This window comes from Manacus vitellinus, unplaced genomic scaffold (assembly GCF_001715985.3).
Source record: "Manacus vitellinus isolate BGI_N305 unplaced genomic scaffold, ASM171598v3 scaffold_59_pilon, whole genome shotgun sequence".
NCBI classification, from domain to species: Eukaryota; Metazoa; Chordata; class Aves; order Passeriformes; family Pipridae; genus Manacus; species Manacus vitellinus.
This window is the reverse complement of record NW_021940681.1, coordinates 2,978,535-3,049,689: the sequence shown is the minus strand read 5'-3', so window position 1 is coordinate 3,049,689 and position 71,155 is coordinate 2,978,535. Positions and strand designations below refer to the sequence as shown.

The following is a 71,155-nucleotide window of genomic DNA, read 5'->3' as shown; positions in this document are numbered from 1 at the left end:
GTATGCTCTCTTTCCCCTGCTTTTCTAAGATAGAGGGTCCCAAATTTTCTGCAGTTATTTGTAGTGCCCCAACCTCATCCATCTCACCTTCATCCTACAGCAGGCAGGCTCCCTGCAGTCTGTTTCCAGTGGCACTGCAGGTAGCAATATCATGAGGGGAAGAGAATAGCAATTATTCCTCCCTAGCCTGTCTTTTTGGATACTGAATTAATGATCCTTTGATCTACACCCTGACACTAACTAACTTCACAGCCTAAGGCTTAAGCTCTTATCTGCTGCCCATACTGAGATATGGAAGCAGTAATACTTCTTGACTTGCCTGAGTGGGATAATGGAGTTTTTGAAAACCACCTGGGAAGAGAAAGTAGGTACTTTTTATTAACAGATCAAATTTAATAATTCATAACCACTTTAACTTCCTATTATTTTCAAGGAGGGGTTCCTGCAGGCCTTCACCTAGCACAGTATGGGCTACACACCTTCATTTATAATCAGCTTGGATTACCCCTGCTGATTTTCCCCATGAAAAATGATGCCAATAAGAGACCGAAACCTGTTGATTCACATTATAAAAAAGCTTCTAGACCACAAAAACATCTCTTGAGAGAAACTGTGAAAATCTCAGCACTTGAGCCATTGAGAAGCATGCCAAACAAAGTTCCTGGAATCATTAACTAAAGATCAGACAAGGGAACTTTCCAAGGAACTGGGGAGAAGACGGAAAGCACAGGCAGCACAGTAGCACAGTCACCTGCAAGGCAAGCAATAGCTCTAAAGCATCCTCCTGAGACTGAGCACAAAATCTCCTCGTGAGGCCCTTGTGCCCTACCATTTATCCATCTGCTTCATACTGCTCCCACACTCCTGGCCTTCCAGAAGGATGCAGAGCTAATCGCTTTGCTTCCTCTCTCAGCATGTTGGCACATGCTGCAAAGTCAATGTACTTGTGCCTCTAGGGCTGGAGAGAATGCAAAACACAAGTCAGACACCCAGTGAGGCAAAGCTCCTTCTAAGGAATTGTCATTTAAGCTCGTGGGGGCAGACACACAGAATGGATTTTGGTCAAAACCCCTTCTCCCTGACATCTTGACCTCTTGACTGGGAGAGCACTTTTCTGAAGAACTGAGAGAGGATGAATTCCCATGTTGGGAGTTTTGGAGGATCTCATCTCAACACTCTCTTGGTCTAGGCACCATCTCCACAGATACATCACAGTCCTGCTGTCACCCCTCGGGATCCTTGCCAAATCCCTCCTTTCTTCTACTGTGGATCAAGCTGCTGTGTTTTGAATAGACCCCTCAAGAGAGATATAGAGACCCTTAACTCTTGCTAAGTTTGATGAGAGCTAGGTATCCAGAGAGGAACTGCATGCCTAATGCACCTGCAAAGAGCTGCCTGCTCTTTGAGATAAGAGCTGTCTCTCAGGATAAGAGCACTCAGCCCCTCTACTCATATTTCCAGGACTATTTATTCCCCAGGGGAGGGGCTTACTGAAGCATAATAACAATAAGCGTAAATTTCAAATTCAACAAGGATTTACATGTTCAGCACCACCCACATACCTGTGAATTAAGTGTTTTATGAGGGGGTTATCCAAACCTGGGTGAGGCAATGCCTGGCTTCGAGATCCTTGAGGATAAAAGGGACCTTGGCATAAAACCAATTTTACAACCATTAAGGAAAAAAAGGCATGAGAGAGAAAGACAAGAGTGATCAAGTGTGCCTGGGACTGCATGTGTCTGTACTCAAGCACCATTGCACTACAAAGCAAACAAAAAACTCTTCATAGGCCTTTCTGGTCCTGACAAAACCCGCAGCCAGCCACATCCTGAGAGCAGAAAGCCCATGTTTTCTGCTCCCAGAAGTGGATAAGCAGGGAGGCAAACAGACCCTCCAAGCACCCAGTCCTCAGGAGGAGCTGGAAGGCAGGCCAGAGACCAGCACACACTGCGCGACCAAGGGGAACTCCTTCTGCGTCAAACAACATCCTCTTGTATTTCATAAGGCCTCCTTTATCCTGAAGGATCCCAAAGCACTTTATGCTATTTATACACAGGAACCACTTCACTAGTCATTGAACTGAGGAGAGGAACAATAACCGTCTCTTTTCTCTCACTCAAAACACCAGAAATCAGAGCCTGGCTGTGTTTGCAGAGAGCTCATAGCAATGAGGGTTTGACACAACAAGGAGCAATAGTTCAGATAGGTCAGGGTTAGCCAACAGACAAGACAAACTCTTCACTGCAGCCTGCTATTGGTATTTTAAATTCTATTTTCCCAACTCTGTTCATGGGCATTGTGGGGTTCTCTTTGTTTGGGTTTTTTTTCCTTTTTTTTTTTCTTTTTTAAGCAGGGCTTTGTCTGTACTGGAGAACTTACCAGTAGCATTAAACCACATTTCTAAACAAAACACTTTGTGCAGAATCAGCTTTCTGCCTGATCCCTTCCTATTCATTATCTTTCTATTCATCACATTCATTTCCAGCTCAGCTCTCAGAAGTGAAGCCACTGGGTCCTCAGTGTTTTCAGGGAGTGCTCACAAAACCTGCCTTCCCTGTAGCTATGCCAGTACTAGGACCAAGTCAACAAGCACTAAAAGTCCTGGGAGGATAAAAATCCTCCCAGCCTCCGAAAAGCCTATTCAGGCAACTCCGTACATGAACTCAAAGCACTCTGCAAATAATGCAGTAATGATAACAATTTTTTCACTCTGTACAAAGAGCTGGGATTTTACACAGTGGTTTGAACTAAGGGCAAAGACTAACCAAAGAACATGTGCTGCATTTTAGCTAGTGCACAGTCACTCAAAATTTGGCTTCAGTGTCATTGCATTTTTGTTTCCTACAAATCATCTGCCAAGCTGTTCTGTCCTCTGGAAGACCAATGCAGAACACAAAGCTGTAAGATGCAAAGTTTTCAAGCTACTTGTTAGCACTGCCTTGCCTGTGCCTGAGACACCTGAGCACAGAAAGCATAAAGCAAGAGGTGCATAAAAACCCACACCAGCTTTAGCTTATGTACAAAACTTGTTTTGCTTTGAGTAGGCTGTTCCCCTTCTCACTTTCTGTGGTACAAATGAGCAAAGCAAAAGTCTCTGGAATCATCCCACAGATCTCTCCCAGGCTTGCCTCAATTTCAGCTCTGCAAAGATCATATATTAAAAGTAGCTGACAAGGGATTTGACAGTGGAAACTAAGGTTAATGTTCTTACTGTTTCAGATATGTTGATGATTAGCTCGGGTCTGGCATCAGCCATGCCAGAGAAAACCTCTGAGCATGTCAGCAGTGGAGCAGGTACCTGCAGTCCCAGGAAAGGGGCAGTGCACTTTGCAGTGCCCTAGCACACTGACAGAAAAGTGTCATCAGCCACATCATGCAGCCACAGAAGAGGGCAACAGCAGCTCTCACTTCATCATGGCAGCTGGAGATACCGGTGACACCTTCAGAAGCCTCCCTTCCTACCAAGGACAGCCTACTCATGTGGGAACACTCTCACACCTGGAAATACCCACTTCACTAACAGCAGCACCAGGAATGGCCAAGAAGTCTCTTCTGACCATCAGTCTTTATATATATCCCCAGTATCTTTGTCTCAGGAAGTGTTTTCAAGCAATCACTGAATGCTTTGAGGAGCTACATTCCTCTCCACAGCTAAAAACACTTTATTAGAGTGAGATCAAATATCAAGCACAGTCACGGACAAATTAAATAACATTTCATTTCCAAGAGCTGTAAGTCCAAGTTCATAGGAGCTGTCTCTCTCCTGTTGCTATAGGAGCAGTGCTGGAAACAACGCTCATTCCACGCTGCATAAGGCTGCCTTGAAAAGGGCCGTTCTTCCAGTAAAATTAAACAACTCCCAGCCAAAAATAAAACATTCCTCCCCTTCCGCCTTGCTCTTGTGTAGCACATTTTAGTAACTCCACCAAACCATTTATGCAGCTTTTTTTGGACCAGCCTGCAAACTTGACAGGGAGGCACCAGCAAGTGAATAAACAACCGGGAGGCAAGGGCTGCCCTCAAGGCAATTGCTTGCTGGCCCTTCACCCCTCCTGGGGGCAGGAGAAAAGATAAAAAAAGTCCCTCACCCCAGAGGACACACCAATAAGCTCTGCAGAAATCCCCCAGCCCCAAGTCATCAACTACTTCCCTGAAACACCTCACTCCACCGGTTCCACGCAGAGGCCGAGGAGCTGGGCTTGCTCGCGTCCTCTCTGCTCCTTCAAATAAACACACAAAGGGCAGCTCTCCGTGAAGGGTACAGAGCAACAGCCAGTACAGAAACTTTGGCAAGTTGTCTCAGTGTATGTCCTGGTTTTGGCTGGGAGAGAGTCCGTTTTCTTCTTAGTAGCTGGTGCAGTGCTGTGGTTTGGATTCAGTATGACAACAATGTTGATAACAAACCCATGTTTTCGTTGTTGCTAAGTAGTGCTTACTCCAGATCAAGGACTGTTCAAGTTTCCCACGCTCTGCCAGTGAGGAGCTGCACAAGAGCGGAGGAAGCATGGCCAGGACAGCTGATCCCAACAGGCCAAAGGGATGTTCCATACCACAGAACATCAGGCTCAATAGGGAAACTGAGGGGAGTTGGCCTGGAGCCGCTGATAACTGCTGGGGGATGGGCTGGGCATCAGTCAGCAAGGGCTGAGAAATTGTACTGTGCATCATTTGTTTCTCTTGGGGTTTATTTCTCACTCATCTTTTTATTGCTATTGTTATTATTGTTATATTTTACTTTATTTCAATTGATAACTGTTCTTATCTCAACCTATAAGTTTTATTTCTATTTTTTTGACTGATTCTCCTCCCCATCCCACGACGGTAGGGGGATGAGGGAGGAGTGACTGGCTGCATGGTACGCAGTTGCTGGCTGGGGTTAAACCACAACAGTGTATCATCCATTGCATTTAGAGCTGTCAGGAAAAAGAAACTGCAAAAGGGTTCCTCTAACAGATGCCAGCACGAACTAGCTGGACTTCAAACAAAGGAGGAAAATCCTGCAGGGGATTTCTCCACCAACCCACCTTCATGTTACCTTAGCACTCTATGAGCAAGTTTCAATAAAGGAAAGCCTAACTTACTTTGAAACTTAATCCTCCCCACACCCACCCCTTGGAGGTCAATTTTCAAGTCTCATCTGATCTGTTATTTTAAAGGTTAAAATTTTAAAGGCTAAAAGTAGTCCACTCTACATTCTATTATAGTACATTTTACCCTGGATTACCCATCAAATACCAGGAAGATTCAAAAAGGCTTCAGGAGATGGGAGAAACCACGTACTTTGTTCCCTCAGGAGTCTCTCAAAATGTAGCTGGCACATACCCAGCACTCAGATTACTTCTTTGAGCTCAGCAGAAAGCAGCAGAGCATTTTGCTCTGCATGTAAGAGGAGCATGGCAAACATCTGGTACTGGGCAGACTTATTATCCATTTTTCAATTCATCCAATGCCATTAGTGAGCAGGAGCGGAAAAGCAATCCACAGCATGGCTCGCTTGTAGGTTATTTAAGACACTCCTTAAATATTAAAAGCAAAACATACCCAAGAGAAAATCCAGGAACAACAAAAGTCAAAAGTTTCTAAAGAATCTGAGTAACTACCTTCAGTACTAAACGCCCACTGTGAAAGTGAGGTCCCTCTAGGATATAAAGGGATAGAGGAACCCAGAAAACAAAACTCACCTCTTACTTTTTGAGGAATTTAGATTAAACTCTAAAATTCATGCTGGAAGTAACCACGTCAATTCTGGCACTGAAAATATCCTCCTTTTATTGACCTCAGATGACAGAGTGTTCCAGCACTGACTGCTCAGAGACACCTCTCACTGCAGGGGTAGATGGGCACACAGCAGCAGCATCGGACTTGGTAACCACTACCCTGTGCCCAGACTCAGGGAAACAAAAAAGGCTATTTGGTCAGGCTGATGCAGGGAGAGCAGACCTGAGCTAACCACACAGGGTTATTGACGTAAAAATCTGTGAGGACACTGCTGATCCACAGCAGTTATGCCCTTCATACACAGGGAAACCAATTTCCCACTTACACACTACTAAATATACTGCTGATAAGAATTATGTAACTACAATGATTTAATTTGGATACTTTCACTGCTCTAATCTAAGTTGGCTTCCCGCCCCCTCCTTTTTTCCCTAAAAACTTTTTTCCCCCCAAGAAGGTTTTCTTCCACATGCATACCTGTAGCCCAGGTAAAGCTTGTGACACCAACAAAAGCAGAGGTTTCCCTCTGCAACTGTCTGCTTTTCCCTCTCCCTTCTTGCAGCACACCTGTAAGCCAGAATCCACACTTCCCCAGTGCCTGAGGGCGAACAGCCCAGTGACATCAGCAACCAGGATTTTGTCCTGGTGTAAGCATGTGGTTTAAATTCCCTTTTTTTCCCCTGTCTCGGGACACACTGCACACACCGAAGGGGAGCCCTGGGGAGAGCACAATGGACAGAGCAGGCCTTTGTTAAGCTCTCCAGAGCCCATCTCTGACACTGAACACAGCCTCATTCCCCATGAACGAACACAGGAGCTCAGCAGGAAGAAAAAAAACAGACAACTGACACTCAAAGATGCAGAAATCAGCCTGACAGTTCTTCCTCCCCAAATACAGAAAGAGGTCCTCCCAGTAACAGGAAAGTTGTCCTCCCAAAAGCCCTCCAAGTGGACAAAGTACATTGGAGACCACATCAAATCTCTCCTCACCTCTGGCAGACCTCTTGCCTAAGCCAAGTCTCTCAGCAAAGATGAAAGGAGGCTACTCCATATAGCAAGGAGGGACCTGGAACTAACCACAGCTCAACTCCTCAGCAAGGTGTACTTCCACAAAGGACTCAACTCATCCCTTCTGTGCTACAACAGCCAAATCCAGAAGAACAAAGTAGGTTCCTGTACACACATTCCTTGCACACAGCACTTGACACACAGCCCCAAGAGCCCTCCCTGCTCCAGCACTGGCTGCTCCAAGGCAGTGCTTGCCACACGTGTCCGTGTGCCTGGCTTCCGTGCTCACCGTACACCGCTGTGATGGCACACACAGCTCCCCAACACCTCCCAGGAGCTCTGCATGGAGCTCACAGTGACCATGGAGGAAAACAGAAAAATCATCTCTGTTTCCAGAGCAATGTGGGGGTGAGATATGGGATATGAATTTCTCCCTTCTGGATTCCACCAAAGCTATTAAGAGATACTGACATTCACAGGCCATGACTCACGCCTGCCTTGTCAGGCACTACAGAAGTCCCGCTCACTGGCTGGCATGCCAGAAATGTCAGCATGGCTGGCATCTGCCAGCTGGCTCTGTTAGATATATAAATTAGACCAAAACCATCCTTCCTCTGTATTTTCTTTATTGTTGCAGCATGGTGGTCACTGAGGATCAGAGCACTCCCTGAAAACATAACCATGCAGGCACTACAGCTCCTACTCTGGCAGGTAACAGGTCAGCAATGCACTTCAGACAAAACAGAAACCTCTCCCCCAGTAATTCCTACCTCAAACCACTCTTGGTCCCAGTTTTAACTGGATCTCATTAGTGAAGGAGTCAAAGAATATGTTGTTCATACTCCAGCTATGTTGGTAAGTCATACACTGGAATTTAAAGAGCTGCCAAGGACTTTTTTCAATAGTGCAAAACAGTAATTATCTGCTTGAACCTTCTCCTGTCAACTTCTTCCCCATAGGAGCAGAAGTGTTCCAGGGTGAGGTACCAGACACATTTTCACCTTGCCCATTTGTACTGTGCAGCAGATCTTTCTCCCACAGCATCTCCAAAAGGTGTTTCTTCTCTCAACCTGTCCCTCTCCTACAGTAGCAAAGACATCTGTGAAACATGCTGCAGATTTCAGCACAACTCCACAGCTTCTTAGGAATGTACAACTTCCGCGCTGCAGCTACAGGGACAAATTTCACCAAACCACAGGCACTTTGCCTTACAACTCCTTCCACTGCCCCAGATCCCCACTGCTGTTTCCTTTCCTATGAAAGTAAAAAGAACCTGGGTTGAACAAGTGAACTTTGCTCCTTTTGCATTCAGCTCCGGTACCAGCCACAGATAAGAAACAATGGTCAATGCCAAACATTTTATGTCACCTACTTCTGCCTCGGTTTTTCTTTCATCAGCCTCATTACCGCCGCCAGGAACAACCTGTAGGTCTGAGCAACATCCTCTCTTGCAACTCCCACATCTCATTTCCACCTCTCTCAAGAGGCTGTGCCACACCCCACATCCTGCACGCTCCCTCTCTTGGATGCACTCACCTCAGCAGGCAGGAAAGGCAACTCCTCAGCAGCCTACACGGATGCAGCGTTAATCATGAGCGAGTTGCACGGTGTGTATTTGGTTGGCTGCACCCTGTGGACAGTGCCTGTGGGTCACCATCCAAATGAATTTAAACAGCTGCCAAGGACACTTCAGAACATAATTCCTGATGTCCTCCCTTATCCCACTAAGCCAGTATCCTGCCTCCAATAGTGTCCAACACTACTGGCATCAAAACTATGCATGAAATACACACACAAATACATATGTATCAATAACTGCATGAAAAGCCCAGCTGACATGTCATGCTTGCATCCTTCTACACAGCCGGATACAGTTTTAGTCCCACTGTTGACCTTACTGCACTCCTGCCCGAAATGCACCCACGGAGCCGCACAGCACTTTTCCGGCTCAGACTGGAGAGTCATAACCACCCAACCAGCACAAGGAACTTAGGTTAGAAACACAGACCAAGCTGGTCATACCCACATGCCCAGGCCACAAAACACACCTCTTACTCTGCCATGCAATGCTAGGAGTGCAAAATAGTCATCACCCTTCTGCTCATTTTGCTGGAGTTGTATTACTGTCAGCATCCACGACACAGGACTAATAGGACGGCCTGAATTCATTCCCTGGGATCCCAGGCTGTTGAGATCACAAGCAGAGGAGTCTGGCAGGCAGGACAGAGAGCAGCACTAACGAGAGAGATGCCCATCAGCAGTGCTGCTATTACAGTGCAGATCCTTGCCAAGAGGGCCTGGCAGCCAACAGTTTTTGAGCTGTGGGGAGAGATGGAACGAGATGCTCTCCCCAGAACTGACCCAACACCTCATCTCCACTCCGCAGGCCTGTCATTCCTCATTTCTCTCTCCACATCTTGGCTTCAGACATGGGGTGGCAGGGAAAAGCATGTTTCTTAGAGACTGGGAAGATGGTCACCATCCTGGGGGAAAGCTCTATCAAAATGCACATGCAAAAAAGAATGGGGAAATGGGGCGATTTTACAGTGACACTGCTCATTTTATTTCGGCTTTGCTGTGGCAAAAGAAAAAATCACATTCAGGGTCTGAAAGACAGGATGAGTGGGTGAGACCTGTATAATCTTGAAGGTTTTTAAACAACCAGGGAGGCTTAGGTTTCTGTTCCTTGCAGAACAGAAGGAAGCCTCCTTCCTTGAGGGAAGCTGAGATGAGCTGTCATTTCCAGGAGTGCCCCTCCCTCAGGCTTTCCATGACCTCAGCTGTCAGGGCACACACTCAGTGAGAGCTAGAGATAATCCAATGTCAAACCCAGAGCAGAGAGTAGAGTAGAGGAGTAGGAGAACATCCTCTCAGGAGGTTTCAAGAGCAAGACTGATGAGGCCACTGGGGATAGTAATGGTAGACTGGGACAGGAGAAAGCAAAGCTACCTCTTTTTGCTTATCAGAGTCACTTATTTTTTTCTTTCCAAGCTTTTGTTTTAAACAGAGAAACAGTATGATTGCTTTATAAATGACCACATCACCTGGAAACACCAGACAGGATAGTCTGCCACATACAGGTACAGGTGGTGATAGAGATGTTAACAGGTACAAATACACGTAAATATGTATTTTCCTTCTATGCATAAGAAGCAGCTCAAATGCGCTCCTTAGAGCAGAATCCAAACTACGCAGAAGCAACAAGTGAGTTTACCTGTGGGATGACCTGGCTAGAAGAGACACAGCTCACCAGTCAACCTCTTCAGGGCTGTTTCAAGAGCAAGGGAGTTGTTGCCTTCTATGTATGTGCAATGGAAACAGCCAGAGTTGTGATACAACTTTTATTAGCTGGGAATAATATAATACGCCTGTTGGAAGCTTCCTAAGGGTAAAGAGAGCACTTCACCAGCCACTCCCACCTAGCATTTTTCCTTGACAAGGGAATACAAGCAGCTTTCTTCCACCCCCTTGTTGAAGAATCTCAAAGACACAAACTTCTGGAGGCTGCACTGAAAGTAGCCTTTGCACATCCAGCATTTTGGCAGTGTGTGCCTTACTGTATTTGAAGAGAAGCCTCAGAACCCTGCCCACTTCCAAACTGGCATAAGACTTCCCTCTGCAGAAGGGGGCTGGGAAACTAAAGCTTTGCAGAAAAATCTTCTTGGGTTGGTATTCCCTGCTTACTCAGAAAATTCATTACTTTTGTATCAAATCCAAGAGGAGAACCACAATGCCAACAGCACTGCAGTAGCTCCCATTACTCTGCACTCTGGTCTCTGCACTAAGAACAATCCGCCTTTAACACACCTGCTTTGAGGCAGGTGAAAGAAAACTTGACTATTAAACTACCACAAAATGTACCACAGGACAGACTAACCACGTTAGACTCCAGCGTAAAATGAGGTGTCACACATGGGACATTGTTTCAAGCACTCAGAAAAGGTGTGTTCTTATTGTTTCCTGGAGCCAAAATAGTGCAGGGATCGCCAGGACTTCTTATACCAGGAACTGGGGGAGTCATTCTCCTCCACTGCAGAAAGACTCCACTGAGAAGGTAAGCCATTATTTTAAAAAAGCCACAGGCCAATGAACATGTGCAACAGTTTGGAATGAAACGTGCTTTTTACAGAAATACAGCATAAGGACAGAAGGACATACAGATCAGGAACCCAAAGACATCATCAGCAAACTATAGAGCAAGGATGTGATCCAAGGAGAGTCATACAGAGGAGCTCAAAAGCTGACACCTCCTCCAGCTCACAACTCAAGCTTTCAGCATCTGACTCAAATTACTGGCACGTAACAGCAGCTGTAGCAAACCAGAGCCCAGGCCCACCTGTGCAAGGCAGCATTACGCCTTCGACAGGGACCTGTCACCAGATGCCTCACAGAAAACATAAGTGATGCTGCCCCAGCTTCCAACAATCCAATTCCTCGTTGCCCAGCTCATAACAATCTGCAGACTGGAACTGCCTGTTCTAGGCACACAAACAGCTTCAGAGAGGATAAATGCACTAAAACTTTCGCATCAACTTTTCTAGTTTCTGTGAGCTCAGCAACAGCTCAGCAGAGAGAGGCACTCTGCTCCCTCCATCACAGGCAGTCCTCTTTGGCAGCAGCGAGAGTCACCCAGCAAGACTGGGATGGACCTTTGACTGGTGACATGCTTAGAGACTCTTCAGCCTCAACAGTACCAGGCGGCAGACATCCATCCCAGCAAAAGCTTCCCTAAGAATGTTGGCAGTGGCCTCCTAGGTGGCAAAGGAAACATATTTTGGTAAAAGGGACTTATTTCAAAACTGTTTCAACAAAATGGCCACTACTGGGCCACCTCTGATGAGTTATGTTAATCAACCCTTGTTCTAGAAGGCACTATGTGAACTCTCAAAGCAAGCCAGGAAGAGCTGTAGGGGGACAAAGGAAGCGAAGCAGTGTCATTTAAGGGATGCTACAGAGTAACTTGAAATAAAGATATGTCATTGCTAAAATTCAACAGGATACTGCAACATGTTGATTACAAAAGCGCTCAGGAAAAGTCAGACTTTTTTTTAAATTTACATCACTTTATGTTCCTTATGAGATGACATGGGGCAAAGCAATACTGCGGTACATCATCAACCATCAACACCTGCTCCCCCCGATCCAGCTTCCAGAGAATGAAGGAAACACAACATCGCCTGGACCGTGTGGTAAACAAGGGCTCCCTCTCTCTCTCCTCCGCCTCCAAGGGTCCTGCAAGCCCAGCATAAAGGCCAAGTCTTTAATTGTACAACAGGGAGACTTAAGTGAACAAAAGACAGAGGGGGATAATAATCGTTTCACAAGATTATGGCAAGATTCAGAACACCTTTACTAATGCACCGGCTATGCAAAGCTTCTGACACCACCCGCAACAGGTTAAAACAGTTTTCTAAGGAAAAAAAAAAACACAACACCAAAACAACAAAAAGCATGCAAGGGTCGAGCCCCTGCGAAGCTGTGCAATGGCACGGGGCGCTAGAGGGGAGGCACAGCAGCGCTGCGATAGAGCCGGGCTCGGCTGACCGCGGCCAGGTGCTCAAGGGGCCCGGGGTGCCGGGAGGGCGCGCCGGGGCCCCGCTGCCGCACAGGGGCCCAAGGGCACCGCTTCGTCCCGCTGGCCCCGGCACCGCCGCCCCCAGCCCCTCCGGCCCCGCTCCCGAGGCCGCCGCGCCCCCCGCCTCCCCTCCCTGCCGCCGGTTGCCGCCATTCTCGAGGCGCCCGCCTCACCCTCCGCAGCCGCTCCGCCCGCCGCACGCCCCGACCTGCCGCGCTGCCTCAGAGGGAGGGAGGCACCCCTCTGAGGAGGGCGGGAGGGAGGCGCGGCCGGCCCAGCCACCCTAGCCCGGGCCGCCTCCCCCCCGTCGCTCCGTCGCTCGCTCCGGGCCCGGCCCCGATTCGCCCCGGGGCCGCTGCTGCCCCTGCCCGTGGAGCGGGCGGCCCCTGAACGCGGCTCTGGGCTCCCGGGCCTCTCGCTGCCATCTCCATTGCCGCAGGCAACGCGTTACAGCGAACTCCCAACTGAAGCGGCTTCTTTTTTTTTTTTTTTAAGGCGTCAAACTTGGTTGTTAAAGAGTTTTCCATGAAACACCCTGTAAATCAAGATCAAGCCCTGACTGGCACATTGCCTCATCCTTCCATTACCTCACTTTCAGCCGCAGCCCACATACCTCTGTGCGGAGCAGCCCTGAGCTGCGAGAAAGGCCCTTGCCTGCTCCCCTCCATGGCTGAGTAGCCTCACATGGTTTTTCAGGGATGGGGTGAAGGGAGGAGATCTGGGCAGGGAGGGAGGAGGTATGGGCAGGGAGCGAGGGAAAATGCCAGTTTAGGATCTCCTGGGTGCTTGCCCCAAGTGTGACATTTAACCTCTCCATGCGCCCAACTCAAAAATCACATCATCCTTCCCAAGAAGTAAACTCAATCCTCACTTCCTCAGCTGATGGGAATCCTGCCTAAGCTTTGCCTTGGAGCTGCTGGAGGGCCAAGTGATAGAGTAAGCCCTGGGGGACCAGGTCATGCTTACACACTGGTAGGTTTTTTGCAGGGAGTGTGTGGCAGAGCCTGGAAGCCACAAACTCCTGGAAGCCCCAAACTCCTGGAAGCCCTTACCCCAGGCCCCAGCCCGCTCCACTGGGCTACTACCTTCTTGCCATGTCCAGGGATTTCTTGCACAAACAGGAGAAAACATAATCCCCTGCCCCAGCAGATTTGGGTCAGCAAACGGGCACGACCAGGCACAAGTGTTGTCTGCACAGAAATCATGTGGCTAAAGGTGAGATACACCACAGGACCCCCCACTCCCAGTTCTCAGCTTGCTGCCGGAGTAATAGATATTTACTGGAGATACATGTTTGCCTCAAAAAGACTAATTTTACCTGCTCAGGTGTCCTGTGGACTAGTAATTTCAGAAGAAGCACACAGCTACATTTGTGTTTGCAGAACAGGGCCTTACCAAACCACATGGCTTGATACATATATAAAACATGCCTTGCAGGCTGGAGAGTCCGGAGACGGATTATTGTAGCCACACCAACAGAAATTTCCGTGTGACTCATAAACAGCCAGATAAGTAATGAACATCTGCTAACAAAGCTCTGAATTGCAGGACTATGGGTCTATTGGAATTGAGTGGGAGATTCCCAAACAGAGCTTTAAAGGTGTATAGCATGGGCTGTGAGATATGTTAATACTTGGAGATTAAGTACTTGGTCTCTCTCTCTGTCTATATATATATATACACACACATGCTAAGTATTTAACAAGTAAAAAGAGCATGAAAAGAAAAACAGAAGAAGGTGACATGACAGGCTGCATGATCCCCATAGCCAGAACTCATTAAATGTGTGTAAATGGAAACTGTCCCTTGGAGTTCACACTGCTGGAATAAAGAAGGTAGAGGAAAACAACATCTCAAACCTTTGCAATTCCCACATTTGTCCTATGGGAAAGCTTTAAACTTAACACCGTGGCTTAATGCTCTCTTTTCAGCCCTGTTTTGGCTTTTCAAAGAGATGCTGTCAGGCTAATCCTCTTACGCTTACCCTTAGCATATTAACATGAAAGAGACAAGTGAAACCCAAAGCAGAGTGAGGTCCCTTTGCCAGCATGCAGAGATTGGTGGCACCATGGCTGCTTATCAGAGCAGCTGCTGTTTTTTTTTTTTTTTTGCTTTTGCCCCTAAATCTGATTGTATACACAGCTGCACTGTTGCCTGTGCCAGGATAAGGCTTCCTGGGCTATAAAAAGAGTACTTTCTTGTGATAGGATTCCAAAATACCTTACAGGGTATGTGCAAAATGTCACTTGTTTCCTAAGAGACTGCAGCCAATATGGTGAAGGAATAAGGCCCTGGGCAGTCTTATTTTGCATCCTCACTCATCTCGTGCCACCTCAGGATGTCTCCATTATTTGCTTTTTATTTCTGCTGCAGTTTCCAGCAGTCACTTGCAAAGGGTGACTGCTCCTAGTCTTCCATTTAGAGGCAGGAGAGATTCTGACACAACAGGAGGATGTAGTAAAATTAAGAATTTTGTGGAAACTCTGCTCTAGTTTGGGTCTGATATCAGACAGGTTTAAAAACTAACAACATGCACCTTCAGACTGTATCTGGGTCTTCCAACAGGAATTATTGTGCTGAGAGACAAAAAGGGCAACAAAAGACCTTCCAGTAATAAACCCCATCCTGGTGCTTACTGTTGTCCAAGCACAACCCGCTCAAACTCTGTGCCATTTTGTCATGCTTGAAACAAAAATCCACCTTTTCCTGCTAAAAAAAAAAGATGAAGTTACAATGAACTACTTGTGTTATCAATTTACAGCAGGGGAAATGAGTAATAATTTGTTTGGTCAAAACTGCAGAGTGATTAATTCTGTAATGCATGAACATCCAGCTGGAGCCATGCCAAGGCACAACGATTAAAAGCAACCAAATTCGTAACTCTAGTGAAAAGGATGCATGGGACATTAATAAAATAAAGGTTTAGTTCTACAGATATAGGTAACAAGGTGAGAACATGCCCTCTCTGAAAGCACTACACACCCAGACACTGGGGAAGCATCTCCCCTTTTTCTCGTCCCTGCTCTGCCTTCCCTGATCAGCTGGACTCTGGCTGCTTGAAAGAGGTAAAAAAAGACTGGAGATTAATTTCTCCTCTGCTGCCTCCAAGACATGGGCTCTTGATCTACTCTCTCCCTACTTACAAGACCCCCTTGTGTACCATCATGGGGGACAGGCAACATCCTGAGCAGTGAGAAGTCACTACAGTCGCTGAAGATGGGAGGCTGAATCTCTTGCAGCATCTGAAAAAAATCTCTCAACACAATGGTTTGTAAGACAGCATTTCTTTATTATCTGTACTGTTTGCACACTAAGAAAACACGCTTAAGGTTGTACATTAAAAGAACCTGGTAGTTCTTGCCATTGCAATATGACAGCACTGATCAAGGTACTACACAGACTGCCTGTATTTGTGTGTCAACTGTAATTTCATGCCTTTGTCTTTGATGTGCTCTGTACAGAGTGTAGGAGGCGCAGGTTCAGAACATTAGCTACTGCTCTCTTCCTTCTGCAGCAGCTTCCCAAATCCTGCTCCTGCAGGTAAGTAACTTAGCATTACGGATGCACCACGACCAAAGACACCAATTCTTGGCCAGCCACTCCATGTTAACCGGCACCTGGAGCTCCCCTAACACAGGTGGTGGGTTCGACCTGTTCAACAGGTGATAATAATGCCTGTGCTCCTTCACGCCTACACTGGTTAGAAAGTCACATCTATGTCCAGATTAGAGGTGTTTTCTGAAAACAGAGATGATTTCCCTTCCCACACATTGTTTCTTGCAAACACAAGGAGTCCCACTGGCAGCACTGCTGGTTTTACTCTAGGCTCCACACTAGCTACCCTGGTTTTGGACCTTTTCTAGCTTTCTGCCTCCTAGTTTCTGGAAGGCATTACTGCAGTTAAACACAATGTGAGCCACAGCCAGCCAACAGTAAGGACTGAGCAGGAGCTTATTACTTTTGGGTATTCGTTTTACTCAGAAATCCTGCTCTTGCAGAGAAAAACTTCCTTTCCTATCTGGAGCAAAGGGCACCAGGAGGAACCATGGAAATTCTTTGTAACACTGGAGGCCTGTAAGTGACTCAGAGCACTTTTCCTGCATGGGATATTCCCAAAGAAATTTGTGCAATAAATAGACATTCAGAGTAACCACCTTATCCCAAGGGAGGAAAGACAGTGGACAAATACAGGCCTTCCCATGCTGCAAGGTTGGGGGGACTGCTTCAAGGCTGCAGGAACACATCTTGTGCCTAAAATGTCGGTCGCATAAACAGCTCAAAGGTGAAAGGGAACAGAGCATTACCAAAAAGGTCACTTAGTCCTACAAGGCTTTAAGAGCAACCGAGCTACAAAGCAGAAAGCATCACACCCCAGAGCACACCAGGTGCTCCATGCCCAGGCACAGCTGCAGCTCTGCCAACAGGCACATGGCTGGGGCCAGTTTCTACCTCAGCCCTCCCCTCCCCTCGCTCTACTTTGCCCCACTCCTGAGCAACAAGAAGGCCCCTTCCCAATGGAAACAGGTTCAGTCCAGCTCTTTCTCAGGCCCTTCACCAGGAAAGTGAGGTTGTTGCACAAGGTCACTGCAAGAGAAAAAGCTGCATTTGACACAAGCAGCTGCCTTGTGCTTCCAGCCCAGGTACATTTGAAAGCACTGCGGGAAAGGCAGTTCCAAGTTGCCGGATATTCTTCAGGAAAAAATAGGAGAATGGGAGGAAACAGGCAGCGTTCAACCTTAAAACAGGCTATATATGGCTCCCCTAGTTTGTACAGCACAGCTCTGGCACTGGGTTATGAATCAGCAACACATGTCAGCACCTGTGAGTCCTAGGGCAACTGCTCTGTGTTCAGTAAACAGTAGGAGAGGGACAGTGACAAGGTCCATTAGGGTAACAATGACATGAAAGCCACTGGGGTGACTCATTCTATCAGTTCATACCATATTCACACATGGAATCAGTTGACTACAATATTGACAAGTCCAACTTAATTTTGGAGTAAATACAGGGCCTTATCCAGATCTTACAGGAAGTGGTGGAAGCGTTCTCACCACAGCAGGATCTCAGCTGGGCGCTACTGTCACAGAGCCAAGAGGAGATGCTGTTCTCTGAGATGGATGGATCACTACTTAAAGAAACTTAAATTTGGGCTAGCACTATCTCTTACACTAAAATTCTACTTAAGACAGCAACCATTGTGTCCTCCACTCTCTGTTGCTAGGCCAGTTCTTTACCAAAGAGAAAAGGAATAAGACTTCATCCCTTTACAGGGAAGCAAACTCTCCAGACAGAAGGCCCACTTTGTCCTATTAGCAAAGACCAGCCAAATTCCCCGAAAGAAGCAGAGGCCTCCAGAGACCAGGGCTGCATGCAGAGTTGGGAAATGAAACAGTGCAGATAATATGCACATTTTGGCCTGATTTAGTGCCTCAAAATTCACAGACTGGGAAAAGCTTCAGCTTCCCCAAATCTCTGGAGAGCTGATACCATCAGATTCAGCTTGCTTGAAAGGAACCCCCAGCTTCATGATACAGTGCTGGCACATGCCTCTTGCTGACACATTGATGTGCCTTATGTGCAGCACCCTTTCCTCCTGCCGATATCTTCCAGCTGCAGGGCATTCTCCCTCTGCCTGTCTTCTTGTGCTGTCAGCAACCTGGAAAGAGCAGCACAGACCAAGAACACAACCTGGTTACTGAGCTCTTCCTGCCAAGGCATTTGCCTCTGCCCTTTGCTCCCCACCAGCCATTTAGGATTGTAAGAAATGACTGGCCAAGAGACCGGACTTCTCTGGAAGTTGGGCTAGGTAAACCACCACACACAGAAAATAAACATGAATTTCCAGGGAACAGGGAAAGAAACTGGACATATATAAGAGGGGACCGCATGGCTTAGTAGTCAGAGCACCAGACCAGGGTGTGAGTGGTCTGTGCCTTATTCCCAAGCTCCCACACTGATTTCAGACTCTTGGGCTGTTTGCTTCACCTGTCTGGGCCATCTTGGGCAGCAGCATGGTAATAAAGCACGCTGAAGGCATGTGCTATGGGAGACACAATTTACCTAGCTGATAAGTAAATCATCCCAGTTAATGAACAATTAGATCCTGCTGTGGATTTAACAGAGATGATGTGCAGGAGGAGGTGAAGGGATAAAAGAAGACAAAAGGATAATTTCCTTGCAAGATTTCAAATACTTTTTTTCCAAAACTATCTTTTTGTAAAAAACCTAAAAATCTTAGAGCAAACTTCTTTCAGCCTAACAAAGTGTCTTATCTCCCTTTAAAACTATTGCCACAAAAATAGCACAGTCAGTACAATGTTTAGTAAGATAGGGAAGAAAAAACCCTTAGAGCTGCATGCAGACTTCCAAAATACCAACTTAAAATCTATAATAGTACACAAGGTTTTTGTGGTGCAATATTCAAATTAAACTCCCAATCTTGCAACAGCCAGCTCTACCAGATGAAATTTTGTGTGTGAAAGTGTCCAGTCTACAATTGGTGCTCTCCAGGCACAGAAGACAATGACCCAGAGTCAGGAAGTCAGGTCTTTTTTGCGACATGGCAGAAAGTCAGTCTCTGACACGCCCCTCTTCTTGGCCATTCCCCAGGAGAGCCCACACCAGTCACCTATAGTGGGGAAAATGTCCCAGGGTGACTTCCTGTTCACTGACCTGGCCATGTGCAGCATGGGCTCCATGATGTTATAGCCAGTCATCGCACTGCACTCATAGAAGACAGCCTTGTATTCCTGCCAGAGAGCACAGCAAGCACCCATGTTGGCTGCCACCTTTCCACCACCATTCATTCACATCCTTGGGAGCTAGTCCACCCCCACCACCAGGAACTCTTCCAAGATCATTTGGGGCCAGGAGAGTGGCTGTTATCACCCCCTCACCAGCCTAGAAAAAGGAGATGCTTTTCCAGCATTGGGGGCCCAGACAGAGCATCCACAAGGGAGCATTGGAGAAGTTGTTCGGGAAGAGAATATATCTGCTCAGGGTACTTTAATTCCCTTACCTTTGTGTTGCAGAGTTCAGAAGATAGGGAACACCTTTGAAACCACTTTCAGCCTCCCCCCACCCAGGGGCCAAAGTCCCAGCAAGTATGCAGACAAGGGATTGAGGGAAAAGGCAGGATGATATTACAGTAAGGAGTCCTCAGATGGGAAAACAGCCATGCAAGTTTTCCTCAGAAAGACTATAAGGAGGCATTAAGCCTCAAGAGAAATAAATGAGCCTGCCTCAAGGGCCATTGTGTGCCACATAAGAGCCACCATCTCATCCTGCCTGGTACCAGAGGGACCTTGGTACATGTTTATATTGGAGAAACAGGGGGTGAGGGAGAGCAGCAAGGTACCATACTGGAAAATGGCTCCAAGAAGGGTTTTCTGCCAGCCAGGCTGCCCTGCTAACAGCTGAAGGGGGGGCTGCAGAGCAGGTCAAGCAGCAGAGCAGAGAGTCACACCTTTGCCAGCCTTTCCCCCTCCACCTTGGGCACATTCCGGGTCTCTCTCTGCACAGCATCCATTTTATTTCCAAGCAGAAAGACCACAGCTCCATCCTCGATACCTTCCTGCAAAGGAAACAGAGTAAAGGACCCTGGAAACTCAGCTGAAGGAGGGAAGTAACTCAGAGCAGATCCTTCCAGTTCATGCAAACAAGACCTTCAGCAGCACGATTGGGCCCTTTAGCTCAATAAAGGGCCATTCTTTCAGTAGCCCCAGGGATTTATGGAAGAAAGCTTAAGCTACTGGAATGTATTCCAAATCTTTGTCATGTTCAGCTGGGATGCTGAGAGAGGGGAGACAGGACATAAGTTCCTCTCAGGGAAATAACAAGCCTAAGGAAAAGCAGCTTGCCCCATAGGCTGCTGGGAATTTGAGATCAGGCAGAGCTTCTTAATAAGTTCAATAATTTTTGTGTGTATGTGTGGTACTATTCCTCTGATGTGCTGTCCTCAACTCAGTGATCCCTTGCTAAAAATTCACTGGCCAAGCAAGATAAGCAACTTTCAACTCGTACACTGTCTCTGTAGGGATTGTTTATTCTTGGAACCCTTTACATCTGGTAAAACTCCCTCAGGTTCCACTGGCTCACTAGAACATTGCCAGAGTAGGAATAGGGCTTAAAGTTATTTCCAAACTTGAGTGCCCTGGATGACATAATACAGTACCTGAACAGCTTCAAAACAAGATAAGTACACAGATGGGCAGAGGAAAAGAAGAGAGATATTACAAGTTACATATTTTGCCTGCTTTGATTTTCTGTGTGCTCAGTTTAACCTTCCTGAAAGAAGCCTGATTTTCAGAGGCTGGTTTAGTTTTGAAAATCTTAACCTTTGATCTTTTAGAGTTCAAAGAAATATCTGAGCGGTTGTTTGTTTGTTTTTCCCAACAAGCCTGTGGAAGTTAATAATATTAGAAACCTCCATCCTATGCTTATTCATTTCACAAGCATCTTGTTTTATTTTGAGACTCAGTATAATCACAACAAAACCACCTTTCACAATTCCCATTCAACATCTTGATCATCTACACCCAAGTTATTTAAATTATATAGATGGGTATTTTTGTCTCCCCAAGGAGATACAAGCCACAGATGAACGCTTTTTTTGAGAGTTTGGAAATAAAAGGCAGGAGGGCAAGTTACAATGTTAATACACAGTTACCAAATAAAGAAAAAAATAGAAAAGGAAAAAATTACCAATTGTTAAAGTTGGAGCAAATGAGAGAAACCAAAAAAGCTATTCCTAATAATGCAGTCCCATCTAGAAATATCCAAACAGAGTCAGGATGTGACCATACAAAGTGCTGTGCTGCAGGTCTGAGCCTAAATGCATCAGGGCTGTCTCCCTTTCCTGTGCATAGGCTGGACACCAGGACATCTCCTTACCTGAGCACAGGTGTGATGTGACCATGTTTAGGAGATGTTGCCAATGCACATGGGCTGCTTACAAACGCAGACTACTGTTGTGGCAGGTCCCACCACATTCTGCCACAGAAACAGCCCTCCTTCACTCAGTGGCCTACACTGGCTTTGGTATCTTCAGCACAAAGCCCCTGGTCCCAGCCTGACTCCCACAGGCAGCACCCACAGCATCTGCTTTGATAATTCAACTCCACAGGGTCAGTAGGACCTCCTGGGGCGCTGGGGAATGTCGCTCCCAGACAGACTGTTGGAGCTGGTCTGGAGCAAGGCAGTGGCAGCACCACGAGCTTGGATAGCCGCGGTCCCGCTCTCACCTGGATGCTGCTCATCCAGTTCCGCACGGCCATGAAGGAGCACTCGGCTGTCATGTCGTACATCACCAGAATCCCATCTGCCTTCCGGAAATACTGCTTGGTAATACTCCGAAACCTGAGCCCAAACAAAACCAAAGGCACTCTCAGAACCACGGCCGTGTAATGACAAGAAACAGAGTGGGATTATCTGTCTTTCAGCGCAGGCCCTTTGCAAGGCCTGGCAGCCCCCGTGCGTGTCCCCTGGGGCTGGTGTGTACACCCTGGCGACAGGTCAGATCCTTGCACTCCTGAGGCAGGCCAGGCAGCCAAGGGTAAGCAGGAGTCTTTCCAAATGCATGGTGCTGAGAAAGCAGGAAGGAAGACCTTTGCAGGTGAGGAAGAAAGAAACAAGAATCTGCTTAGGAGGGATAGGAAAAGGAAATTGCCTATGAAAAGGGAAAGTGCTGGACAAAACATGATCTTTCTCTAGAGTCTGTAAGAATCTGCAGACTAAGCTGTACCACAGTACAAACTAGGCATGCATAATGTCTGCCCCAGTGCTGCCAAAACAGCAATTAAGATCTCAGCATCAACAGAGTCTGTTTACAGTCTTGAATCTATAAATCAATGCCATCATAAATAAAAAATCAGGAGTTAGACATAATTTCCAGGAAAAACTCCCACCAGACATCTACTGTGTCCTCTCCGTACCAATTAAAACCACAGGCTTGTATTTTTTGAATAAATTAAAAAAACAAAACCAAACAACCCCCCCCCCAAAACCCAAAAAACTAAAACAAACAAAACCAAAACAAAAAACCCAAAACAAAACCAAAAAAACCAAACCAAAACAAAAAAAACTGAAAAAAAAACCCAACCCAAAAAAACCACCAAAACCAACAACCAAACCAACCAAACAAAAAAACCCAAAAACCAAACTCAAACCTTAAAAATCTGTAAGCAGTTTGTGACAGAGCCATGATATAACCACAGATTGCAAACTGATGGAGTTAAATGTAACACAAGTACTGAAATCTCACTGGAAAGCTGTATATTTCAGCCCTGCACAGGATAGCAAACTCTACTATTCTATTACGAGCCAAGAAAACCTACAGCAAGATGTGAACCTCATGAACTCTTCAGATGATTGCCTGGAGCCTGTTCTTTCTCATTGCAATAAGGGCATGACATTCTGGCAACTACCCAACTGAGAAAGCACAGACTGTGTCTTTGGCAGTCAAGGTGCATCTCTGGAACTGCCAGACAGACCAGATGCTCCAGAAAAAACATCAAAAGGTAGCATGCACCTTTCTCCAGAAGCAGTAAAAGCTTTTGCTTCTTCCCATGTCTTCTAATTGGTATCAGGACTGAACCAAGTTCTCTCTTTCAAGCACACATCTAAGACCTGCTAATGCTAAAGATCCTTCTGCAGACAATCTCTTGAATTTGATGCAATCTGGCCCCAGTAGAATGTCACATTTTATGTCATAACTCCCCTTACTGCTGAGTTTCAGCACTGAAATATCCACAGGAGTCCTTTCAGAAATCATTATTTCTTTAGCATGAAGCTTGATTTTGGAAGAGAGAGTTGCTTTTCGACAACATACTCCTACTTAGTACATTCCCACCAGGTCTGCATGGTGACTGAGCAGACAGCGTCATTGGCATCGTTTAGGATTATAATATTCCCATGATCTCAGCTGCCTCCTGAAGGCCTGCCCCCATAACATATTTAGCCCTAAATATCCAGTACTTATTTTTGTCTGGCCCTTGAGGTTCATGGTCCCCTTGAAATAGCTTTGCATCTTAAGCTTCAAAGTGTATCCCAAGTAAAATGTGATTTACATGAAGGTAGTGATGGGCTTTCATCTCTAGTAGCAGATGAGGGTCAAGTGTGTCCTCTACTACTCTGATCCTCACCAACAGTGCTGATAACATCTAGAGATGGCCCATGCTTTCGAAACTAGAGGCCTTCAATTGGGAACCTGTGTTCACTGTCACAAAAAGCTGCACAGTCCCTCTACCAAGGATTATCGCTTCCACAAGTCTATCAGCAAAAAGGGACAGTGGGAGGGGCCAATAACCTCACTGACAGAGTCCAGCAGGGTAGTTCAAATCACCTTCCCCACAGGTCAAACTAATGCAGCTGGCTTTGACAACTGAATCCGACCTGGAAAGGTTCACACAGTCCTTCCCACCCCCTGAATAGCAGGTGGTGGTGAGCAGCTGGGGACAGGAGTAGCACAGCCGAATCTGAGAAAAGAATGTCTATCCAGAGCCTTAGTTTCTATCCTAACCTGCAGCCCTGTCCTGCAGCTTTTCCCAGAAGTAGGCTGATGCGGGAGAGCTTTGAGGGTTGGAGGAGCTTTGCACCTCACACCATACAGTGATCTATGGACAGACTACCTGGAGCCACAAGCATGCACATCAGACATATGGAAAACTACTTTTCTGTCAACCCTGAGAGAGATCTCCCCAGGCTCTGCTTCACAGCCAAAGCTTCTAGAAATCTCTTGAAAGAGGCCTTTGCTGCAGGTTCAGCACTGGAATAGCTGCTGTGACCTCTCTGGTCCTTCTGAAGCTAATAGTTTTCCCAGGGGTAGAAACCAGCTGCATGCACTTTCCCTTTCCTACAATGAGTCTGGCAGTAGGGCACCCTCACAGAAATTACTTACCTTTCTTGTCCGGCTGTATCCCACAGCTGCAAGGCAACCTGGGTGTTATCCACCATTAAACTCTTCACCTGGTAATCAATACCTGTCAGGAAAGTAACAATGATCATAAGGTAGGAGAGGGAGAAAGCCGCTTGCCATTACAGTGGCCAGGGATCAGCTCTGTTTAGTTCAGGGAAATTGCAAGATTGATTCAATACTGGGAGAGGGACCATCTTGACCTTTAGTTGGGCTGTAATACAGGCAAAAAAGCATTTGTCCAGGCTGACTTTCCCACCCTTCTTATCCAGATGAGTCAGGGACCCTATTACTTACCGATGGTTGCATTGAGCTCAGCCAAGAACCTGTCATAGCAGAAGCGGTGGATGAAGGAACTCTTCCCAACACCAGAGTTCCCTACAAACACCACTTTAAAGATGCGATCTGGGGAACAGCTGGCTGGTTCCAGTGCCTGGAGCTACAATGGAAGAAAGGGACTCAGTTTTGAAAAGCCTAGCTGCAGGCTGTGCTTTCTTTGTGCAGGCATTGGGCCCCTGCACTATAAACCTATGGAGCTGGAGTTAGATGGGAAGAGAGTCAGAAACCCTCAAGTCCCTGGTAGCAGGTGTTTGAGGAAGAACCCCAAGTGACTACACTCACCCTGGTTTCAGTGCCAACAGGCTGTGCTCTAGGAGGCAGCGGAGCAGCATCTAAGCCATCTGCTTTTTTTCTGCAGTCAGTGTCACCCTTCAAAGTCATCTTAAACCACTCAGTATCTGCTGCCAAGGGCCATCTCTCCTTGTCTCTAGGGTTGTCTCCAAAGTTTGTGCTTTCTCCTTCTCCTGTCTTCATCCATGTCCCATTGCCTGGGAAGTATTTACAGTTCTTTCTGTTGGGTTCTTCCACTGCCACATCCGCTGGGAAGGTGAAGGGAAGGTCCGCAGAGGCCAGTTGTCTGTATTAAAGCTCAGAAGCATCACAGGCAGGGTGGGAGGGTAGGGAGTGAGGAGATAGGGAAGAGGAGGAGGTTGCAAATTCCCAAAACAACCAGCACAATCCAATTAGTGCATATGCAGTGCTTGCAGGAACTCTACTTCATACATACACTCCCCACACTCCCCGTGACTAAGTCATCAGAGGCACCCCTAAGGAAAAAGAGACAGCTCACCTGAGCTGTGCTGCACTCATATGTGCCAACAAATTTTTCATTGGTTTTAATAAAAATTGCCAGCTTCTGGATTTTTTTTGAAGAATTCTTTGCCTCCCATTTCCCCCAGTACTGAAAAATGAGGCAAAACATACAAAGGTGGCAAAAAGAGAACCTTAAAAAAAAAGGTGTCAAAAAATACCTCACTATTTTTCTTACAAAACACAATACAAAGAAGTAACAAAGGTTTTGAGGTTAGTGAAGAGGGTTTTGCCTGCAGGCAGCGGCGCGAGGGCTGTCTGATATCCCAGGGAGGCTGCATGCAGTGTGCCCTCTGCTGCAGGCACACAGTCCTGCTCCAGGGAACCTGCCCAGCACTCCCGAACACTGCTGTCCCAGAGTCTTACTGAGTTCAGGCAGCAGAAACCTGCCACAGATGTGCAAATTGCAGTGAACATTCTCACACAGGTGAGAGTCACTTTGTCTGGTGTTGGCTCTGTTCTGGCCTGTATCTATATCTGGCCAAGGTATGGGAGCCGGGACCTGAAGATGTTTCTTTTTAAAGCTTCTAACCAGCCACACTGGCTCTGAATGGCAACAAATGCCCAGGAACCCTGTCCAAGCTGTGGTACTTGGGAATAGGTGTTGCACAGACTGTGCCCACACAAGAGCAGGGTGATGCACTTTGCTCTGCAGGGGGCAGAACTGACATGGTAAGGGGAGGAACAAAAAGCCAAAGGGAGTGAGAACACTTAAAACTCAACCGAAGGGCTTTATCCACCACACACATCTCCATTGCCTTTGCTGGCCAGCAGATTGCATTTGGAAGCAAATTAGAGCTTACTACAGTCAGTCTCTTCAGAGGCAGTACATTCCACCTCACTTTGCAACATTTTTCTCTTGCTACTAGTGCAGGAATCAAGACAACTCTCCTTTCTCAATCCTACAAGTACACCTTATCCGGGTTGAAAAATTCCCCTGCTGCCATGCCTACACTTCCATGAAAGGGAGCTCACATTCCTGGTTGTCCTCCCTACATCTGCCCTGAATGCCAGTCTAGAGCCAGGCCAGCTGGAACCTCTCCCCCTGAAAATCAACACATACTCCCAGACTCAGGCTCTGAGGAACAGCCCCCAGCTCCCAAGGCTGGCACAAGTCACGAAATGAGGGGCTGAGATTCAAGAGCCTCTTTGCGGGGGAAGGAGGGGGTGGGTAAGGAGAGTAAGGTAAGGGACAAACACAAAACCTTCTGAATAGTGACTCCAGATCTCACTGGTTTTATTCATGTTTCTCAAGCAATGTGGTGTGACACAGCACTGGGACAGACACAGGGCCAACAACTACTTCTCCCCTTCTCACATCACCCTTACTGCCAGACTTCTCCACCTGTTAAGCCTTTTCAGTGGGTTTATGCCAGCAGCAGCTAGAAGGATCTCTGCAAGAAATACTTGGGGAGGAAGACGGGGGAACTTGGTAGTCTGATTTGATGGATAGCATGTGTGCCAGTCACGCAGCCACAAAAGAGCTCTGCCTCAAACCTGTCCAAGCAATCTCCCTTCCTGGGCTCAAGTCAGCCCTGCTCCACAATCCACCTGGTTTTCCACCAGTCCATGAGCTAAGGAGCCTGGAGCTCAATGCCACTACCAGAATTACAGACATTAAGTGTGGGTTGAAGCTGGAAGAAACTCTGAGCCTAAACCCATGTCTCTGGTTGGCACTAGGAGGAACCGGGGAGCAATGGAACCCCCTGCAGAGACCTGGTAAGAGACAGGGAAGAAGTGTGCTGCCTTTAAAACTTGTTTGGGGCCAGCAGTTGCAGGTGAGATCCAGCTCCAAGCCAAGTCAGGGCTGGGCTGGCCTCCCCTGCCTCCCAGAGGAACCAGGCTTTTGGCCAATACCAGTGTGCTGGTCACACAACTAGTTCACAAGGGCTGATGCTAAACGCCAGCATGGTTCAGGCAAGCATACGTGGGTATTGAAGGAACTGCACAGTCTGCTTGTATGGGGGGGGGGGAAGAAAAGGCCTTGACCACACAGACATGTTGCCTGCCCTGCCTGAAGGGAGGACTGGTGTGCCAGCTGAGCTTCTGCATAGGTGTACAGGGAGATGGGCAAGATGAACACACCTGGAACTGGGCCCTCACCTTGGGGCCTTCACCTGCCAGAAAGAATCCAAGCCTAGTGAAAGTCCTGCCCTCTCCCATGCCCCAGGGATATGGGCTCTGGCATGAGGCACCAGTGGACAGGATTTCTGCCTGAGGAGGAACTGGCACACTTGGAAGTTGATCCAGTCATTTCAACACAGCTGCCTGACTCGGTTAGAGGCAGCCTTTGTGACTCCCTTCCCATGAACAGTCCCAAACCTTCTGATGGCACTTAGGTTTGCTCCCCCATTGCTGCAGTTAAAAGCAGCAGGGCAGCTGCCTCCCCATGGAAGTTAGCTAATGGTATCTCAGCTTCATGCTGAGCCAACACTACCTGATGCCAAGAGGCAGCTCGAGCCATAGAAAAGCTGCATCCCTCCGTGCTCCCAAAACCAGCCAGCACCAAGGTGGGAGAACTAGACACAGGGCACAGTTTGACTGACAGGCTACTCCAGTGGGCATAGACTGACACCATGAACACAACACAGACACCCATCTAACCGTTTGACTGGCTTGTCGTCCAGCAGGTAACTGCCTAGCACTGAGCCTTTCTTCAACAGGGGCTTTTTGTTCTGAGGCACCTGGAAGTTGAAAAGAGAAGGAATGAAGAATGTGATTACGAGCCAGGAACCTGATCAGCCCCCGTTCAACCACTCACCACCTCTGCAGAGCACTTTGGGGAGGCAAGGCTGGAGCCCTTGCAGCCCCACACCATGCAATGGTAGTGTCCCACTGGAAGGTTCAAACAGAGGTGAGCGCTGGGTGTGCTTTCTTTATTTTGGATAATTTAATTCGTGCAAGAAGCCATCACTGTTGCTGCTTTCTCCTTCACAACATAATTCATCAAAAGTAATAATGTTCCAAACTGAATTCTTTCTCTAGCCAGAGTTTTTATTTCTGCGGTTGTTCTCCACTTGGTCTCACAGTTGAATCTCTCTTCCCCCACCTCCCTCTTTATTATGGTGATGTTTTGTGGGACAGGCCAATTGCCCCCTCCTGAGAAGACACTAATTCCCCTCTTCCACCAGTGCTCGCCCAAAGCTGCACATGAACCACAGGAAAGGAAGGAAACCATTGCAAAGGGCAATGCACATGCTTTGCCTTACATGAATATCCCTCTCCATGCTTTCCTCCAACTTACCTCAGACTGTACACTTCCTACAGCCAGTATTCACTAGCTCCCCAGAGAAGGAGAAAGCAGGACCACTTCTCTCACAACCCTCTTCCCCCCATACAGCAGCTTTGCCTTCCCAGTGGAGTCAAAGATGAGGAGCTGGCTTGCAATCACACAGCAAAGCCTGTGGCAGAGAGGATTGACCTGCAAATCTTCCAAAAGCCATGCTAAAGCCTAGTCCCCACCCCATCCCAAACAGACTAGCTCACTGTTCTGGCCACACACATAGAACACTGAAACAGCACAGCAAGGTGCCCATTGCATCGGCACTGGAAGAAAGGGCCAGTCTGCAAGTCTGGAGATCTCTAATGGGCCCTCACAAATTATTTCTGGGAGTAAAGGTGTGGAAAGAAGGGTTTGCAGCCTGCCAGATCTGCCTCTCACAGCAGTTTTGAACTGACCAAACACCTGCAGGCAGCTCTGGACAGGCCTTTCTTTGTACTGCCCACAGCCCTGGGGGAGGACTATGAAGATTATTTCTTCAGTAACCCTTACTGAAGGCTTATTTTAAGAGGCAAAAAAATTAAGAAGCTGTTCTGTTGGCCAGAACTCCCAGAATACCTTTACTGCAACGCAGTTGAACAAAAGCAGACACTCTGGACTCCACAGAGGACCTCACCCAATTAGGAACTTTAGGGGGAAGGGAGGGGAACAAAACATTTTTTACATGTAAAACATGTTCAAGAAAAGCTCCAGCCACAGAAACAATCCAGCACTGAGAGGGTAACAACTGTGGAGCACAAATCTTCCAAGGCAAAGGACCCCCAAAAGCATAGCATCACTTCAGTCATCACAGCCAGACTGTGTTTCAGACAACCAGTGGTTCTCCAGCAGGGATGGAGGAGGAAGTTTTCAGTGTTTGAGCAGGTTCCCTCAAGGGCACCCTCTAGCTACACAAAGGACAACACTGTGTTGCAGGCCAGTGGAGCAGCCGCAACCTTCAAGTCACCTATGGGGCAAAAGGACTCTCACACAATGTGCTATGACACAACCCTACCTGGAGAGGAAACAGCTTGCAAAGCACATACTTGGGTAAGAAAGGAGAAACAATGGGGCAGGTTCTGCCATTGGTTCTGCCATGCTTTATTGGCCTGCCAGGTTTGTGCAACATTTGGCTTTTCTCCAGGATGGTAAAGGGACAAGACAACATCACAGCTGTATAACACACGATGGCAAGGATTTCACAACAGCACATGTACAAGCATTTTGGATGGGAAAGATTCTGGTTTATCAGTGAAATACAAATACATGTCCAATGTAGTTTAAGTACCAAAACACTCGTCATGATGAGCAGACATGAAATTTGCTCTGTCAACACGCAGCATGCAAGCGTAACTCCACAGCCAGATGGGTCATGGGTGTGAAACTAAACCTGCAATCCCTGGGTTTTAAAAACATCCATCAGTGGTTTGCACATAGGCAGAAACAGCCAGTTTGTGACCCAGACACTGGGACAAGAGAGCGCCCCACAGTGACGTGGGGCCAGGCCCTGCCCACCCTGGCAAGGCCAGAAACTCTTATGAAGAGCAAGGTATTAAGCTGGGCACTGAGAAGAGCAAAGGAGCAGTGACTGGGTTGCTGTTACCCATGAACAGCCTGATCCCTCCTTCCAACCACTTCAAAATTTTTGCTATGAAAGAAATTCTGTTCATCACACCTTCACTTCATGGAAATAACACAACTCTTCCCAGCACTAACAGAGGGTATTAAGGCCTTGGGTTTCTTTTCGGCCTGTAAAAGCAATGATAGTCTCCGGCAGAGAGTGTCTTGCACAGTAGGGATCCCCATCAGAACTCTCCTTTTTGCTGCTGTAGGGCAGTATTGATATTTTCTCTCTCCCTTACAGTGTGACAGGCTGGACAGCAGATCTTCTGCAGGTGTGTGATGACAGCAGCACCTCTGCAATCCCTTGGAGCCCTGCTTTCCTGCGGACTGAAACGAGAGTGGCCAGAGGAAGAAAACAGGCTTCAACTGCCCAGCATGACATAGACTTGACAGATAAGCAATGGTGGTAGGAGGAGTTCACCCTGCTGCCTCATTCCCTACTGCCAGTGGCAGGAGAAGGGACAGAGCGGCTCCTCTGTGCTTTGACTCTCTCTGTTAGGCTCTGTCTTGGCTCTGCCTGCAACTGCCATGTTTCAGAGCAGCCCCCAGCAGGACCTAGCAGGGGAACGGGAGAAGAGAATAGAGGAGAAGCAGACAAGCTTTGTACACACAGAGGTACATACCTGAGCCGTGGTCTCCACAGGCCACCCACCCCACCCACAGGAACCCAGAAGCTGATGAGGCACAACACATGGAAAGAGGAGATGAAACCATTTTCTTTGCCTGCTTGCCCTGGACTCTGCTACAGAGTGACAGTGTTTATTGCTTCTCCAAGAGGGAGCAGGAAGCTGTGGTGCACATACACAAAGCTAGCAGCTTTAAAAATGGAGATTAAAAAAAAACTTTCAGCTTTCAGAAACACACACACACACACACACAAAGGCATATGCACACATCTCGTCTCCATCCAAAAGAGTTACTGACGTTATTTTATACAGCTCTCCACCTGGAGAAGAATTCGAGCCTCTCTCCCAGCAGGGCATTCCACTCCCTATCTGAGCACAGTCCCTATGCTTCCTTCCACATTCCCTTACAAATCAGACAGAAAGGCTCTCGCAGCCTACCACTGCTTGTCCTCACTCCAAGGCATCTATGTCCAGATCTTCAAGTGGGGCATGGTGGCAGAGCAGGCAAAGACACATGGTGGCAGGGATGGGTTTAAGAGGACATAGCAGCCTTGCCAGGGACATTAGGGAATGCAAAGACGGTTTCATGGAAAAACAGTAAGAATTAAAAATAGACCCCATATTTGTGCTTATCGGGGAAAGGCCAGAGATTGACTGTTCCAGATGTCAGAGGCCCTACTTTATCCTAGCCTTCTGACTTAAGGCTCACTGCTGCACCTCCACCCTGCAGAGTTCACAGGAATGGGGAGCTGCCCCAGAGGAACATCTGAAAACATCTGCTACAAACCTAAGGGGTCAGAAAAACTCCAAAACCTTCCTGTGTGCCCCTCCACACCCAGTCAGCCAGCAGCACATCTGGGAATCCATCTTCTTCCTCACCACCCAGCTCCAGGGACGCATCCAGCTTTACTCCCCTCCTTGCCTGTCACAACACACAGACCCCACGTGTGCAGCAGGCAGCACCCCCTGCAGCCCTGCACAGGGCTGTGTGACAGTCACAAGCCAACATGCCTGGGGTTAAACTCGGGCACTTGGCAACAGCAACCAGCAGTGCTTGTCTCCAGCACGGACACAGAGGTGCTGTGAAGTCTGTATTAGGCAGCACACCAGGCCCTGTGAGCTCAGGTCATTGTCCCCCGTGGAAGTGACAGGCCCCCAAGTGATGACAGCAACAGCAGCAGATGAAAAGAGGGTGGTTGGGAATTGGGATTTTCTTTCTTAGACTAACCAGCTTCTTGGCTTCAAAAGCGTCTCGCTCATCTCGAAGTTTCTTGTTCATCTCTCTGCTCCAAAGGAAGACATAGGAAAGACATAATGAGGCACTTGTCCAAAATAGGATAAAGAGAACATTTGAAAGTGAGAACAGAAAGGCAGTTTGAGGCAAAGATGCTATTTAAGGCCAGACATGTTGGGATTTCCGTGTATCCCAGCTCAGGTAATGGGCACCACATGTTTTTTTTAACCAGCGGGAAAGAGTAAATTCCTCCAGAGGAGGGATTACCTCGTGAAATAACAGAGTCTGTAATCTGCCAGAGCTGGTCAGATTGCACAGCTCTGTCTGGACCTAGAAAAACAAGCAGAGTCTGAGCACTGCTTAAATACAATCCTGTAGCTTTCCATGGGAGAAATGAGCACAGTGCTGAAACCTCAGCCCCTTACATACGTAAGAGCTCAGCATTTCCCTCCAGCCTTGCTCTTACCTGAGGAGCTCCAGCTGGCGAAGGAGGCTTTGTTTCTCTTTCTGCATGTTCTTGGAGACTCTAAACACATCCCTGGGTGAAAGGGATTTTAAAAGGGGAAATAAATTAACGGGAGAGAAAATACAAAGATCCCTTTCTCAGGGGCACTCATGGTATTCTCAAAGATAAAGGCCTGCCTTATGCTAGGAAGATTCAGAGGAAGCAGCACTGCTGTGGGAGCTGGGATGGCTGGGTTGAACCACAGCTCTCCTGCTCTCCTCTAGCCTGAGGGTAGGCAACCCATCTTCTCCATTTCCTCAGCTGCTAGAGATGGGGAGGATGATCACTGTCATCTGGATTTGAAACATCCCAATGTTTTATCTATGTATTATTAGATTTAACCCAGTAATGGGAACAGAAGTGATTAGAACAGTATCTTTAAAGAGAGCACTATAGAGGTGATGGTGAACTGGAAAATACATGGAGAAGACGACTTCTTTAGGCTGAGGCTGTACTTTTGCACTGATTTTCTAGCCAAATATCAATGAATATATTCATTTCCCGCTAAAGGTAGGCATAAGATAGCAGTATCACTCCCTGTTTAGGCCCATAAGACCATTGGGATGTTTCTTCTTTTCCTCAAGAAGAGACAGGCAATCCTCTAATAAGACCAAGGCTCCTAATTAGAGATCATTATTCTTTAACTGCTTGCCCACCCTTCCTTCTCTGTCTGTGTCCTTGCCCTGACACCCCCTTTCCTGTCCTTTCCCACCTGTCCTTCTGCTCTTGCTCAAGCTGAGCCTCTTTCTGAAGCTTCTGTAATTGCCCCTTCACCGCCTCCAGCTCCCATTTGCTTTTCTCCAGCTCTTCCAGCAGGTTTTCATTCAGGTGCCGGAGCCTTTCATTCTGCACCCGGGTCTCCAGCTGCTCTGAGTTCAGTGACTGCAGCTGATGTTCCAGCTGCAATGTGAGAGGAGGAGGAGGGATTAAACACAGAGAAGAAGGGTCTTGTGCTACAGTGATGCCTGTAAAAACAACCTGAAAAAGCAGATGTAAACAAGGCAGAAGGGGGTAAACACAACTTAGGTCTGCAGGACCACTAGTGGCATTGAGAAGGTGAACTGGAAGGAATTCTTTCTCATTATGCCAGCACAGGGGAGCAAGCAATACAATTAGGCACAGCTGAGGAAGTGCTTCAGACAGCATGAGGAGCCTGCTGCTGTCAGGCACTGTAGAAATCAGAGCACAAATGAGGGTCAAAGGAGGACTGGAAAAATTTGGGCGGAAGCAGGAATGTGTCTTGGGACCTATTAAGCACAGTTGTTGAAATGCATCTTCTGCTTTAGGGGCTTCCTGAGCCCACGGCAGCTGAAAGGGGGATATATCGAGGTGCAGGGGGCATCTCACACTACACCTGGAAAGTCAAGTGATCAGGTGGCCTTTACTACTGCTGGAGACAGATATACTGTTTAAATGCCACTGGGACACAGCTGCACTGGAGACAGCACAAGCCCCCAGCACAACTAACAAGCCTGATTTGGGAAGCTGAAAGCCTGCTGTCACATACTCAAGCATACTCAGTGACTCAATTCCTCACACATGGCTGGCATAGTCTGGGAAGGAGTCACAGACAGATGCAGCAGTCAAACCTGCCCATCTCAGATGACAAGTAGGGCGCTGCAAGAAGGATCATACGGACACTTCAGTATCTGGCCAGCCAGACCAGCTAACCAGGGCCCTCTGCTGAAGCTGGTGCTACACAGAAACTGCGGCACCATCTGAGAGCTTACTGCCCAAAATAAAAGCATACAGTCCATGCTTACAGACAGAGAGAAGCGCCAGGAATCAGGTCTGATCAGGGTAGCAGGTGGCAGAGTCAGCCTCCACATTTACACCTTCAGCTTGCCTTTTCTCTCAGCCTCATTTCTCCCCCTCTCAAAGGAAAAATAAAGCAGCACAGCTACCCTGCTCTCTGCCAGCACATGTGAACAACAGTCATGAGCGGGAACGAACAGAGCTGACCTTTCCTAGGTTCCCTGAAACACAAACCCTACATCTCTTCCCACTGAGGCTACAAGGGCAAGTCACACCCAGCTTTGCCTGGAGACCTCTAGTCTTTGGACACTGGGGAAAATTTCAGCATGACCATATATGCTGAGCAGTGGAGTTTAGACTAAGAAACCCCTGCTTACAGCCTTTCAAACTTTCAATAAGCCAAGGGACAGGCTTTAAGTAAAGCACAACTGCCCCTCCCTAAGAAATCTCCATCACATAAAACTCTCCTGTTTATGTTGCCTGTACCTGGACGTGATACTGTAGAATAGCACAATCACACTACTGGTCTTACACCACAAGAGGGACCCGATTACCCACACAGCTCAGAGTTAAGGGCATCAGAAACGACAATTTGAGTAACAATGTCTATGCAGCCCAAGTATTCTGCCTTGACCATAGCAAGACGAGATGATACCTAGGAAGAGCATGCCCGGGCTCCTAACTATGGTCCATTCCCCTCATACGCCCCCAGCATCCATGGTCCCTGCACTAGGGATGTTAGAGGCCACATCTCTGACTATTCCTCCTTTTACCAAACATTTACAAGCCTATCGTACAATTGTTTGTCCAATTAATTTTTGAACTGCCAATACTCCCTGCCCCCTATGGCCAAAAGTCCAGCACTAATCTCTGTGTAAGGAAGTATGGTCTTCTAAATCAAATTCATACTGGTCTCACTGAGTGTCCCTCCTCTCTTCTGTTGCAGGACTCAGGGAATAGCAGTTTTATGTGGACCTTATCTGTCACTTTCCCGAGTTCATAAAGCTCACTTGTATCTTCCCTCAGTCCCCTTCTCTCCAAAATCAAGTCTAAGCTTTCCCAGTTTCCCTTCCTAAGGCAGATGCTCCATTTCCATAGTAATGTTAGCTCTCTGTATCTTCATACCCAAGGACACAGTGGAATTAGAGAAGACCAGAACTGCACTCACCAAATGAGGCACTCAAAGATGTGGGCAGCAAGAAAAATACATGCACATTATCTTATTCTTGATATCCTTCCTGATGGCACCTCAGTTTTGCTGCCTTTTCCAGCTGCTGTACAGTGAACTGATGTTTTCAGAGAAGTGCTGTTTCATCCACATCACAGATATGTACCCAACTTGGATACCCCCAGTCACCAGCATCTTACAGGTACCTGCCATGACTTGTTTCTGTGGGGGCCACGGAGCAATTCTTCAGACACCAAGGAAGAAGGCATTCAGAATGGCCCATCACATACAAATGTCCATGCCACGGATGGCAGGCTAAAGGAAAGTCTGTGCTTAGATCTTTTATGTGACTGATTAATCAGTATATCAAGTGCCCAAATGCAAATTCACAATATGTACCTCTTTAAAGTGTCACAGAACTGCTCACTACAGGTCGTTTTGGAGCAGTCAGAAAACAAAAACTAGAGAAATCTGGCTCTTTTATGTCCATACCCATCTTCCTTATACACCACAAAAGACTCCAAACTCACAACTTTCAAATTTTTACCCTGTCTTTCTTGCCAGTATTGTACAACTGATAGGTAGATTGTGCCAAGAGAATACAAAGCAGATAAGAAAATGCATGAACAATACATTCACAGAAAGGCATTACAGTTGAAGACAAACCAATTATTTGACAAACCATTTCAACAGCTTTAGAAACAGGAGAGAACTACACCAGCTAGTGCCAAATTAGCTAGTACTAACCCTGAGTAGATTAACACCATTTTTGGTCAGAAAAAGCCTTAGCAGAAAGACAGCAGAAGGGGATGTGCTTGTTTAAGAAGGGTTTGGGTCGTGTTACCTTCTTCTGGCGGTAGAGGATTTTCTCCAGCTCCTGTTCTTTGTTGTGCAGTTCCTTTTGGAGCAGGTTACTCCTGTCATGTCTCAGTGCTTCCTGCAAAGGTAAAGATACGAAGCTGTGCATACAACACCCAGCACAGTAAGAGCTGTTTGGTGGCCAGATGAGCCACCACCTCTGCTTTAGACCAAAGGAGGTTTGCCTTTAGCCAAGAGATAGATGAGGTACCTGGCAGACCAGCCTCTCCCTTTCTGCTTTGATCTGTTGTTCCATTTCTTCATAAAGGCACCTGACTTCTCGGTCATGGTCTGACTCCTTCCTACAAAAGGCAGGTGCACACAGGTCAGGAGAGAAAAAGAACACAGAAAGGAAAGAGGAGGGTGGAAATGGATTCCTACTAACATCTGTGTGGCCTTGAGTGGGATTTTAACCAGACCATGTGTTACGGGTGGGCACTGATGCCAAACAAACTCATGGGGATCAGATCAAGATAAAGGGTCATTTTATTACAGCAAGACAAATCTTTACATCCTGTAACCCAGTCTCTCCTTGCATTTGAGGCAGGACCCAAGCATCAGCTTGGCAATGGCCATGATGTTCTCCTTACCGCTTCAGTGCCTGTTCCATGGACTCCTTCTCATGATTCACCTCCTTTATGTACGATGAAACTCGCAATAGAAATTCTTCAAAATTGGATAAGAGCTCCGGACGCTCCTTTCGTAGCCGAGCCCAGAGCTCCCGAATCTCATGTGGACTGGATCAACCATACAAGAGAGAAGGAAAGCAAATGAGTTTCTGTGTCATCTTACGAACTGTTATCCCAACTCCAACATGCACTCAGGACAAACTGCTGTTCTCCTATGATGACCTCCATTACACCATCAGAGCAAAGAGGGAAGTTGGACAGTGACAGAGCACGCATGTGGAGTGGGATCTGCTGCGAGATTAAAATAAAGTTTTAGATTAAAGTTTTTTTAAAGTTTTATTAAAATAAACTTTCTAGAAAGTTCATCCTGGAGTTATTTTTCCCAAGTATTCAGCAATAAGACATTTCATGTCTAAACCAAGACTTGAAGAGATGAATATTCAGCAAATTTCCTGTGAGTTACAGGAACAAACTGTTATAGCTCAGGGATTTTAGCACACATCGCAGGTGTTTTTCTTACACCAGGACTGTACTGGTCCTGCTACTGTCCTTATTTTTTTAAATGGGTTTGGAAACTGAGGCACAAAAAAAGATGCAAATTTGCTTAGGTGCTTAATCAGAATAATAATAGAAGCCCTAGAAGAAGTCTCCTTTTTCTAAACCTGCAGTAACGATTACACTGTTTTGACATTTAATTTCTTGCACCTTCAATGCAGCACTTATAAACTTACTCTTTCTCCAAGAGTCTTATAAGCCTGTAGACATCATTTCATGCTTCTTTTTATGGAAGAAATATTTTGGTTTTTTAAAATCCAAGAAGTACTTCGGGGGAACTGCTTTGAAATATACAGAATAATTACACCTATAGATATTATCCAAATAGATTTTTTTTTTGTATATGTATTTGCCTCCCTTAATATCCTTTGTGAAAAAAGCAAACAAAATAAACAACCAAAAAGCTCTTGATTTCCTCTGCCACCATTGCATGTCAGCCTCCTTTTTCTTTCCCAAGCTGAAAAAGCTGTAGCACTTCATCAAAACTTCGTGTTTTAGATAAAAAACCCATACTGAGTCCTGTTAGTAAATAAAACCATTTCTTTCCTAAGAAAACAGTGAAAATAATTCAGATTTCTGCTCTGACCCCCATTAGCTTCTGTTTTATATTACTTCTTTACAACAGCTGGCTTGCTACAAAGGCATGACATGAAGTAGCTACTGAACTCATTGCATAAAATTGCAAGTAAGTAGTCAAAATAAAACACAGGATAATTCCACTTTAAGACCTGATGCTTCTCAAAGCAGAGTTATAAACAGTAGAGACTGTTTTTCCAGAACAGTTTTCCTTTCACAGTGTCATCCAATTATTTGAGGCATAACAGCTTTCCAGAACGGGAAAAGTTGTTTAGCATTAAAAACGTGCAGGTGCTTTGCATCACAATACAAATGAGACAAAGTGTTTTGTGACAGATGCAACTCTGAAAGCAGCAAATTCCTTCACTCTCAGCTTCGGTCTCCAAGCCTGTCCACCTCCTTCCCTAACCTGGGCTGCTCCCTGCAAACTGGCAACACTGCTGGACTACAATGCCTGAAAAAAATAACTGCCACAGATGCAATTGGCACCTCAGCCCCTGCAGCTGTGCATCAGTAAGAACCAGTTATGCACAGTACTTCTCTTTGGAAAGCCTAAACACAGGCTAGATGACACTGGGGCCAGGACACTCTACTGGGGCCACATGACCACAGCATTAATATCAAGTTTCAAGGCTCAGGTAAGCATCCCTTGCCCAGCTTAGCCTTTCACACTCTTCAAGATCAGCCCAGTCCCAAGCAACAACTTGAGCATAGATTAAACATGGAGACTCTCAGAACTGATTGTCTGAAAATACATAAACAGTCACACATCATTCTGGAACAGACAGCACACTCATCCTCCTTGTCTTGTCTAACCCTCGCATGCTTCTTTTCGCTTGCTGAACTTCCGTGCCACCAAGTGTTATATTTTACAGCTGTGGTATGAACTGGAGTTTGGGAAACGCTTTGTGAAAAGCACTGAGCTAAAAGTAATTGGTAACTGATGAGAAAAGCCAGACCTCACTGCATTTGCTACCAAGCATATGAAAATCCAAGCACTGCTTCAGAGAGCAAGCAGCTCAGTTCACCTCTTTGGTCTGTTCTGGTACTTTGAAGTTTTGGTACTGCAAGATCAAAACAGGGCAACAGTAATGCCACACGACTCCCCTACTTACTCTTCAAACAACTGGGCTGCTCCAAGCTGCTCCATCATGGAACAGAATCGTTTCTCTTCATCGTCATCTCCTGGGTCCAAGTCATCTGACCAGCCTGACTCAAAGGTCTCCTCGTGCCTGGAGTGATCCATTCTCCCAGCCCCTTGACACAATTCAATCCCTATTAACTTCCCTGGTGGAAGGAGAAGGAGAGAAGGAGAATGAAAAAAGTCAAACCGGGTGTCATTTAATAAGCCGCTACTTACATGGCAGCCTGACAGAGCTCCAGGAGCAGCTGCCCACACTCTGCTGGGGCAGAATACAGCTCCTGGTCAGTAAAGAGCCTCCGTTCTGACGTCCGGAGTGATGTCAGCGTCCAGTCTGCAATGCTGGGACTGAAGCTGGCTCCCAGCCCAACGACAGGCTGCCAGGGCTCTGCTCACATCTGTGCGAAGATGATCTATCACCCGCGGCCTTGGATTCTCAGCACGGAAAGCACGTGGCACGAGGTCACTTCACTCCCACGGAGCGGCGCTGTGAGCTCCAGTTGCCAATGATCCCACGTGTTCCCTCTGCACTGCACACCTGGCCCTGAGTAGTACCATGCCTCAGTTCCTCAGCTTAAAAATGAGGAGGAGCTCATTATCCCTCCCTTCTCATGTGCTACATCTATTCTGATTCAAGTGCTACTACAGGACAAGGAGAGCCTCTTGCTAGGATTGTGTAGACTGTCTGAACAGAATGAACTTATCCCTCTGAGCACCTCCTCCTGCCCCATCCCACGTATGGAGGGCTTCCAGTTCTCTGGATTCTGTTTCATGCCGTGACACTAATGCCACGAGAACCTCATGCTATGCAAGGCATGTGACAAACACTGGTGCTGGGAACAACTTCTTCTCAAGAAACAAATCAAGCAGTCCTATCTAAAACACAGGCCCCCATCCTGTATACAGAGGTCATATCTCCATCAGCAGTTACTCTTCCTTTCCAAAATATATCTACTTGGCTCAAAAGGCAGAAATAACATCCCAACTACAAGACCAGGAGTCAAGAATGTTCAGAGCACAGATGAGAACATGAAGCTGCTCTAAGGGGAAAAATATCCATCAGTATTGTACCTCAAGGGACTTAACTCTACCACTTCTTAGCTCCATGCATCCAGAATCGAGCTGCTTCTCTCACACTCTTAAAATGTGATGTAAAAAAACTTGCAGCGTGGAGATACAGGCCCTACTCTGCTTAAAGCCTGATGCTGAGACAGTTAATTAAGCAGAAGGGGTTAGATTAGGCACTTTTGATGTCTGCTTCAAAGACAGAGTCATTATGTCATTATCTTTCTTTTACAGATGGGAAAATTGAGGTAAAGAATGATCTGAAGATTGTTTTGTCATCCTAGAAGGAGCAAGGAGCCCTCTCAAGAAGCAGACTTGATTGCAGCTTGAACAGTTTTCTTTGATTCCCCTCTGTACACTCCATAAGGAATACAGCAATAGGCCAGGCCAAACTCTTGATTTAGGGGCAAAGTCTGAAAAGGATTTCAATTATTCCAGACACAAAAAATGATTGTAAAGAAAAGAAATGCAGAAATTAAGTGTTTTGCCTAGACTGGAATAATTGCCATGGAGTCAGGCTGCCAACACAGGGTGGTACCTTACACAAAGGGAAAACTTGCCTACCTCTACTAGCAATGGCACTGAGGCAGGTGCCCTCATGATGCCAATCTGTGGCCGTGGCTGGGACAAATGCCTCAAACAACAAGATTTGGGAGTAACCAAGTCATAACACAGAGGGCACTATGGATGCCAAGGTGCCCAAATGTTGCCTGTTCACCTTCTACATAGTGCTAGACAAGAAAGCCAAAACTCTTGTGATTACAAACACTTTTTTTGTGATTACAAACAAGATTACTCTTGTTTCTAGCAAAGGCAGCAGAAACAGGTACAGTCAGCAGCCACTCAGTGGTTTAAAACAGTCCCGGAACAGACTGTCCCAAGATACAGCTTTCTGGGTTTATTCAGAGGAAATGTTTGCAACTTCTCCATTCACAGTGGCTGTTTCTGACCATTCAAATTCAAGCACCAAAAGCCCTCCCTCCCAAGTTGTGAGAAAGCCAGGAGCAGCCACAATCTGAGCAATCAGGACAGCAAAATCACTTCTGAAAACCCTAGACCATCTGTGTTCACTTGCTCTGACCCGGTACACTTAACACCTCTACATGTCCAAGGAAGGTGCTAACAGGTACAGATTTTCTGAGGGCTTAAAACCAGCTAAGGCAAATAAGCACCTGTGCTGCTGGGTGAGGACTCTGGTATAGGAGCAGCATTCTCCTAGTGTTTGGAAAAGACAAAAGTAAGGAAAATATAAAAGCTCATTTGGCAGTGTTCTAGCCTACTAACAGGACTCCTACTGATGCTCTTGAACAGCACTGCTACCAGCTGGAGACAGTTGCCAAGGGGCATATTTCTGTTCCTTTATTCAATGAGGGTCCTTATCCAGATGAATAACTGTGGATCAGATAGCCAGATACAGGTTGCAATATGTACCATCTCCAGCAGGTGTTCAGAAGCTGGCTCTACCAGGTAGGCAGGTAACAGTTGTGGAAGAAGGCAACACAAAGCCTCAGGAAGGGGGATAGCTGTATAGCACACCCACCTTCTCCAGTGATACTCACCTGAGCATGGGGAATTGTTCTGCACAGCTGGTGCAGCTTCAGCAGAACCACCGCACTTTCTTTCTTACCAACATAAAACATCATGTCACAGGCGGGCTTTTTCCTTCCTCTGCCTCTGTGCAGTCCTTACCTAGTCCCATGCTGAACTCCACAGGTGTCAGGTATCCCTTATTGTTCTGTTCCAAGCTGTCAAAAACAGTCTCCAGCTGCTGAAGGGTTAGGGGCAGTTCACTCTGGAGCCGCTGCAAAGACATAAGAATGAACAAACTGTAGGCATGACTCAAGTCTTCCCTGTGACTGTCCCTGCCATCCTCAGCTTTGGCTCACAGCAATGTGCCCTTTCAGCACTGCATCCTGTCCAGGATGTGACAGTCTGCCAGTACAGCTGAGTGATGACACAAACACCTGTCTGGAGCCATTGATATGGCGACACTTTCCACTGCTGCATGATTCAACCAGAACCGCAGAGAGGGAATTTCAGGTTATTTTGTTTGGAGGGAGTTCAACCCTCCTCCTCCCCCAATTTAGAACCACTGCCTCTAGTTTGCTGTCTGCCTCCCTACACCCCTGCCCAGAGGTGGCTGCCCCCAGGGCACTGCCAGCCTCCCACAACCACTGCTGCTCCCAAGAGAGCTCTCTGTGGGCACATCAGGTACCAGCTCCATCCCGTTGGCCAGAGAGAGAGGTCAGACTGGTGGGTATCTGGATTCAGTTCCCAGGTCTTGAAGGAAATCTTGCAGATCATAAATTAAATGTTCAGTCCATAACAGCAAGTTAGTTTTCTTCTGTCATATTGTGTCTGCTGGGGCTGTAGTATGACTCCCACAACATGGGCAAGGAGCAGAGTAATTTCCCTTCATAATACATGTGCACCTAGTGTGGAGGAAGGGGACCCAAAGAAACTCCCAAATAACAGAGAGGTGTAGGCTAAAACCTCATAATGTCTGTTAAATGTGCAGCTTTAGATAAAAGCTTAATAAAAATGTATTAATATAACTACAAAAAAGTAAGCTTCACACAACCTCAAACAAAGTGAGTCAATATTTCAAGCAGCATGAACCTGTCAGTGTTAATTACAGATGTAAGGAGAGATGGGACAAGAGAAAAACAATCCACATGTAACCTTCCTTATAAACCTTTAAAAAAAACCTCACTAAGAACACAGAGATTGTGTTAACAAATACTGCTTTTAACAAAAAGGAGCAAAACACATTATTCTAGAGCAAAATTATAGTTCAGGCCTAAAGTGAGTTTTTGAGATGAGGCTTTAGCCATGACTGAGACAAAAAAGTTATACAACTTTTTTTGTTAATAGGTTGGTGCATTGTTCATTGTGTGTTCTTTTGGGGGGTTTTTGTTTGGGTTTTTTTTAATTAAACCAAGATTCTTTCCCCCCATATTTTCCATCCACTGCATGCTTGTTATTTGTAAGAACTGTCGCAATTTTTTTTATTTTATGCATTCCTTAAAAATTTGGAATTGCAGTCCAACTTGTCTCAGGAAGTCCCTGGAGGTGCAAGGCCCTCTTGGAATTTTTGGTTCCTAGCAGCTGGCTGTGGCACAGTTTGGCTCCCGGATATCTGAATGAGACAGAGTCTACAGGCACACCCACACTCACCAAAAGTAAAGACATGGAACATTCTCCCCACTTCTGCCACCCATGACTTTACAGATCCTCCCAGAACAGGGGAAGGATTTTTTTTCTCTCACCTGCATGTCCACCTTAGTGATAAAACCCTTCTCATCCTTGTCACACAGCTGGAAGAGCTCCCTTGCCTTCTCAAGCATCTCCACCTCCACATCTTGCAGTCTACTCGTTTGGCTGGAAGGAGAAACACAAGAAGCCACCTGATCCTCCTCATCCCCTTCCTCTTCTCCTTCCCAGCGGACATATCCCAAGAGCACTCCCCTCTGGTTCTCCATCTTCTCAAAGTCTTTTCCCTCAGGGCATGGGCAAACAGAAGAGCTGTGGGACAGGAAACAGAGAAAACCCTGTCAAACATGACCCTGCAATTCCAACCCACACATGATCTAGTTACATCCTTTGTCAGTTGAAAGAGCAATATTGAGCATCCATATCTGGATTAGATAACCTTTAGAAGACCCTTCCAACCCAAAATATTCCATGCTCATATGAACTGAGCGGAGGGGGTGAAAGGGAGTTTGTGTCAGAGATACACACCACACGTCGGTACACACTGTACACAACATGGGTGTAACTAAGCCTTCCACACACAGTAACCCTCCACTTGTGATGGGCTCCAAACCCTGCACTGAGCAGGGATACTCTTTTGCTATCTCTCCTCCTCTGGGTCAGACCTTCAGGGCAGTGTGAGCTCTTTGCTGGTGAAAGCCAGCTGCCAAAGGAAGGTTTCAGCAGAGAGGAAAGACTGGGAAGATAAATCTGTGTGGGAACACAGTGATAGTCCCACATCAGCTGAGACAGGAGGCTCAAACGCTGCAAGCTGCTTTTGTCTGGTCTTAGTTCCTTTGCTAACAACATGTACTTTTGCTCCTCTTGTTACTTTTCTGCACCACCTTTGAACACCAAACCTGCACATCGAAACTGCAAGAACCCAGAGCACGATAAGAGCAGACAGGAAGGAGTAAGATCTGTGCAAGTAACAGAGGAAAGAGAAGAAGGAATGTTTCTCCCAGCCCTCTCCCACCCAGGTCCTCTTTCTGGCCTTCCACCTCTGACATCTTCTTGTTAACGGTTTCCAAATAATAACTCCAACTTTTTTTATGCTATTACAGCACAAAGAAAGGTCAGACAATTCCTACACTGGGAACTCCTGACCCATTGCCTTCAAGCCTCTGTTTTGGGAGCTCATAAGCTGCCAAACAGAATTTTAATCTGAAATGTTCACCTTTATAGGAAGGAAACCACACAACTATAGAGACATTTCAGAGGCCAAAGAAAATAATTCCCATTAGTTACAAGTACCCAAAGCAAAAAGGGGAGGAATGAGAGCACCCATTTAAGCACAGCACTGTGATTGTAAAGATTTATACAATGCATCCCTACCCCAACCCACCTTCCAGCTTACTGATGCCACGTTAACACCCTCCAGACAGCTTTTCTTCAGCAACACCACCACATTTTTAAAGCCTTTTTGCATGAATTGCTCTAGATTTCTCCTTCTGCAGACCTGTATTCTGCATTGCAGGGCTGAAGTGAGCTGTGCAAACAGGCTGAGAGCAGATTTAAACAGTGCTGGACAAAGAGGGCTTGCGGGTTGGCTTCGTTGGTTTTTTTTTTTTTTTTTTTAATCTCGAAGAAATTAAAAGCCACATACAGATGCCATGATAACAAACAAATTCTGTTTGCACTTCTGGTACAATGGGAGGATAAAGAGCACGATGGCCAGGAAGAATGTCACATGGGAGAACGATATGAAGCTGACACAAAAGGAGAAGGCAATTATGTACCACGCTATTTGACTCTGCTTATTACTGCTGGTTCGTGAGCCAGCGGGTGGTTCTGCTTCAAAGAACAAGCAGAACGCTTCGCTCCCCCTTTCACATCAGTGTTTTTCCAGGACACCTCTGTTTAGTGTCACTTGAGAAGATATTTATGAAACTCTGCAGAAGACTACCTATAAATGGGTACTATTGTATGTTTCTAATCAAGTAGACATTCCTGGCAAGCAATGGACACAGAGCTGGACTCACCCTTTGGGGAATACAGCAGAAGAAAGGAGGGAAGAAAGCAGGAGGAAAAGTAAGGAGGCAGATGGTGTCTTTCTCTCTTGCTCTTTTTCAAACCAACCCTCATACCAGGCATTTTTTGTGTTATGGAGCCAAAATAGTAAAATCTAGAGATTAAAGTTTGATTCTATCTATCAGCTGGACAGTTAGCTTGCTTCTGATGGCAAGTCTGTATGTGTAAGTAGTAAAGAAGTCAGGAAGAACACCAGCTTACTTTTCACATTCAAGCGAAAGATGCGAAGCTGGCTTTGAAAGAAAAAGGGGGGGGAAAAAAAGACCCAAGTATCTTATGCTGCCTAGATTTTACAGGTGATTATGGTGAGGAATAACAGCCACATTGATGAACGATAATTAATGGCTGCTACAGGCCACCTGCCTGAAGTTTATTGCCAGACCCATTCCTTTTGCAAAGATACAGCCTCAGCACAAGCAGCACCCTGTACCAGACAGGGAGCACAGGCGGCAGCAGAGGAGGAAAGAAAAAGGGAGTTCAAAGCAAGAGCCACGGCAGGATTGCTGAAAACAGGCAGAATAAGAAAAGGTACAAGTAAAATATATGTTTTCTGAAATATCCCTCTAGCTGCCTAAGAGACAGAGGCCCCCAGAAGTCAGGATGATCTTACTTTCCTATTATCAGCTTCATCATTTCTATTTCAAAAGCCAGAACAGCCCACGCAGTTGATGTCTCCCCAGCTTTGCTACAGCAAACAAAAGGTGGTACAAGGAGGATGTTCTGTTCTCTCTCCAAGACATTTTTTTGAAGCTGAAATCCAACCCATTACATCTCTACCTCTAGCATTTCCTCACTTTATCAAAAGCCCAGCTGTACTGTAGCTCCCAAACATTGGCTGAGCTAAAAGCCCCTTAATTAGAAGAGCTGGGAGCCTGACATGGACAAAAGTCTGAAAGGACTTTACTCATGTAAAAGACCAAGCCCATTAATTCGTTGTTCAGAGCAGGCAGTCTCTTATCCAAGCTGCTTCAAGTGGCTTCAAGCCAGATGTGGCTTTTTCAATTGTGAGACAGCACTCGTAGAGGAACAAAGCAACGATGGAGAGAGAGCCCCAGTAAGCAAAATACATCGCAACTCTGATGGACTTCTTTCCCAGAAGCCTGTGACTGAGAAGCTCTTCCTCTCTATCCCTGTTTGTAAGGCACTGCATGATGTAAGTGCAGATGAGGCACAAAGCAGATCTCAGTCTAATAAGTGCTGTCATACCTTCTCCAGTTACAATCATCACTGCAAAGTACTGTGGAAGCAGCTTCATCAGCAAGATGCAGAGCATCACTGAAAGACCTCTTTGAAAGAGGCTGAGGTCAGTAGAGTGCCAAAACTGTGGACTGGTATCCAAAAGTGAGGCAAGCAGAGCTGGCTTGGGTGCAGAAGGATCAGCTTGGGAAGAGCCACACTTGCCCGACACAAGCGGTGAAGGCAGAGAAGACAGGTACAGGCAGATAATGCTTTTGGTCAGGCAAACCTGCCAGGCTCTGCCAGCAAGATGATGTCAAACCACCTCCAGTGACAAAGCCAGCGGTTGTAACACAAATTTCCTGACAGAATTAATTTTCCCAGGTCCCTTCTGGCAGGAAAATGCAGTTATATTGAGTCGCCACCAGCTAAGAATTAATTTCCACACCTAGTCTGGAGTGAGGACAACCTCTGCATCTTGGGCTGTTGATTTCCATCACAAAATGTCCACAGTGGGTCATGGCAGAGTTTGTCTAGCCCAGCATCTTGCCCTCGACAATGGCCATGAATGAATGGTGAGGGAAGAATAACAGCAGGGCAAGCAAAGAGAAGACTTTCCTGAAGACACCTGTCAGCTACTAGCCACTGTCAGCCTGGGGCAATTCCCGAGCTACCTTATTCCTTCCTTATCTTCCAAGACACTTGCCCAGCCTCCCTTTGAAACTGTATCGAAACATTCACTGTTCACATGAACATGCTGATAGAAATGCTGTGCCTGCTACAGACAGGGGGTGCTGACAAAGCTTCATGGGACTATTACAGTTTTCTGGGTACGTGGTTTGACCAGCACCAACTCCACGAGATGGAGTCCCAGCGTCAGCTCAAACAAGACTTCTCTGCCACCTTCACATCTGGGAACTGTGTTAGAGACCAAAAAGTCCACTCCCAGGGCCTGGAAGATGGAAGCCCCAGGGACACTGGGGGCACCAATGGGCTCCAATCACCCTGGTCAGCCCCAATGTGTAATGTTCTTCTGCAGCCCCATCTTCTCCCACCCCACAGGTTTGGCTGCTTGTGCTCAAGGTCAGCTCTGATATTGCACAATCCAGATTTGGGCAGTGTCCAACACCTGAACAACCTGATACACAGCTTGAGAGAAAGCCAGGCTTCAGGTCCCATGGGTTACACTGGGTGTCTCCCACCATGGTGTGTGCCGGGGCTCAGCAAGCAAAAATTCACCTGCTCCTGCAACACAACTTTCCCACGGCCTAGAAAGCAAACATTGGTCCTCTCAGACACAGCACAGAACGGGAAGTGGACTGCCATAAAGACAGCTAACACCAGATTTTCTATTTCTGCACTGAAGTAACCCAGACCAATCTTACATGAATATTCTTAACCACCTGAGGCATAAACACAGGTCTGTCCTGTGCAAAACTGTTGCAGAAAGTCAACTGAATCCCAGAGGCTTGGCATTCTTTGGGGAAATCATGAGACCTGAATTTTAATCCTGACTCAGCTGGCCATATGGCCCAGGGTAAGCCATGTCACCTGCCTATGTCTATAGACTGTTAGCCCCTCCAATTTGGTTCCTGATGCTTGTGACAGCTGGCACTTTATTTTAAGACTCAGTTCCTGGAGACTGATAATTACATGTGAAACTCAAGCACCAAAATAGTTTCAAAGACTCGAAACTGAAGAATGAAAAATCTGAACACAGAAACTGCAAATTTCAGCAAACAGAAGAACAGACCCAAGGTACTTTTCCTGGAAAGGGGAAATACTTATTTGAAGGCAGCACTACAGGGTCACAGTTTCCAATTTATTGTCTCGGAAAGCTTCTCGTTGTAGCCACAAGTAGTTTTAAACAGGTAGAGGAAAGTCATGGCTAAAATACTATTGACAGCCAAGCCCTTATCTATGTGACCGTGACCACCATGAGCACATGACAACTTTGGGGTAGGTTTTTTTTTCCACAGCCCAATGACAAGGAGAAAAGGAAAGTGGGGAGCGCAGCCAAATTTTCTACAGCTGGTCCTTAGATGACCCTATTCACCACAGGGCATTGTACATGCACTGAATTCCTAGCAGTCCTCCCCAGTGCAAGACAATGAATCAACAGTTAATAAGGAGGAAAAACCTAAGCATAACTGGCTTAAGTGGCTTACCCAGGATTACAGAACAAGTCCAGTGTTTGGGCCCTGGAGAACTATAAGGGAAAGCAGGTTTTTGCTTTCCTGTACCACTGAATTTTTGGTGACACAGTTGTAGAGGGGAACATTAAATAATAATCGTTACAGGTGTCCAAGGTGTCCCACAAACAAAAGTGCTCAGATACTTGCTGGGAAGTTTCCCAAAAGACATCCTCCTGTATCTCCGCCTAAGACAATATTATTAGAAACAACAAAACCACCCCCATACTAAAGCTAAATATTTAAGATGTTTATTTAAACAAATCAGGGGAACACACACCCTTTCCTTTCAGCTCCTGATGCAGAAAAATAGTCTTACGGCTTCAAAGGAAGGAATCCACCAAGTGTTTAAGTACACATTGATCACACTCCTGGCACATACACTGGATAAGACAGGTTTGATCCCTTATATGAGAAGATATTACACAAGGAAGAGAAGGGTTTGGTAACAGATCCCTGCAGCAGGAGCCTGTTGCTTCAGCAAATTACAAATGCACAGCAAACACACGCCAATATGCAGTAGTACAAAGCATTTGTTACTTGTTCATGGAATTGGAGCATCACTCAAGAGCAGATGAGTAACAGGTAAGTTTTAAAAGAAAAGGGCAATAAAAGTTTCACAGGTTCTTATACCATTTGATATCAAACACATGCCACTTGTTCTGTTTGTTCTACCTTCTTTTTGGTCCCAACGTTTTGAAAGCTAATAATTACTATAAAAACTGCATGCTGTAGGTCACAGTCACATCTACACGTCCCATATTTTATAGTACTGTGAAATTCAGGGATCAAATATACATATTTACAATTATTATCCTAGTTGCATGCAAAAAGCACATATTCTAAATGCATTGACAAAATCACAGGTATGCAAAACTGAACAGATGAAGGCATAGCAGAGCTCTTGCCAGGGAAAGACACTGAAAGATGCTTAAAGGAATTGGGTACCCACTTGGTGCAAATTTTTTTAAAAGGCTCTGCCATGGTGCCTGAAAAGGCTGGGAGGAGAGCAAAAAGAAAACAGTTATGTCTCTAGTGTACTTTGTTCAAAATTAATTTTCCTCTTTCCTTTCTCTAGGAAATTTGTTTCCATTGTTTGGAATGTGTTTGGGTGGTTGTTGGGTTCTCCCTTCCCAAAGGGAAAGGCAGGAAAAGAAATACACTAAAAAATGAGAAAAACATCAATTGTTTTGTGAGGGTTTTTTCTTTAGAAAAACCTAAGAAACCCATACACACCCTGGGCAGAAAGCCTGAAATCAGGTGTTCATATCTAGAGCTACACTTTACTCTCTGTTTTAATTGCCTGCACTTGACTGTATCTCTTTAAGAAAACAGGAACAAATCCAGGAACCTTTGTGTTGTTTATTCAGCAGGGGATTAGCCCAGCTTGATAGCCCTGAGCTAACCCCTGCTGCAGGATGGATGGATGACTTCATCACGGGATATGCCAGTAGGATACAGAGGTATACCCCAGAAACAGGGACAGCTGCAAGGGGCTTCATCTTTCTGAAGAGCAACTTAAAGAGGAGCTCTGCTGAGATTCACCATTTCCCTCACCAAAGCTCCTCAAAGGGGAATTTACCATATCAACTTCTTGATCTAAAAAAATTTCCATGGGGAAACTGTTTGATGCAGACTCTCTGCTCCTATCTCCCAGCAACTTGAGAGTGGTAACACCTCTCTTTTTCCATTTTGAGAGGTGAACAAATAAAACTTCTTAAAACCGCACTCAGTTATGCTTCCTGATTCAACGGCACAACAGAAAAGTACCAATGTGTGCCCAGAACTGCCAGTATGAGAAGTCTGCAACACAGACAGGTAATTACAACATACCAGAACAATGCTCTTCACCCAGAAATTGCCACAATTCCTCCATCACAGCCTCATGCCACTCCCCAGCTATGCCCATCTCTGTGGCACTTTGCAGCTCTCTCACACTGGCACAGAATGGGCACTGCAAACACTGAGGGCACTGGAACCTCTCCTACTAATTGGAGTTTTGGCTTTGCTGGGTTGTTTTTCTTGGGGAATGTAGAGAGAAAGCATCAGTTTTTCCTATAATAATATTTGGGCCGAGAGTTAATTCTCAGCAATTAAAAACAAAACCCAAACCACATTTTTTCCATAAACAGCTAATGGTCTTGGATCTGTCAATACAACTAGCACATAGCTGATTTTTCAGAAAATAAAAAGCATGCCTGCAAGAAGACATGACAAATAGTAACAGCTAGTTTAGAAACAACTTATTTTCACAAATTCCTTCACTTTATAAAGGCTTACAGGTTTCTTGAAACTTTTTTTTAAAGAGACAGAACATTACATAATGTACAGTGCAACATAAGGATTCGTCTTCTATACCGCAGTAGCAGAGTAATGGAAAGAACAGCAAGATTGGACCCTTTGGGTTCAAGAAGAAGAATTAATTGTATTTTATAGGCTAGAGATCATGCAGCACATCACAGAGGACAGGCTTAGCCAGCAGGAAGCAAACATCTTTCACTTAGTGAAGGAGAAAGGGCTCTGACCAGTATCATTTCCCACTGATGCCACCACTGTTCATGTTGTACCACAAATGTGCAGTTGTTAGAGGACAGGAACTACCAGCTCAAGAACATAATTGAGAAAGACAGGATACTTTAGCTTGGATTGTGAAGAGATAATACAGCTTTTATTAGCTAAACACCACTAACAGTGCACTGAAGTTGGAGATAGATGCTGCTCTGAGTTCAGCAATCAGAAGGTAGATTATGCCTGTGTAACACCAAGTATGTTGACCACAGAATATGTGCTCTGCTCTGCTGGTGATAACTACCGGCCAGGCAGACAGGCAGGACGCAAAGAAACTTTCTTTGCCAGCCCAGATCTGGGAAAAGGAGGATAAAAGACTCAGGATTGGGTGCTTGACATCAAACATGCTGGATCATTTTTGATTGAAAGCAAAAACTGAGAACTCCCAGGCAAAGGAGATCCCTGCTGTCTTCTACTCCTCTTTTCCAAGAGCTGGTGAGGCAGTCAGGAATACCCCAGAAGGAAGACAACTCCAAACCTAAGCTGGCATTTAAAGCTCTTCAGGAAATTACATAAATCCAGGGCAGCTCCTCAGCTTGTTTAATTGACCATCACTGGTAATTCCCTCCTGCCTTACCTGCCTCTTTAGAGAAGGGAGCACTTGCATGCAGAGCAGGTTGTACTAGAGGCAACAACCAGAAGTCAGTACACTTCTGCTGCTCATGCCACTAGTTACTGAACAGCTAAGATGTCATCAAGAAAAACAGGGCCTCAGCTTCTGCAGCTCAGCAAGGACACAGCAGGAGAAATGCTGCTGGGGAGACTCCTTTCACACCCTGCAAGCAGCAAAGGCACCAGGTACACAAGGCTCTTCCCTGGCCCCCAGGAATGCAACCACACTTGGTATCCTACAGACAATTAAGTGTGGGACTTGCTGACAGAGGATGCTGAGGATGTCACAGGCTGCAAAGTGGCTGTTTTATTCTGCCCTGAGTTTGTCCATGAAGGAAAATTACATAAAGTATCGATTTTGGTGAAAATTTTCTGATTCACAAACAGCCAAAAGAGTGTACTAGAAAACTATCATTACACATCTATGCTGGGAAGATGAGGGATCTGCCATTAGCTGCTGTAGGAGATGCAGAGCTGGTTCAGCCTGGCTGCTTCTCAGCATGAATAGAGGCTGCTTTGTCATCTGCAAAAACCACCTTCAAAGTACATAGAGTCTCTGACCAAAAGCACCACAGCATTTGCTGTGTTTTCACCACTGACAGTCCTATGAACAGGACTTGGTACTCCAACAGCTTACTGAATACATGCAACAGACAATGATTTCTTTTCCAGCTGAGCCAGTAAGTTCTCTGCAGTACCTGAAACCTCCTTATCCAGAGGGCTACAACTGCAGGGGGTATGCATGAAGTTCAAGTACCTTTTCCTCATCCCAGGAAATTCACCTCCAATATCTTAAAAACCACACGCCGCTACCTCACCCCCACAATATCTTCCAGGCTACACGTTGGCAACGGGACCTGTGGGAAAAGCTTTTCCTCACTATTCTGAATTTGCGAGATGCACTTAAAGGGCAAAAACGGTCTGCAAATATTAACAAGTAGGAATGAGTATGGGGAGGATTTCTAGGCACTACAACTCACTGTAGAAGCCTCTCCATGGCTGGGGCTGTATTGGTTTTGCCCAGGAGGGATGTATGAGACCCATGGACAGTTTGACCTTTCTGCAAATGTTGTTAAAACAACAAACAGAGCCGAGGCAGATGGTGAAGCCAATTTCCAAGAAGACATTTAACCCATTCTCTGCCTCACAGAGATGAAACTTGCCATGTGCACAGGTGTGTGACACTTGGTTACTTCTCAGCTCATAATCTACCCTGCTAACAACAGGTATAAAAGTAAAAATTCACTCCTTCCTGTGAGCTAAGGAGGTGTTGGCTGTGCTATGCAAAACACTTTTCCTGAAATGCCAGTGTAACCTATGCACTAGAAAAGGATGAAATCTGTGCTCTCAGTAGAGAAACCTCTTGGCTGTCAGACCACTGAGGGGGACACAGGTAAAATCTTGAATCCAGGTACTCCCCCTCCCAAAAGAAGAAAGGATCAGTCTGAATGTACAAGATATCAGAAATACCCTCTTCCTTTCTCATTCAGGGGGGACAATCACCACAAAATATTAAAAGCTTCAGATTTCTACAAGACAGAAAACTAGAGAAAGTTTTGAACAGCCACAAGCCTTGAACTGCTCCTCCACAAAGTGGGATAAGTGTGCAACTGAAGGGCACCTGTTCCCTGCCTCCCAGGCACAGTTTAGTGCAAGAGGCAAACTTGGAAGCAGCTGCTGTTTGAAAGGTGCTTTTGTTCAACACGTACAGTTGTTCTGAGAAAGGTAAAATTACTGTAGGGGGGTTGTGCGGTGGGATATTCCACTCTTTGACAAAAGCTGTCATTGAGTCAGAAGCCCACAACAGGAACAATGATACAGGATTACAGAAAGGGGCAAAGGGGAATAGGGATGTTTATGAGAGATAGAGGAAAATTTCCTGCCAAATGTTTTTACAGAAAAATTCCTAGTGGTCTTCAAAACCATGCAGCAGGAAATCCTTAGTTTTTAATCTGACCAGCTCAAGGCATCCACTTCATAAGAAAACATCAAAATCTCAAATATTCCAATATTCAGCTATTACTCTAAATCAGCAGTTTCCAAAATCAATGAGTCACTAGAATTAGTTAAGCATCTTGCAGAACCACATCAGAACTGAGAGCAAGTTTCTTAAGTTCAACATTTCCAAAGACCTCAAGTGATCCAAACTGATGCATTAACTGTCTGTTAATTAAGCATTCCCAGCTCTTGAAAAACCAATCAATAAATTTTCCTTCCTCTGTCACAGGAATAACAACTGGTTTTTGCAATGGTATACAATGCCACTGCACTCAGTGAGCTCTAGTCTGCTGCTTTAAAGCAAAAGCAGGAAGTCAGAACAGAAAATTCCTAAGAAGAAACTCTGCTGAGACACAGCAACTTTCAAACTCCTTCAGACTTTCTTCTCCAATAACTCCTTGCCCAAATGAGAGAGACTTTCTTCCCTCCCCTCCACCCCATTTTCTCTCTCTGCAGGTGTCCCCAAATACCTTGAGTGGCAGGACAGTATTGCTCCCCTTCCCTGGAACCAGCAGTGTACTCCACAGCAAAAAGCTAGTGGAGAACAAACTCTGCCACCGTAAATAGAGGATCAGAGCCGGTCCAAGCTGGGAGGTGTGGTTTGCAATGCTCCCTACGCATCTCACCCCCTTTCCAACACAAGCTGGTAGCCATCAGTTCAGAAAGCAGCACAGGAAAACCTGCCCTTAAGCTTCCAAGGTAAATTTGTTGTAATCCTGCCTTGCACACAGCTCTGAAAGAGAAGGGCTTGTTTCTGATCTGCCTTAGGTGAGACGGGAAGAAGTGATAAGAAAGCAGATTAGCCCTGGTCTCATGCTAACTTACCTTCCCTGAGAAACTCTAGCTGTGCTTGTAGGTAGCTCTCTGCCTACCTCCCATCCAATTTCAACAAGGGAAGAGCTGGAAACTACCCCTGTGAATCCTGCCTCAAGTTTAATTCCACTTTTACAAGGCTGGAAACCTCTTTCACAAAGAGAAGGACAGAGAGTATAAGAAAAAAGAAAAGCAAAGCATAAGATGACAGGGCAAGGAGCATGTTTCCAAAGCACTGTAAAACACACCCCAGGGGTGGAGTACACATCCCAAGACTATCTCACTAAAGCAGTCAGAGATGCCACCCTCTATCCTGCCACTGACCAAAGTGTCACTCTATCCCACAGCAACCCAGAAAGGAAGCAGAGCCACCCCTGCCTGCTGACAGCTGGAGATGCTGATGGGGATTTGTCACTCAGCAGCAGCTCCAGAGCCCCCTGGCAGCATGAAGATGTCCTCAGCTGTGTCAGCTCCTACTAGTTAAGCCTGACGTCTTCTCAGGAAAGGTGACAAAGGAAAGGGGAAAAAGAGCATGTTGAGACCCTGGCCAGGCTGGCTCTTCATCACCTGGCATGATTTTGTCCTCTTTTTTCACCCTTACCCCAAATGTCTCTTTTGTCAGCCCTCAAGGATAATATTTGCTCAGAAAACAAGCTTTGCCATAGTCATGAGTGAGCAACCCTAGCCTCTACAGAGAGTAAAAAAACCCTCTTCCACCAATTTCCACTGAGAAGACTCCAGCTGATAGCTGAACAGCAGAGACCTCATCAGCCTGCAAAGAGAGGAGCTCCAAATAGCCCCATCCTACCTGCAACAAGCAGTAGCAGGACCTGCAGAAAGCAAAGGTAAAGACTGGTCCTATTAGCTTAAGATGGTTATTTCAAAACCCAGATTAAAAAATGGGCATGAAGACAACTACAAGCCATCACAGTTGTCTTTAATACAGGTTTAACAGGGCCAGAGAGCTCCCCTGAGCCATCTGAGAGGGCTCCGTGATGCCAGAGGGTAGCTCTGCTCCCCTCTGACCTCCTCAGAGGCTCGGCTTTGCCTAAGCCCCAGGACCCCACATGCTTTGGGGAAGGCTCTAGCCTTAGCAGTGTAGCTGTGGCAAAAATTCCAAACCAAACAAACCCATACCAAGTGAAGTATCTGCCTCTGAGCAGGAGAGTTTACTCACCATTTTGTTCACAGTGGCTGCAGAAGTCATGCTTAACACTGACCCATGGGCTTGGCTGGGATTCTGCTAGAACAGTACAAAAAAGCAAGCAAACTGCTTTCCTGCACCTTGCAGCCTGTCCTGTCTCTAATCTCCTCTTGGGGTTCTTTATAAAGGTTCTCTTAGTACTGACTAGAACAAAAAAGCTTATAAGACACAAAAAAATAAATATACACATTGGAGCCACATTAAAGAATCTTTAGCGTCTCATGGATAAAGGTCAGGAAACACAAAAAGTTATGGTTCCCATAGTAATGCTAATCCAACCATACTGCACATCATTGTGTATTTGGTGGTACACATTGAAAAGAAAAACCCTTCATCTACCAATGCTTAAAAGGTTTCTGATTTAGTAAAGGCACTTGAACACCACCCCCCACACGCAACATTTATTGTTCTGAGCAGTGGATTTTCAGATCGAATTGGATTAAGCCAATCTAAGCATCACTGTAGCTCCCCATATCTAGGGCAATAGCAAGAGCTCTCAAGCATGATTACAGACTGAACATTATTTGTCCAACCTGAATAGAGGAAAGGGATCCAGGCGTCAGAATGGGTTGAGTCACCAAATCGCAGTCGGCGCAGATTCTGCACTTGGATGCAGCAGGGAGGTGGTAAGGAGAGAGGGGAGAGAATGACCGACCAACCCACAACCAGTAAATGTTAATCCATTTCTATAAACACTCATTTACTTGATACTGACAGCCTGAAATATCCTCCTGCCTAGTATCCCACCTCAAAAGTCTGGAAACAGACTGTGAGTGAACTACAGCCATGCTGACCTTCCTCTGGTACAAATCTGTGTATTCTCTGTCTCCAGGCTATTGAAGTCTTACCTTCATGCTTTACATAAAGCCTGCACCACTCTTCCAAGAGGGAACAGCTACAAGTGGTCCATTTGCATTGAGCAGCTCTGACTGAGCAACCAGATTTGCATTGGAAGCGAAGGACTCTTTGTGCCATAGCAAACACATTAAATCAAAAGGGTTTGAGCACCTGTACTGGAGCAGAGGATTACTTCTCTGCTTACATGTCTGGGAGAAAGGAAGGCAGAGCAAACATCCTGTACTCCTTTAAGAGGCAAAGAGGGTGAGGAAGAAGAAAGGTAGCTCTCAAGCACAGGAACAAAGCATGCAATGGAAGAAATGTCTATTTGTAGGGGCATCCACATGTGTCCTTTTCCACCTCCAATAAATCTGAATTATCTTCCTAGTTCCCATGATCTCAGACAGAAGGGCACAGTTCAGGACAACAGGCATCTCTGAACTTCAAAAACCAGAGAGGTGAAGAGGTTCTCAGCCCTGCTCATGGAGCAACGCCAACACCAGAGTCCACAGCAGGGCACAGGAACACACAGCAGAACTCCTTCTGCCCACAGGGTTACTGGATGCCCGTTCCTTTATTCACACCCATCAGCCCCTTGCTTTCACTATCCCTTGGGGTGCACTCACCTTCCTTTTTGTGCTCCAGCATCAAGTCTCCATGTTTTAAGGAGGCTTTGCAACCCTCCCCACAGTTGCAAAGCCTGACTACTCCTTTGAGCCGCACGAATTCCAGTTGGCATGTAGCCACACCTGCCAAGGGTAACAAGGATTTGGTCATGCTTTATCTTATCTAAGCAATGATGACGCTTTTCTTGCCTCTTGGGCAAAGCTCAGTAGCTCTGCACCTGCCAAAGAGGGGAGCTGGGCAGAGCCCAGGAGCTTCAGCCTGCAGCAATGCACCCCAGAGCAGGATGGCTCTGCTGGCCTGCCTGTCCCACCCACAAAAAACAGGCACTTAGTCCACAAACAAGAACTGTGGAGAAAATAAGGCTAAGCAAAATTTACACTTCTCATCTCACCACCACCTCAGGTGCTAGCACAGGCATACAGCTCACCTTCCCTAAAAACAGTACAGCCACACTAGTCCTTGCCAATAGACGAAGCAATATTTTACAGGGAGTCAGACTACTTGTCCAGAGAGAAGACTTCAATATCTGTCCCGCTGTCAACCTACAGGTCACCTACAGCTTCAATTCACAGCTGGAGATGAGCTTGGTTTCCTCCTTGTCATTTTATAGAGGGAGAAGAAGGGAAATTGAGGCAGATAAAAGCATTACTCTTACTCACAAGATGTTTTGAATTCGATGGAGAGGGATTCAGCTACTCTAACAGTGAGGGCCACCAAGTTCCAGTATTATTCCATGTCCGCCTCCCTGCACTTGCACCTCTCCCCAGCTCCCACCATGCTCAACCAAGGCTTTACAGCTAGCCTGTAATCTCCTTCTAACCCTGCTTTTCCAGAGGCTGGACTCATCTAGCTATATCCCAACATAGCTGGATTTTTCCCAGAAGGTTTGCTTTCCATAGCCTAAATTACCTATTTATGCATTCCACAATTTTATTTTAAACAACACACACCTACCAGTTCTATTCCTCCAAAGGTCTGCAGATATGTCATTTGTTATTCATTGGAAGAACTTGAGATAGGAAGCAATAAACAGCTGGGTGTTGTTACCTTGATTGCACAGCTACAACAACTAGACATTTTTCAAGCCTTTGCTGTATTGCTTTAGCCTACATCCAGCACATGTGCTAAAGGCTAATTCTTTCAAAAGAGCTGTAGGATAGGTCTTAAGAGCCTTGTTCATAGCCTCATCTCCTCTTTGGAAACACAGGTTGCCTCAGCCCATGACACATCACCTGCTGTGAGCAGTGACAACTTTACATCTGCCAGGATCTTACCAAGAGCACAAGTTCAAGCCAGCCTCAAGCCCACACTGTGCTGGACCACCAAAGCAGATCTCCAGAGGTTCACGGCTCCCAAACACATTTTTAGAGGTCTCCTACCATCCTCTGAACAACACAAGCCTTTCCTGCAGAACTTTCAGGTATGTGTAATCCTCAAACTTCCTTCTGAACCAGGCACACCCTTCCACATAGACAGGGGCAGTAACTAGGGCAGAAAAGTGATACGAAGTCTCCTACCAGCACAGAAATTAAAACTACAGAAGCAGAGGCAACAACTCCTCCTTCAGATGACATCTCTGCTAAATTAACTGCACTCACACACTTCACTAAATAGAAAGCAGGGATGTTACAAGCCTCCTTGCTCTCAGTCTTATTATGTGACAGATTTTCTTCCAGTTATGCCAAGCAAACGAGAACACTGTACCCTTCCAAAGCATCATACCATACCCCATTTCCTCCCAAACAAACTTATGATTAAAGCCACAGTCTCTAAGAGCACAAGACAGTATTTGTTCCTGCTTCAGTGCTCTGTAACACATGGTTAAGAGAAAAACACTTGGTTAAAAAGTCCACAGGGCTTCCCAATCACGTTACCCCAACCTGAATGAAGCACACCATGGCTCCAGACTTCATTTGAAAGTCCACAGCCTACACAGAACCCAAAACAGGTATTTTTGGCATTGTTTTCTCTCAAAGCTCACAGTATTTGTTATTGTGCTTGAGGTGCCCAGGTCCTGCAGTCCAGTGAAATACTGAGATTCAAGCATTTCTTGGAAGCTTATACAGACATGCAGAAATCTCTAAGACAATCAGAAATGAGCACGAGAAAGAAAATTAAGAATTAAAAAAAAAAAAAAAAAGTTACATCATTCCATGGCGGTTTTTTTATGCCTAGTTGATGGTTTTTAAAAGCTTAGGGCTGGCAAACCTTTTGAACATACGGCCTAAGGAGAGCACATGGTGCTCCTTGCCATAGGAGAAGCACATGGGAATACTTAGTAGATCCACCTAGTGCTCCTTGCCCAGCTGCAGAGATCAGGTTTGCTCAGCAAAATGAGCAATTAGGGCAAAGCACAGGGAAATCCTTCTTGGCATCAGACAAGAAATTAAAGGTTCAAGATGCAGGATGGGGAAAAGAGAACACTGATAGAAAATACTAAGAGGGGTAATCAGAACATCCACAGCACCCCTCTTTCAAGCTGCTGGGCTATGGATACCTGGAAGGATGCACAGTGACAAAGGACAGAAAGCCTTACTGACTGCTACTATTCTGCTCTTCTGGTAGGACAACAAAATGAATCATTCCAGATTCAGACAAACAAAGTAAATCGATTATTTCCACCTCAGATTTTATACGGACAGCAAGCCAAGGCATCTGGCAGGAACAAGATGGCTGCTCCACCCAGTGGATGAGGACACATTTGCTGCAGCTGAAGTTTCTTGTCACCATCCTTAAATCCAAGATGAGCTTCTACAAACAGGCAAGGAGAAGAGGGATAATTAAGTCACCAGAGCAGCCTTATGAAATCAAACAGATTTAGACAGTGAGTAGCTGTATTATGGAAACCAAGCCCAGTTTATTGTACATAAGGATCGATATCCTCAAAGCTCTCTGACCATGAAGAACATTGTGCATGGAACTGTGTCCATGTGATTGCTGTTACTGTCAATTGTCCTCATCCCATTAGTTTATTCTCTGAGGCTGCCTGGCAAAGTCACAAGAAACAGCTATTTCCACTGCCTTCAGGAGATGCATAAATATTTTATATATATAATATATATATACATATTCATCTGCATAAACCTGCTTATATGATCCTCCAAAATAAATACAGCTCTAGAACATAAGAAGTAAGATGCAATTGCCCCTGACCTTGCATAAAGCAAAGCTAGAAATTAAGATTTTCTGAGAGCCCCTTGATGCACAACAGCCATCATCTCCATTGGAATAACCAAGAACTCAGCAGGTCACAACTAAACAAGCAAGCTGTGTTTGGATTATCCTGCCTCCTCAGGATATTCCTGAGCACCGCCATCTCCCTGTGTCCCAGGCTGGAGATCCCTGGCCTCTTTTCCCCTTGGCTGTTTTCAGGAAGTCCTACAGGAAGGACTTGAGGTTCAACACACAAGTTCACTGAAGTGCATCCCATGCACACAGGATGTTAAAAAGACGCTGCAGCCTTAGGAGAGGGAAAGCTCTGGTATTTTTTCCTTCCAAAGAGAAGGAGAAGCAGCACCGACAGAGCTGCCATAGGGACCTGGAGCATCTCTACTGTGCAGTGTCATCTGCACCTGAATCGTGGCAAGAGAGAACAGTCCCTGACCAGAGGATGCTGTAAAAAAAAAAAAAGAGAGAGTAAAAGGTCTGCATTCAGGTCAAAACACAGCAAGACCAAGTCCCATGACCTTATATAAAAAGCCTGAAAACTCACAGCAGAGGAGGAGACGCGAAAGGGCGGCAGCTCCCCAGCCCGGACCCGACCCGGTCAGCGCTCCCCATCCACGACCACGGCCCGCGGCTACGCCTCAGGAGCGGCGTGTGGTGGGGAAGGCAGCTCTGCACAACGTGGCTGCTCCTACTGTCCCTCACGCAAAGCAACCTCCGACTGGGGGCGAGGGTTGTGGCTCTGACAGCAGGAGCGACGCAGCTCACAGCCCCCCCTTCCGCTGCTCTCCCCACAGCGCAGGGCGGTGCGCGGGAGGCCGGACAGGCGAAGGCGCCGCCGGGCTCTTCCCAGGGGCGCCGGTCCCGCCGGGCAGAGCGGGAGCTGCCGGGAGGGGACCCGTCGAGGGGGCCCGCGCCCTCAGCTCCCCCGCTGTGCCGGCTGCGCTGCCGGCTGCCCGCCCGGGAGTCCCTCACGGCGCTTACCCTGTCCGGGAGGGGACGGGCGGCACCTGCGGCCGCCCGGGCGGGGGAGCGGAGCCGCCGCTGGCGCCGGGGGCGGCCCCGAGCCGGAAATGAGCGGGGCGCGGGCGGGCGGGCGGGAGCCCGGGCCGTCCCGGTCCGGCCCGCGGATAAAGCGGCAACAACCCCCACCCACCGCCCCGACCCCAAACACCCCCGAGAGACGCGACAGCCGCGCACCCAGCCCCGCTCGCAGCTGCTCCTCCGGCGGAGCCGCGGACATCGCCCAGGCGGCTTTAGGAAGGAAGGAAGGATCAATTTCACCGAATTGGGGTATTTGTTATTTTGGTGGCATTAGAGGTTAAAAAAAAAAAGCTGTTCGCTTTACCAGCTGCATGCTGTAATGTTAATTACAGTTCTCGTTCCCGTCACGTGGCAGCACTTAACGAAGTCTCTTCCTAAAGTTTACTGCTGTCAAAAGCCCGGACCAAGACGAGCCCGAGTCCCGCGGCGTCCAGCAGACACCCCGCAGCGGCAACCCGCGGGCTGTGTGGGGCTATTTGCCCTGTTCCCGGGGATCCCAGCTGTGCAGCCTGGCCGCAGCTCCCTGGGCTGGCACCAGGGAAAGCCCCGACCTTCCCACAACCCAAGAGGCGGTGGTTTCCACGTGCTCCAGCTGGAGATTAACCGTGGCATACTTTGGTATCTGACCAAGAGAGGCAGACACACAACAGGCAGTACCATCTATTTCACCCACTTGTAAATAGAGCCGTAAGAGACAGGTTCGGTTTCCTCAAGAGAGGCCCTTGTAGTGGAGAACTTTAAAATTTGTGAATAACTTTTTACTGACCCTTTCACAGGTGCCAAGCACCTGCTATTCCCACAAGACGGTGCTTAAGTCCTCCCGGAAACCAGGGTTTACCCAGAAGCTCCAATAAACAGAGAGTAATAGCATGTAGGTCATTTCAGCTTGAGGAAGTCAGAACTGGAGCAAAATGCACCATTTTTTCACCTCCAGGTCAATGCCCCATTCATCACATGCTGATACATGTTTACCCTGCGATGAATCTGAAGGGTGGGGGCCCTAGCAAAACAAACCCACATCATACAGTGCATTCAAAATGTATTTAATAAACCTTTAAATAGCAAGACAATCTACCACAGCCAGGTAAATATATTGAGAAAGTTTTTATTAGAAGATATATTTCTGCCAAAATAAATAGTTACATTTTCTTCAGCAAAACATTAGAAAATAGAAATGGGAGAGAAAAAAAAGCATCAACAATTTAATACTGAACTTTTAAAGTGACTGTGAACACTACTTAGTGACATTGCCGTGTAAATATGTGACTTGTGTATGCTATTGCTGGTCTGGTTGCTGCTCTGACATCAGTAATTTCCACAGGATCTCCATCTGTATTGTGTGCTTAAGGGTCTTCTGAAACTCAGTGGCAGCAGTGGAGTCCCAGGACACATTTAGCTCAAACAGCTGGTTTAGATGCTGTTTTCAAGAGCAAGAGAAAATCCCAGAAGAAAGAGGAATTTATCTCAAGGTTACATTTCCAAGTCTTCTATTTGGAACTAGAGGTCTCCCCACTCCGTGCAGGAGGGCTGACGTGGATCCACAGAGCGAGATGGATGCAGTTGGAGGCTGTCCCAGTAGAGCTGCCTGCAGCGTGGAAATGGAGCAACATCCCACCAGTAGGCAAGGGGAAGGAGGCAGAGGAGAGGGGAGCAAGTACTGCTGCACTCAGAAAGGCAGACACTGCAGGGGCACAGAGGGCAGGCAGGCCAGAGCCCACTCTAAAGGCACAGGGTGTGTTTGGCACAAACAAGCTGGCTGACATGGCAGCCAAGTGAGATGGTCTGTTCTCTCATTGATTTAAAGGAAACACAGAAACTAAGCTTGAGAAAACTGTTGGGAAGGCCCTCTGGCTTTGGCAACGCACAGCCCTGCCACCCACCACATCTAGCACGTTTAGCAGAAATGGACCCTTAAGGGAAAAAACACATACAGCTTCAGGTATTTCTCCTAAACCACTTTGGCAAAAGTGAGAGCTCTTCTCTCAAAGAAAGTATTGAATTACTAGATTAATTTTTAAAAATTAACAAAACCACTGGGAAATATACAAGTACTAGGAACACCCCAGTGCTGTCAGACAGCAGATTCTCTTTTATTCTCTGGTCTGAGTGTTACAGGTACACAGCCCTCCAAGAAACCATGAGAAAACAATTCTAGGTGCTATACATGGTGGTCAGTATTTTCTCCTATCCCTTGAAAAATCAGCTTGTTAACAGTATTAGCAGTAGGGCAGGCAGCAAACCAAACCCAACATCCTACACACTAATTTTGGGTTACAGACCATGTCATAGGTATGGACTGTTGTACACAAAACAACTCTACAGTGTTGTGCAGGTTAGGGGCTAGTTAGATGCACAAGAAGTTCACCATTAGCCTTGTTAAAAGCAGCAAGTAATAACACAGGAAAGAGAAAAAAAAAAGTGGATTCCTGAATGCACAGACCCTTTATGTGAAACAGTGGAAACAGCAAGGGTTGGGACTCCTGCAGGAGTCCAGCAAATGCTATAAGGATAATTGGACATGGACTGCATGAACTTTTGGTCCAGGAACCTGACCTCTCTCCCACCATATACTGGAGAGCAGATAGGCCCTGGCAACCCCCTGATTGGCTGCCCAGCCACACGTTTTGCTGAAGAAGGGACTGACTGCTACAGATGACCTTGTTCCTGTGAACTTGGCGAGTGTAGGTTAATAAGCAGTGTCTGCCCAGAAGACAACTTTGCATGCCATGAGGTATACACAGAACAAAGTTTTGAAGAATTTCAGTTAGTATTATCACAATAAACACCTCCACATCTAATCCAGACTTTACCACAAGGTTTCCAGAGATTTCAAAAAGAGTGAGGTCTCATCTAGATAAGGCAGTACTGCATAACAAAAAGCTATTTCTTCAAAAGCTGCTATAACTCTTTTTCTGTATCAGTGGACAAGGTGATCTTCCCTACTTCCTTCATCCTTTATTATCTGTGATGATCAAGCAGCAAGAATTTCAAGCAAATGGGTGAAACTTCTCAAAAGAAAGATGAGGGTAGTTTGAGGTATTTTTTACAGGCCTGCAGTTCCTTTATCCTAGCCAACAAGCTATCGCTCGACAGCCATTTTATCACTTGGGCAACAAAAACAGGCAAAGAAAGGGTTTAATACAGAGTGGTGCTTTCCCAGTATCCCTTCACACCCTGCAAATTAGCATAGAAAAAACAGGAATTTCCTTGTAAAAGTTAGACCTTTATATTTAAAGCCAGGCTTTGGTTTGTGGTTACAGTTTGAAGTGTACAAAAGTTTCTCTTTCAGAAGTTACTATCATAAACTATACTCCAGATGAGGTGAAATACAAAACAAAACTCAGGCCTTTTTAGTCTCTTGAAATACATGAACCAGAACCTGCAAGCCTTCTGGGTCAAAGCACTGGAAGAAGTGGCATCAGCCCAGTCGGCACCAGACCAGTCAGTTCTGATGCAAAAGGCAAACAGAGGAAATCCAAGGGACAAGGGTGCCAAGCAGAAACTTCTTAGCACACTCTGTTGGCAAGAATATTTTGTTTCATAGTTTAGTGGTTTACATAATCACTCAGTGGTTTTACCAGTCCAGGAAGAAGGGATAAAAAAAAATAGTTGCATCATTTTCTCCACCCATATATTAACACAAAAAAGGCAGAGTCAAAAGGGCAGCAGCTTATAAACACAGCACTTTCCTTATGCAGCTTTGTCCCTCTCAGATGTTTTGCTTCAGATAAAAAGCCTTAATTTCTTGCCACTAAATATCCATATGTTCTTGCCAGTTGCTCTGTATGCATGAGGGACAAGAGATATGCCTTTGGCAAACTAAGCTGCTGTGCAGCCATTCCCCGAAAGGTAGTCCAAAACAGTGGAAGAAAAGGAATCTGACCACAAAATGAACACCTTTTCTCAATTCCAAATTTCATCAAATTCATCTGCTCCCACTAAGTGACAGTAGCTTGTTGCTGGTTCACTTCCATTAGTTACATGGATCTAGCAGTAAGTTTTTTCTGCAGGCTTTGGACAATCACAAGATTTACTTGTTTTGTAATCCAATATTCCTATTCTGATTTCAGAATCCTCCAATTTTTTCCTCTTCCTGTAGCAACTTCCCTGTTCCCTAATTGACTTAACTATGCAAAGCTTAAGACTAAATCTGACTGCGTAAATGCAGGCCCACTTTATAGGCTATGCAGGCCCTTGTGTTACATAGGTAGGTTATATCCAGAAAGGGCAGTGGGGTAATAATCTAGAGTCACAAGTTCATACTTGCACTGGCACCTCCTGGGCAGCACCACAGCTGCTCACTCCATTGCCTCCCAGCTTGGAACAGCCACTACTGAAAAGTCCCGGTGCTTATCAGAATCTCCACACAAACACCAAACCCATGCCCAGTGCACAATTGTGCTGATAGGAAACAGCACCCACCACCTCACCCACACTGTTCATGTAGACATGATGGAGCAGATTTGCTACTTTCTCCAGCTGTTAGTAGAGCTTCTGGTGTTATTTTCCCTTTCTAAATCTAAGGTGCAAAACAGAGTCTATAAATTATAAATCACTATTCCAGGTATAGGCTATGTAATCAGCTTCAGATACCCTGTCCTGCTCCCCAGCAAAGACAGCATATGTTTGCTTTGGCCAGTCGCACGCTGTTTCTGCTGGGAGAGGTAGAAGACGCCTCGTGTAGCTGGACAAGCTGCAGAAAGAGATACCAGGAGCTAGGTTTGTGTCACAGTGTGAAGACTTAAGCTTAAATACATGCAATCCCAGCAGGAAGCCATGTCTCACCCTGTGAAGAACAGGGAAGTTCATACTTCTACACAGCAAGTCACAACCAGACCACCGCTGAGAAGGCAGTGCCTTACAAGGCACAGTCCTGCCCTGCTACAGACCCACTAGCACTGGTCTTTTAAGGGGCAAGACAAGGAGTAGCCAGTTCCAAGTGGGCTGCATGTGCATCAACAGTCCCATGACTTCACTTCTGTGCTCCTGCTATTGCCAGCTGCAGAGCTGTACCTGTGGGCCACAACACAAGATGAGCAAGCTGTGAGGCTGGTGTAGCTACAAGCCTAAATCCTTCTCACTTCAAAGCCTCAACAACCAAACTTCTTGAGCGAAAAACAGATAGAAGCCTCAGTTTGGCAGGAGATCCATCCTGTATCACCCACTTGGAATTTCTCTCAGTTGTACAGTCCCTTAAGGAGCAAAGCCCAACCAACCACTATCAGAGGCAGCCACTTCCCCAGCACTTGCTGTGATACTCCACCACAAGCCTCTCTAAAATAACATGCCCTGCACAATCTCACCTTCCTACAAGCACTTCACATTGCTTCAGCTGCTAAGCTAATCCTGAGATAGTCAGGCTAAGGTTTTCCAGGGCAAACCCACACTAATTCCATTCACACTGACAGGAATGGAGCCTCAAATTTAACGTTTCCCTGGGAAAAAAAAATAAATCTGTCAATTACTTCTTTAAATAAGCTCAATGACTTACTTAACACTCAGAGTTCAAGTTGCAGCAGTTCCTTGAGTACAAAAGTCAAAAAGGGAGAGACCATTACAACATGAATCACGGAAAATACATAACTTTTCTACACTTTTCCAGTTCCAGTGCAGTCTGCAGCAGGGCCAGCTCTGGCTTCCAGTGTGGATGCAGTTAGGAGAGAAAGGAAAGGACATGGTTTCAGCAAAGAAGAAACTCAAGAGGAGATTTGGAAGCCACGAGAAAAATTGGTTTGGCAAGAGGCTACTTCATATTTCAGTAGCACAAAGAGCTAAGGGATGCCAGATGATTTAAGGAAAAGAACCGAGACACATGCTCTGAAAAACAAAGGAAGCTAAAAGCTGTATGAACTTGAGAGCGTCATCTACATCCTGATTATTTTGCGGTAAAAAGCCAACGGCAATTCAAAGTGCACTATTTGGGAGAGCCCAGCTGAGTCAGCATCAGCCTGGCCACAGGCAATGGCCAGGCCTCAATGCAAGTCTAGAACAAGGTATCAGCCTGTGTGTGCCTTTGAACACAGAGATCCCTTGCCTGGCCCAGTGGGCAACAAATGGCTACAGTCAATTCCACCAGTCTCTATCCTGGGGAAGTCCCCTTTGCAGCATATTCAGAAGCACAGGGCAGCCTGCTGCTGAGGGATGAGACTGGTCCCACCCGGTGTCCGCTCCCCTTCCCACCCACCCTCATCCCCTCACGGCAGCAGGATCAGAAGAGTGGCAGGCACTCTTTTGCACAGTCTAGAGGTGGAAGCTTGATCTGCAACCCTTCCCGAGGGAAGAGGGAGGCCTGCATGTCCACATTGATGCAGAGTAAGCCCAGCATGAGCTGGCGCTGGTACTCCTCCCACTTCATCATGACATCAGACACGGAACGAGTGCTTCTCATCCACACGGGCAGTGCTTCACCACAAGGTGGCGAGGAAGGAATTGGCAGGCTCTGGGGCCCTCCAAGCTCGAGGTGATAGTAAAGCCTGAAAGACAAATACATGCAAAGGATCAGTACATGGCAAGGCTTGAGCAGGTACCAGACCAGAGCTCCAGAACCACAGCCCTATTTCGTACTACCACTGACTGCATGACTGTAGTCAGAAGTCTGTGTGTGTGCCTGTTTTCCTCCTCACAACTCAGCTCTTGTGGATAAGAATCACACCCTTGTACTAGGATCCAAATCACAGCCAGGACCCTCTGCCTACCACTCTGATCTCTTCCTACCTTCACTCACATAACAGTCTTGCCACAGCCTCAAGCCATGGGCTGTTGCAGGGCATTCAGTTCATAAGCACAGAAACACACACAGACCCAAAGCACTGTCTCGTTTGGAAACTGTTGTTTCTTAGCCACCACATTGCCTCCCCACCCTAAACCAGGCCGAGATCTTGAGGCAGAAGAGGTCGTTTGAACACAAGTACTTCTTGGAAGGGACTTTTGGGGGACCCTGGGCCAGAAAATGCCACAAAGACAAGCACCTCTGTCTTCTATAGGGAGCATACAACAAACTAGAATGCTATTTTAATCAGACTTACATCTTCTGCCCTGTTGCTAAAGTGACAGTTTCATTACAGGGTCTGCCCTATAATGGGAAGAAGGAAGGAGGCCTTGTGCTTAGTCTATCAGAAGCCAAGAGGCCATGGACTAGATTTACATTTCAGGTTGGGTGGTAAATCCTTCTGGTCAATTTGTGCCTTACTTGCTCTGCTCCAAAGGAATTGAATATCTAGAATTCAAAGGTCAAAGGAGGACTCGTCCATAACAGTGCTGTGAAGGAAAGCAGCCATACCTGGCTGAAAGATGGCTGCCCAGTTTCTTCTTAGCTTTCTTCACAAAGTAGTTGCAGATTTCAATAATCTGCTCTCTCATCCATCTAATATCCTCAGGAATATCTGGGAGCCATTCCAGCAGCCTGTAAAGAGACCAGAGACAACCGTTAGCTGCACCACATAAAGGAACAGGATGAAAAGAATGCCAGTTTTGCCTCTGCTCAATTATTTTTAGTGACAAATGTGTTGAGGCATTTACACTACCATTCACAGAACTAAGAGGGAGAAGCTGTGAAGGTTGAGAATAGCCCAGAAGATTATTCTTCACATTTTCTGTCTGCACTTTCTATATTTTTCATCCAATTTCAGATTTGGAAAGTGTTTTTCTCTAGCCTTTCTATCTGTAAGGAGATAGTTTGTGCAACTTTTCATAGGATGCTTCATACTAAGAACAAGCCTGACAAATCTTCTTCCCAGCTGTGTACGAATAGAGCTGGAAATGGTTGGGACTACTCTACCCCTCACTCCAAAGGGAAACAGCCTCTTGTGTGGTTCCTAATTTCATTCCTGCACTCCCAGATCAGAAGTTTCTCTCAAGGTTCAAAAATTTACCACCATTTTCTAGGGCAAGTTCCAGCACACAGCCATCTTCCTTCACGCTGGAAGTATTGGCTGTAACTAAATGATGCAGGAAGATAGGAAAAGTTGTGGGTTCTTGGTTTTTCTGTGTGGTTTGTTTTTTTGGGGGGTTGGGGTTTTTTTTCCCCCTTATGTCTGGTAATTGTTGGGAACTCCTTCCCCAGGAACTCTGGCACTCCAGAATTAGAGAGGATCCTACTCTTTGTCCATTCATGCTCCACCAGCTACATCAAACACTTTTCTGCACTGGGAAGAGCCCTGCTGAGGGACCAGCTGAAGGTTTACCTGACAGTGAAGGAAACTGCAGACTCCAGAGGCAGCATATAGGGCACCATCATCGCCGTGGCCACGCGTACAGGCAGCATGTTGGTGAGGCCAGTCAAGAAACTTCTTCTTTCAGCACAAGCCTCCAGAAGAGCTGAAGGCAGAAGAAAATATGGCTGAAACCCCCTAGTAGGTCTATCTCTTTCCTTGTCATACCCCAGAAGTTACCCAGCCTGAGGTCTCCCCTCGCCACCTTCCCTATCTTAAGCAAGTATTGCTCAGGTTAGTGATTCCCTGAGCACAGCTGAGAACAACAGCTTTTAGCTCTATCAGACTCCAGAGCAGCAAGCAACAGGATTCCCTCCTCTCCTTACCATGCAGAACACTGTCAAAGGAGTCAACCTCTCCCAATCCAGCCCTGACAGGGCAAGCTACAACTTCATCTAAGAGACCCCCAATTCTATCTAACCATCAACAGGTGCTGGTCCGGTCCCTGGGTATGGCCAAGTCCAGCCATCAGCAATAACTACACATTCCAGTGATCCTCTGAATCCTTTGAATTATACCTTGGTTCAGTCTGGGAGGCAAGTGTTCGAAGATGTGCTCTTCAACAACAGCAAGGGCAGTATTTTCCTCTAGTTGGTCCTCAGCTTCTGTTTCTTCCTCTTTCTTCTCTCCTGGGGGAGCTTCTATGGCAAGAAGAGGACCGGCAGGACTTGGACGATGAAGGAGACCTGAAAAGAGAAGTCATACCTTAAGAAGGATTCAAACTGGCTGTCCTGCCTTGCTTGGCCTTTAGAGTATTAGTCCTCCCTTCACCCTAATTCCCCTGAGGCTGAGGCCTTACCCAGCCTCTTTAGCTTCTGTCGTCTGTAATGCTTACCACACTGAGCTAGAAACCTTGCTGCTATAAGATAATTCTCTCTTTCCCCACCAGAAATTCTCACATTTCCCCTTTACATTCTGCAGAGTGCTGTTTGGCAGAGTTTTGTTGCTCAAATCTGCCAGCCACCCATCTTGCAGGCAAGATTTCCCTCCTGCAGCACAATCCACACACACAGCTGTATGACCGTTGTTATCCCAGTTATTCCGGTTCAAATCTGGGAGCAGAAAGTGCCT

The 71,155-nt window shown here is 46.4% G+C and overlaps 3 protein-coding genes across 5 annotated transcripts in view; all 3 read right to left on the bottom strand.

Annotated features, from left to right (window-relative positions):
* Positions 1-12,971, bottom strand: part of CD151 (CD151 molecule (Raph blood group)) — a 34,703-nt gene extending 21,732 nt beyond the window's left edge. The window contains exon 1 of one of the 3 annotated variants that reach the window (XM_018082073.2): positions 12,915-12,971. The gene's annotated coding sequence lies outside the window, so the exon portion shown is untranslated. Of the gene's footprint in view, positions 1-5,681; positions 5,812-12,474; positions 12,558-12,914 lie in introns of those variants that run through there. The other 2 variants (XM_018082071.2, XM_018082072.2) reach the window with 2 other exon arrangements.
* A 4,783-nt stretch (positions 12,972-17,754) lies between these two features.
* Positions 17,755-54,713, bottom strand: CRACR2B (calcium release activated channel regulator 2B). The gene is made up of 18 exons (XM_008919927.3): positions 54,655-54,713; positions 43,625-43,880; positions 42,045-42,156; positions 39,265-39,436; positions 36,980-37,126; positions 36,601-36,691; positions 36,376-36,468; positions 33,321-33,508; positions 32,570-32,641; positions 32,098-32,152; positions 27,966-28,045; positions 24,834-25,128; positions 24,510-24,651; positions 24,198-24,279; positions 21,544-21,658; positions 19,767-19,874; positions 18,974-19,050; positions 17,755-17,957 (listed from the first exon to the last, which is right to left on the bottom strand). Exons 2-18 carry the CDS (start codon positions 43,835-43,837, stop codon positions 17,873-17,875), a joined length of 2,127 nt encoding a protein of 708 aa, XP_008918175.1. The 5' UTR covers positions 43,838-43,880; positions 54,655-54,713; the 3' UTR covers positions 17,755-17,872.
* An 8,183-nt stretch (positions 54,714-62,896) lies between these two features.
* The window catches only part of PNPLA2 (patatin like phospholipase domain containing 2), a 29,987-nt gene continuing 21,728 nt past the window's right edge, over positions 62,897-71,155 (bottom strand). Inside the window, exons 6-9 of the mRNA XM_029963347.1 lie at positions 70,603-70,770; positions 70,058-70,190; positions 69,154-69,276; positions 62,897-68,347 (exon numbers count right to left, since the gene is read on the bottom strand). Coding sequence (XP_029819207.1) covers positions 68,083-68,347; positions 69,154-69,276; positions 70,058-70,190; positions 70,603-70,770 — 689 coding nt within the window. The 3' untranslated portion in view covers positions 62,897-68,082. The remainder of the gene's footprint in view (positions 68,348-69,153; positions 69,277-70,057; positions 70,191-70,602; positions 70,771-71,155) is intronic.

What these genes read in the sequence shown, in the direction of transcription:
- CRACR2B (XM_008919927.3), bottom strand. Translation starts at nt 43,837, where the DNA reads ATGGAGAACCAGAGGGGAGTGCTCTTGGGATATGTCCGCTGGGAAGGA. An exon ending in GGAGTTCAGCATGGGACTAG is followed by an intron (nt 39,437 to 42,044) that starts GTAAGGACTGCA and finishes TCCTTCCACCAG; the next exon opens with GGAAGTTAATAGGGATTGAA. An exon ending in CGCCAGCTGGAGCTCCTCAG is followed by an intron (nt 32,153 to 32,569) that starts GTAAGAGCAAGG and finishes CCTTTGGAGCAG; the next exon opens with AGAGATGAACAAGAAACTTC.